Source organism: Lampetra fluviatilis, chromosome 35, assembly GCF_964198595.1.
Source record: "Lampetra fluviatilis chromosome 35, kcLamFluv1.1, whole genome shotgun sequence".
Lineage (NCBI taxonomy): Eukaryota > Metazoa > Chordata > Hyperoartia > Petromyzontiformes > Petromyzontidae > Lampetra > Lampetra fluviatilis.
The window spans coordinates 8,441,795-8,502,742 of record NC_136309.1 but is presented as its reverse complement, the minus strand read 5'-3'; the positions used below and the strand labels follow the sequence as shown (position 1 = coordinate 8,502,742).

The window sequence follows — 60,948 nt, the reverse complement described above, 5'->3', positions numbered from 1 at the left end:
TAGAGGCTAACCAGGATTGGTGGAAACGTACCACGTGACCCAGGTATTAAATAGGGGTGGAGACGAACAACACGTGGTCAGAACCGGAACGGAGGAGGAGGCCACACGAGAGCGGGGCTCCAAGTTGGCACGTGGCTGCGCGTCTCTCTCTCCCTCTCTATCCCTCTCACGCTGCCGGTCAGCAGCGTGAAGGAGAGCTGTAATGAAAAGTGAATAAAAGACCGGATTCCAGAAGTCGCCTCAACGACCTTTATTACATTGGTGTCAGAAGTATCTCTTGAGACCGTTTTGACGATTCTTCTAAAATGTCCAAGCACCTCAAGAAGAGAAACCCACCGGACCCTCCGTCGGAGGAAGAGGTTGAGGCGGAAGAGGACGAACTGCTGGGAGCTGCGGGTCCTCTGCCTCCATCTGCTGCTCTCCCTGACGCCGCTCATCGCTGACAGGCTGGCGAAGCGACGTCTCCGACTGCGGACGAGGGGTGGCGTCGACTGGCGGAGCAGATTGAATCGCTCCGTGCGATTTTGCTAAATCTTGTGACGGCGGTCGCATCTTCAGCGGCCCTCGGTCGGCCGCGTGGAATTCAACCAAGGGCCGATGATCAAGATTTTCAGCGGGAAACGACGTCCGCCATTGCTCCTGCCGCGGAGGTTAGAGGCCTCCATCTTGGGCGGGGCTGCTGCAACAAAGCCGCCGGACGCCATCTTGGGCGGGGCTGCCGCCACATGGCCGCTGGACGCCATCTTGAGCGGGGCTACTGCCACGCGGCAGCCGGATGCCATCTTGGGCGGGGCTGCCGCCACGCGGCCGCCGGACGCCATTTTGACGGAGCCGCGAAATATGCGGGGAGCGGGATTGGAGACGCTCGAGGCTTCGGACATTCACCGCGGACATCGCCTTCCTCAAATCAAGGAGTTTGTCGCCGGGGACGATTGGAGTGCGTTCATGTGGCGGTTCGAGTCAGCCTTTTGGTCGGTGCGATGAACAGAGGCGGAGGCGCTGGAGGCTCTGCCCACGCTGTTGGATGATGTCTCCTTGGCGGTCTTCCGATCCATCCCGGCGAGCAAGAAGAAGACGCTGCATGACGCTTTCATGGAAATGGCGGAATTCTACAAACCGCTGACGGCGGCTACCAGAAAATGTATGCAACGTCGTCGAGGAGCAGAGGAATCGCCCTTGGCTTACCGAGGGGCGCTTGCCATGGCCGCCTACCCCGATTCGTCAGCCGATCTCCTGGATCCTCTCATCCTTTCCAGAATGATTGAGCTGGCCCAGGAACTAAACATCTCGTTGCCGGTGTGCGGCCACGAACCGCTCACGTCTCGATGGGCGGCACGCTGCTTGGACGCCAAGTTCAACCTTAAACGCTGGGATCAGATGGCGGCATGGACGGGGGATCCTGAAATAGACGGTCCACCATTGGGGTGGTCTCCACGTCGGGACGTCCACGGCTCCAATGACTCCAGCGACGACGAGGTGATGGCTGATGTTCCTTGCTGGGTCCCGAAATGCCGGCCGCGTGAGCAGCGTGATGGGGCCGGACGACCACGAGCAGGGACCGGGACGAGCGACCGCCGGGCGACGGCGGCCACGTGTTTTAAGTGTGGCCGACGAGGCCATTTCGCCCGGGATTGCCGCTGCCGACTTCAACCTTCTCAGCTCCCGTCGGGCCGGCTTCCATCTCCTCCACCGGACGTGGATCCACGGCATCCTTGGGCAAGTCGGCACACACATGGTTGCACTCCGGACGGGAATTGTGGTACACCTGTGTCGATGCCACACTCTGCTACACAATGGAACAAATTGGCCCGTAGGGTGGTAGCAGCCGCGTCGGGGTCCTCGACGGTACGGGGTACCATCGATGGGATCGATGTTTGTATTTTGGTGGACACTGGCGCGTCTGCTACCATCATTTCCGATGTTATTTTTCATCTCCTGTCCATTCCTACGTCACGGATCCGACCGGCTAACGACACGTGCGTTGCTGCAAATGGGGATAGCATGGGTATTTTGGGGCGAGTAGATGTGCGCATTGCTATAGGGAATATCACCGCGGAGGGACCAGTTTTGATCTCACGTTCACTGGCCGTCCCATGCCTATTGGGTACCGATTTCCTGCGCCGCATGCCAGATAAAATACTCGTCGACCAAGGTTGCTTGGAAATGCCAGGGGGCCGTAGAATGTCGTTCCTGCCGTCCCTGCTGGGCCATTCACCCCCAGGAAACGCTGTTAACACGATTGTTGCTGCCACGGTAGAAGTACCATCAGGCTCGCAAATGCTTATTCCGCTGCGTTACCGAAAGCGATTGGACGGTGCGACGGGTGTGCTGTTGTCCCCGTCGAATTCTGTGGCAAAATCCTTTTCCCTAGTGGCGGCTCAAACTATCGTTCGGCCTGGTCAGGCCCTGTTTTTTCAGGTGTTAAATGGGGGCCCGGACCGGGTCGTCGTCCCGGCTGGCTCGGTATTGGCTCACGCCACTAACGATTTCACCAGCTTTGAGGGTGAACCACCCACAGAAATGGCCGCTGGCAGGCCACGATCCGATCGTTCAGACGATCGATGGATCGCAGATTTGTGTGGGGAAAATACATCTTTGTTGGCCACGCAGCGGAGCGCCTTGCATTCATTATTATCGGAGTACGCTGACGTTTTCAGTTTAAACAATTTGGATCTGGGCCATACCTCGCTCTTGTCGCACCATATCGACACCGGTGCGGCGGGACCGATTTGTATGCACCCGCATCGCATGAGCCCTGCAGAAAGGGAAGACGTGCGTGGCACGGTGGACGACATGTTGGCGGCCAATATAATTTCGCCGTCCAACAGTCCTTGGGGCGCGCCGGTGGTGCTGGTTAAGAAAATGGATGGTGGGACGAGGTTTTGTGTGGACTTCTGCCGATTGAATAAGTTATCCATGGCGGACGCATACCCCTTGCCACGGATGGACGACTCGTTGGACGCTTTGTCAGGGGCAAATTTTTTCTCCACCCTCGACCTGTCGTCTGGGTTTTGGCAGCTTCCCCTCGATGACGCGTCCAAACCAAAAACGGCGTTCCGCACGCCACAAGGCCTCTTTGAGTTTAACCGCCTACCTATGGGCTTGAATGCGGCACCGGCGACATTCCAACGCCTGATGGAACTGGTGCTAGCGGGGCTGCAGTGGGAAATGTGCCTCATATATTTGGACGATATCATCAGCCGCACGTTCGAAGAACACCTCCAACGACTGGAGACTGTATTTCAGAGGATGCGCTCGGCTGACCTAAAATTTAAACCAAAGAAGTGCCACCTTTTGCAATGGTCCGTCCGCTACTTGAGACACATCGTCAGCTCTGACGGTGTGTCCACAGACCCTCAGAAAATGGCGTGTGTCCGAGAGTGGCCCATGCCCACTTCGGTGGGCGACGTACGGCGGTTTATAGGGTTCGCATTCTACTATCGCTGTTTTGTTAAGAACTTTGCAATGCTGGCTAAGCCGCTGCATGTTCTGACGAGGAAAAATCTGAGATTTAAATGGGGCCCCGGAAGAGGAGCGCTCTTTTCAATCTCTTCGGGATCATTTGGCCACCACGCCAACGCTCGACTACCCAGACTTTTCCCAGCCGTTCATCCTTGACACGGATGCTAGCGATATCGGCAGAGGAGCCGTTTTGTTGCAGCGGAAAGACGGGGTCGAGTGAGTGGTGGCATACGGCAGCAGGGTTCTGTCCCCTGCCGAGACGCGCTATTGCGTGATGCGACGAGAACTGCTAGCTATCGTACATTTTGTTCACCAGTACCGGCCGTACCTGTATGGACGGAAATTCCTCGTGCGCACTGACCACGCTGCCTTGCAATATTCTTTGAAATTGGAACAACCGTCCAGTCAATTGGCTCGGTGGTTGGAATCGTTACAGGAATTTTCCTTCAATATCACGTACCGCAAGGGTACTCGCCATGGCAACGCGGACGCTCTCTCCAGGTTGCCCCCGACTCCTCCCTGCACCTGTCTGACGGGTACGCACCGCTGTGCGGCACTGCCTACCTCGCCCTGTCCGGTTATGGGGGCGATGTCGAACGATGAAGCTCAGGATGTACCTGCTGGCGCCGACGATACGCTGCATTTGCCGCACTCGGTGTGGCTACGTGAGCAGGAGGCTGATGCCTCGCTGGCTCCGCTGCGGGAACTAACCGAGATCTCATTTGGCGGGATGGAAATGGCAGATGTTTCAGGGCCAGGCGGGATTGCTGATGTGTACGGATGGATTGTCTGACCGTTCACGCCTGGTTGTGCCGACATCCCTGCGCCACGATCTAGTCCGCGCTCTGCACGCCGACAAGCTGATGCACCTCAGCGTGCAGAAAACATTGCTCGCGTTGCAACAGGATTTCTTTTGGCTCGGCATGACAGCAGATGTCACAAACTTTATCCGGTCATGCCATGATTGTGCAAAGCGGAAACCGCCTTGTCAAAATTATATCCCGCCACTACGTTCGATCGAGGTGTCCCGTATTAATGAGCTGGTTGCTCTGGACATCCTGGGCCCGTTCCTTCCATTGGCTAGGGGAAATAAATATCTCTTGGTCGGGGTCGAATATTTTTCTTGCTGGCCTATGGCCTGGCCTTTGCCTGACCAAACGGCCTCATCCATCACTGACGCTTTCTTGAATGGATACGTCATGGACAAAGGAGCACCCGAAGGGCTGCTCACGGATCAAGGACGTAACTTCTCCTCCAAATTGCTCAAAGACGTGTGCTCTGCGTTGGGTACAAAGAAAATCCGCACTTCCCCTTACCATCCGAAAACAGATGGCATGGTGGAATGATTTAACCGAACCCTTTCGGCCATGCTTTGTCACACGGTTAGTGAAAAACAAACCGATTGGGACTTGCACATACCGGGCGTCCTGGTGGCATACCGCATGGTTCCGCATGCGTCCACAGGATATTCGCCATTTTTCCTGATGTATGGCCGTGAGAATGTACCCCCAATTGATGTGCAACTGGGTGCAGCGGGGAAACAACCGTCCCCTTCCTTGCCTGATCACGTACGGGACTCGCTTAAACGGGTTACGGAGGCGCGAGAGGCCGCCAGATGTGCGACGGCCTGTACGCAGGCGAGGAACGAGAGGTATGCCCGTCGATCGCGAACTGACATGCCTTGGTCGGTGGGCGATTTGGCATAGCTCCATTGCCCTCAGATGCCAGTGGGTACGTCCCCTAAACTGCACAGGCCTTGGCGGGGGCCTGTGAGGCTGGTGGACATTTGGAATCCCCAGAGTGTCCGCATCCAGTACGGCCAACGTCATTGGTATGTCCATTCGTCGCGGCTTAAGCCCTACGTTGACCCCCGTGCTGGCCCTTCATCTCCACTTGTTGACCTGCCGGGGTCTGGCGTGCCGAATGTGCCACTTGCCTCGCCCGTTGATCCCCAGCGGGGCTGTGTTATACCCCCCGCAGATGAAGGACGACGAGACCCTGGACGTCCCACCTCCAATGGGGCCTGTCCCAGATACAACGGAAATCGAACATTATTCTTCTTCTCCACGGCAACCACCTCCTGCTGAACAGTCGGCGAGGCAACCACGCGCGAAGGAAGGAGAGGGTCCGGCGTCACGCATGCGGTCGAAATCTCTCCCGTTTAGCTAATATAAATTGCCTTGCGGTCTGTCACCCTGTTGTTACTGCGCTACAGGGGCGTACTAATGTATGTCTGTTGTTAAATGTTTTAAATTCCTCGGCGCGTTGACGCCTACTCCCCCCTTACCTTGTTAATGCGTCTTAGACGCCCTAAGATTTATTCTAATGGGATTCGGTCTGACTTTTTACACGGGGGGGGGGGGGGGGGGGGTGATGTAATGTGAGGATATATCCGGCTCACTGACGTATCACAACTCGTCATGATGATTGGCTCTGCCGGTCCTGGTCCATAGCCAATGGGGGGAAGCCTAGGGGCGTGGCCCTGACGTAATGGAAAGGTGACAGCTGTAAGTAGAGGATTGGTTCTGCTGGCTTTGGCCACAGCCAATGGGGAGATGAGTCAGGGGCGTGGTCCCGGGAGCCTACGAGGGAGTCTGGAATATTCCATAGAGGCTAACCAGGATTGGTGGAAACGTACCACGTGACCCAGGTATTAAATAGGGGTGGAGACGAACAACACGTGGTCAGAACTGGAACGAACGGAGGAGGAGGCCACGCGAGAGCGGGGCTCCAAGTTGCCACGTGGCTGTGCATCTCTCTCCCTCTCTATCCCTCTCACACTGCCGGTGAGCAGCGTGAAGGAGAGCTGTAATGAAAAATGAATAAAAGACCGGATTCCAGAAGTCGCCTCAACGACCTTTATTACACATTTATTAAAACGTATATTTAATTAAGTAGAACGTGTTGTCTATATTTATTTAAAGTTGCGCATTTTGATGTAACGTCACATTTATCAAACCCCACCCCCTCGTCACACATCGTCACAAATGTCTGACCCTCCCCCCCTAGGTGCGTGACATCATTTATGGATGGCCCCTTAGGGTATACAGTGAGGGAAAAAAGTATTTGATCCGCTGCTGATTTTGTACGTTTGCCCAATGACAAAGAAATGATCAGTCTATAATTTTAATGGTAGGTTTATTTGAACAGTGAGAGACAGAATAACAACAACAAAATCCAGAAAAACGCATGTCAAAAATGTTATAAATTGTTTTGAATTTTAATGAGGGAAATAAGTATTTGACCCCTCTGCAAAACATGACTTAGTGCTTGGTGGCAAAACCCTTGTTGGCAATCACAAAGGTCAGACGTTTCTTGTAGTTGGCCACCAGTAGTGTGTTACCAACTGTTTTCTTGGTGACTATGGTCCCAGCTGCCTTGAGATCATTGACAAGATCCTCCCGTGTAGTTCTGGGCTGATTTCTCACCGTTCTCATGATCATTGCAACTCCACGAAGTGAGATCTTGCATGGAGCCTCAGGCCGAGGGAGATTGACAATTCTTTTGTGTTTCTTCCATTTGCGAATAATCGCACCAACTGTTGTCACCTTCTCACCAAGCTGCTTGGCGATGGTCTTGTAGCCCATTCCAGCCTTGTGTAGGTCGACAATCTTGTCCCTGACATCCTTGGAGAGCTCTTTGGTCTTGGCCATGGTGGAGAGTTTGGAATCTGATTGATTGATTGCTTCTGTGAACAGGTGTCTTTTATACAGGTAACAAGCTGAGATTGGGAGCACTCCCTTTAAGAGTGTGCTCCTAATCTCAGCTCGTTACCTGTATAAAATACACCTATGAGCCAGAAATCTTTCTGATTGAGAGGGGGTCAAATACTTATTTTCCTCATTAAAATGCAATTCAATTTATAACATTTTTGACATGCGTTTTTCGGGATTTTTTTGTTGTTATTCTGTCTCTCACTGTTCAAATAAACCTACCATTAAAATTATAGACTGATAATTTCTTTGTCAGTGGGCAAACGTACAAAATCAGCACGGGGTCAAATACGTTTTTTCCTTCACTGTAGGGAAGCCCTAATTCCTTCTTGCACATGGCAATTATTTCAGGACCTAAATGCCAATGTCGAGGTCTGCTGGCCATAAGAGGGCTTCAGGAGAGAGTTCGTGTAGTTTTGCTGTTCCTCCTCCATTGAAGGAGCGCAGACTGCAGTCGTTTACTAAGCAGTCAGTCTGTAGTTTTAGCTGCATGGCCACGATCGTACTGCTATGGCTTGTCTTTAAAATTTCCATTCATTAAGGAGATGTGCGCATCAGCCTGTTTATGCTGCGCTGTGGTTGATGGTTACAGCAGTGGCTTCGAGCTTTGTCAAAGCCAGGAGGTGCGATGTCTGGGTCTTCAATGAGATGTTAATTTTGTGCATTCGTTTTTTTTTCCACTCCGCTCGCCGACATATGACAAGCAGATACGTGTAATTTCAAACCCCCATTTTCAGACAAAGATAAATTATATTCTTAGGTTTTTTCGGTAAAGTCACGTAGGTAAAACACGACGTTTCGGAGGCAACACAAGTCTCCGTTTATTTTCATTAATTTTGATGTTTTACCTACGTGACTTTACCGAAAAAACCTAAGAATATGATTCCTTGCAGTCACGAAAGCTTCAAATCTAGAAAGATAAATTACTTATGCAGCCCTCCTAAATTATTCGGACAATGGCTTTGTGCGCGTGCGCTGTATGCCATGCAGTGCACAATGGTGCACGTTTATTACAAATCTCATTGTGAATGTCCATGCTCAACAGCCCTTTATCAATCGACCACTGGATGAGGACCAGTGCAGGTTGAGGGAGGTTCATTTGTCCATACTTTACCACGCTGCTCAGTGATGGGATGGTGGTGGTGAGGGTAGATGCATGCGTACAGAAGTTCAACAAAACAATGGATTTTTCTGCACTGCCCCTCTGCTGCCCACAACGAAGCCCTACAGCCTGTAACACTTGTTATGCATGGTGGTTACACTTGCCACAATATATCAATAATAATAATGCCCTTAATCCAAAGAGTCTCATTGAGTCTCAAGTCTCTTTTTCAGGAGGATCTGTTTTAGATAACTGGCTAATTATTCAGTATATTTTGCTTTGGAGTCGAACTTGAGTACCCAGAGAAACCCCACACACAATATAAAAGTGGATAACACTAAGGAATCAATAAAAGATAGGTCGACAGGAAACATACAGTGACGACACATCGATTTTTCTAATAAATTCCCGACCCGTGCGTTTAATCATGCATATAAGAATTCACTATTTTAGGTATACGACACATTTATATTTAAATATATATGCTGTTACATTTATGCTTAGGGAGCTAAGTAGCAATACAAAGGAGATGGTTAAAACAAGGCCAACGATATTGAGTACACGTATACATATTCTTGAATGGAATTGCCATCGTAAATAATTGTCACTCAGAATCGCCTTTTACGCGTGTAATAATGATTAGGCAGTGTTCTCGGAATATTTCTGCAGAGCGACATTTGAAGGCAGCAGAGGGCAGTGCATAATACATTGTTGCACTGTAATACTCTCCCACATCAATGCTCCCCGCCTTCACCAATGCTCAGTGCCGGATTATCCTAGTAGCAAAAGTAGCAAATGTTGCGGGCCCCGCACTTTCAAGGGCCCCGCACTAAATGCTTTCATGCTATCAATTCCGGGTCAGTGATTCTGCACTTGCTCTATCACTATAGTAGTATACTGCCTTCAACTCTTATTTACAACTGGGTGTTTAAGGTTAGCGATTTGTCCTATTATCTGGCTATATCGCAAATGAAAAAATACAATTACTTTACTATGCAAGTTCAAAGTTTGTATTTTAATGTTTGTGTGTTTTTTTTTTATTTCAGGGCCCTTTATAACATATGCTACAGGCCCCGCACTAGCTTAATCCAGCGCTGCCAATGCTCATTGATCAGCGTGGTGAAGTATCGTCAATTTATCCCCCACAATCTGCATGTCGTGGTGAGGCCCTCATGCCAGCAGTGGATTGACAAAAGGGCTTCACGTGGATATTCTATTTGCACGAATCACACCATACGCATTAAATCATAATGATAATAGTTATGAAGTATGGTATTCTGTCGAGATGTTAACTTCCTCGCCTGCTATGCAGGAGGCCGTAGGTTCGATCCTGACCATGACACCTATATATTTGGAGTTTGTATGTCTCTCTCCTCATGGCCGTGTATATTTTTCTCCAGCTCCTCTGGTTTTCCCCTGTACATTTAGAATAAACATGCGTTTAGAGCAGTGGTTCTTAACCTGGGTTCGATCGAACCCCAGGGGTTCGGTGAGTCAGTCTCAGGGGTTCGGCGAAGGTTAAGACACACCCGACTCATATGATTCGTGATGACACGTCCGGCTTGGCCATCATTGGCTGCAAGTGATCACGCTACATCGCTTGGCCTATCTGTGCTGCAGGGAATTTGGTGCGCTCGGTAGTCGGCTTGTGACTGCCGTGATGGTACGTCGTGTCATTTCTTTCTTTATATTTTAATCCCTTCATACTAACTATGTCGAGCAAAAAAATAAAGTGGTCGGACGAATATGTACAATATGGATTCACATGTATAACGGAACGTGATGGGAGTCAGCGTCCTAACTGCATGATTTGCAATGCCAAGTTGAGCAATTCTAGTCTAGCACCGGCAAAACTAAGGGAACACTTCCTTAAGCTGCATGGAGATGGGGAATACAAGAACACAACGCTCGCTGAATTCAAGGTGAAGAGAGCCAGATTCGATGAAAAGGCTACTCTGCCTGTTCTCGGCTTTGTACCCATCAACACACCGATCCTCACAGCATCGTACGAAGTTGCTTACCTGATCGCAAAGCAGGGCAAACCACACATCATTGGTGAAACACTCATAAAACCAGCTGTGTTAAAGATGGCGAAAATCATGCTGGGAAAAGCGGCTGAAGTTAAGTTATCCCAAATTCCTCTTTCAAATTACACCATCAGCGACAGAATAGAGGACATGAGCAAAGACATCTTGGCTCAAGTAGTTGCAGATCTGATTTCAAGCCCGGCAAAATTCAGCCTGCAACTCGACGAGACCACAGACGTTTCCAATCTAAGCCAACTTGCTGTATTCGTGCGCTATGTGAAAGACGACGTGATAAAGGAATTTTTTTTATTTTGTAAGCCTCTTACAACAACAACTAAGGCAGCTGATGTGAAGAAACTTGTGGATGACTTCTTCAAAGACAACAATCTTTCGTGGGATATGGTTTCTGCAGTTTGTTCGGACGGAGCTCCAGTCATGCTGGGAAGAAAGTCTGGTTTTGGTGCGCTAGCGAAAGCCGATGCACCACACATCATTGTTACGCATTGTATTCTGCACAGGCATGCGTTGGCAACAAAAACCTTGCCTCCAAAACTGACAGAAGTATTAAAAAATGTAGTGGAATGCGTGAACTATGTGCGAAATAGTGCTCTGAGGCACCGCATCTTCAGTGAGCTGTGTAAAGAAATGGGCTCTGAATTCGAGGTACTTCTGTACCATTCTAACGTTCGGTGGTTATCCCGGGGACAGGTGCTGAATCGTGTTTTTGCCATGCGTGTGGAATTAGCCCTGTTTTTGCAAGAGCACCAACATTGTCATGCAGATTGCTTCAAAATTTTTGAGTTCATTCTCATTTTAGCGTACATGGCTGATATCTTCGCAGCTCTCAATCATCTCAATCAGCAGATGCAGGGCGGTGGAGTCAACATCATTGAAGCGGAAGAAAACCTGAAGGCTTTTCAAAAAAAGCTACCGTTATGGAAACGACGAACAGAGAACGATAACTTCGCAAACTTTTCCCTGCTGGACGACTATGTAAGTAAGATCGAAGATGTATCTGGAATCGGAGACATTTCTGTACCCGCGGAACTGAAGCAAGCAATTGCCACGCACTTAGATGAGCTTGCAAAGTCTCTCGACGGATACTTCCCTACAAGAGAGTCATATCCAGCATGGGTGAGACAGCCGTTCACGTTTAGTGTTGAGACAGCAGATGTCAATGATGAATACCTCGACGAAATCATTGAAATTCAGCAGAGCCAGGTTCAACAGCAACTCTTCAGAACAACAACGCTCTCAACGTTTTGGTGTCAAAAAATGGTAACGTACCATGTTATTGCTAAGAAAGCCCTGGAGATTTTCATACCGTTTGTTACAACATATATTTGCGAACAATCCTTTTAGAGGATGCTGGACATAAAAACGAAGAAAAGAAACAGACTTTGTTGCGAAAATGACATGAGAGTGGCACTTGCCAAGGTGAAGCCGCGCATTTCTGAACTGGTCCCTGAAAGGCAACAGCAAAAGTCACACTGATTTGCAGTAAGTATTCATTATTTTGTTTTTGTGTGAAAATCATGTTTTGCTGGTTTTGTTCTTTGAACACAGTGATGTTGATGCACGGTTCATTTCGTGCACCAGTAAAACATATACCTATGTTTTGAATTTGAAAAAATCATATTTTATTTTTCCAATTAAGAAGGGTTCGGTGAATGCGCATATGAAACTGGTGGGGTTCAGTACCTCCAACAAGGTTAAGAACCACTGGTTTAGAGTATTTGGCTGCTATAAATGTCCACACGATAAGCCACTTCGTTGACCTATCATTTGTGGCCAGGTCACTTCTGGAAAAGAGCTATATAGCCCAGTGGGCCTTACCTGGTAAAATAAGAAAAAAGTTTAGTTTAGTTTTAGAAAGTGATGGCAAAATAGGCTCTGGTCTAGGGGTAATGGGACTCCTCGTGTAACAGATAAAGGTGCAGCCCTGCATTTACCTGCTCATGTCACTGTAGGCAGACTTTAAAGATCTCAACCGAACCAGACATCGCTGACGCTGTTCGGAAGAGAGTTCCACAGTCCAGGTGCAACATAAATGGATAACCATAGGCACCCACGGGCCTAGTCTTCCACGCTTATCCCACCAATCAAACTGCTGGGTAGACAGAAGCGTGGGCGGAGGAAGAATGAATAACAGCCACGCTGGGAGATTGAAGCGGAGACATTTTTGGATGTACCTCCAGTGGGTACAGGTTAATTAACGTATTATAGCACGTTAATAACGTGTAGAGTCAAACGGTGATGTACACTCAGAATTATCTCATAACAGTTAAACTCTTTAATTTTGAAAAAGATTGCAACAACTATACAACCACTTTTCAGACACACACACAGGACAAAGATCCCCCGTGTAGCCTTTAACAGACTTTTGGGGCAAGTACTGTTAGCAAACACATATGAATGCCAGAATGGTACACGAGGGGGTTGGTGGCCAGAAATACGCCCGGCCGCCTTTGTCTCCCCAGTGGAGATGTTTCCACATCGCACTAGGTATGGTACTCATTTGAGGCTGAGTCGACTTAGGGGAGGCCTGGGGCCGGTGCAGATTTCAACACTATTATTCGTTGTGAGCGGGAATCGAACTCGAGTCGCCGGGTTTGTAGCGCAGCGCGCTCACTGCTACACTACTGCTCCTCACAATACACATACGCACAGAGACACACAGATATACTACAAGTGTTTAATCATTACCACATGACAACTCTCCTCGTGGAGCACCGAGCAGCCCTTCTATCAAATCACGACCCCGGACTCGTGCCAATGAATATATTCACTGGATAGGTGAATTGGTAAGACAGACGGCCGGGTTGGCTAACTAACCTCACCTCCCAGATTGCGGGTTTTACTTACATACAGGTGTGCACACCTAACGCAAGTTGCCAACGCAGGTTTGGTAAAACGACAAACACAAAGTCAAGGACTTAGGCTGAAAAACAAAGAATCGTGCTTAAGAAAGTAGCCCAATAATGTGTATACCGCATGAACCCAAAACACATCCTCACCACCTTTACTCCATATTCTACATTACGATAGAAACAAAAATAATGTAGTGAATGATAAAGTAATCTTACAAAATGCTGCCGTTGTATGCTGTAAATTGGACTTGTAATTCGTTTCGATCACCTGGTGATGTAGTTGCAACAATATTGTGCGTTTTTCAGCCCCCCCCCTCACCTCTGTCTACTCAGCAGTATGAACTGTTACACCACAGTGAGTCGATCAGTAAGGTCGGTCATGTGTGGTGGGGTAAAGTGTGGGTTACTCCCATTACTCTTCAAAATATCCTCGAGAGAAGCTCCCATATTGTGGTAATCTTGTCGACAATGTTGCTCCAATAATGAGAATGCAGAATTTCAGCCACTGGCTCAGGTCCACCAATAATGATGAATACCAAAGCCTTTATTCAACGCTTTGGCAAGGAATTATTTAAACATGTGAATATATTGCGTGCACTGGGATTTGTGCTACCTCACAGCTGATAATTGGAGTGACTGCATGGAATAACACGGCCAATTTAACACGAACGCTTTTACGATGAATAGATTTTTGCGGTCAGATCGTGTAAATAAAATGTGCTGACATAATTTTTGTGACAACTGCCTGATGTTGCTCGTTGTAACTATCGGTGAAACGTCGTATCCAATTGTTCATTGCTGTGGATTGCTTTCCAACACACCAGTGTGATGAAGCAGTAATGGACTGGTACGTTTGTTCACGTGACAACTTTATTTATTTGGCTGTGTCAGGTGGAGGAGGGTGTTCGACACACATCGTAGTTTTATGATCTGACCCAAAAATTAATCATGAACATGGCCAAGTTTGGGAGGATTAGAGTGCGGTGGGAGAGAATATTTAAATTATTACCAGTTAATGAAATTTCACCCGTAAATTGGTTTAAACTTCCAAGCTTCACGGTAAAATAGATACACAAAATAACAAAAAAATAAATTCTAAATTTCGATTTCAAGCTTTCGTGACTGCAGGGATTCATCTTCTTGGTTCTTTTGGTAAAGTCACGTAGAAGGGAAGTAATAAAAATAATAAAAATAAAACATGATAAAATAATTTTCACGACGTTTCGGCCACAACGCAAGCAGCCGTCCTCAGGTGAAAACCAGGTCTGTCGAGGCGACAGCGTCTGAATGAAACAGCACCATGCTAGGAGCATATATTTAAGCTGGGTTGGAAGGGGGGGGAAGGGCGCCTTGACAAAAGAATTTGCATATCAAGAGGAATTTAGCATATTTATGGGAAATGCAGGTATGTGATTAGTACTACTTATGCCCGTGCATTATGCAGGATTAGCAGCATCAAAGGGAGGGGATATGGGAAATGCAGGTATGTGATTAGTACTACTTATGCCCGTGCATTATGCAGGATTAGCAGCATCAAAGGGAGGGGATATGAGAAATGCAGGTATGTGATTAGTACTACTTATGCCCGTGCATTATGCAGGATTAGCAGCATCAAAGGGAGGGGATATGGGAAATGCAGGTATATGATTAGTACTACTTATGCCCGTGCATTATGCAGGATCAGCAGCATCAAAGGGAGGGGATAGGGGTAGCATTAATAAAGGGAAGGAGTGTTAATAGTATGGAGCTGCAGTAACTAAAACCACCACGTAAACAACTAAAGTATAAACTACATAGTATCATCAGCATACTAAATATACTCTACAATAAGCTGAGTTACTAACAGTAAGTAATACATTACAATTCTACGTCGTAAAAAATATAATATGCTTCCATCTAAACTTTATTCTCTTACATCACACGAGTCTACACCGTACTATATACTGCCATAGACAAACCCAACATTAAATTACATACTGTATTTCTATAAACCACCCTATACCTTATACATTGTCATATTACACTATGTATTATTCTACCCACACTAATGTATATCACACTGCTGTATATTCACGATACAATTACGATACTATATATTACTTTGCACATTGTATTAAGCATATACATTTTATACTATTTGTTATTATACACTGTACCATTGACCGTCGTGTGAAAGATACTAAGAGGAAGCAACGAAATATGTCAATGGGAGAGTAGTGAGGGAAACTTGCAGCGGAGCAAAGAATCCATTCCCTGCGGAGAATACAATGCCAGTGAGTGGCACGCGGTCTGAAAGTCACCGCAAACGTGAACACAATCAGTTAAGATCCGAAATGGTTTATTTCGTCCTTCCAATGATTGCTAAGCCAGAATCCATCTTCTCGGTTGAAATTGTCTCTGTGTTTGTATATGTGGATCGCCTCATGAACGAATCTCTCATGGTAGCCAGATGGCTTGCAGAGAACCTCTGTCTTGGAGAAGTCAATATCATGTGAGCCCACTGAATTGTAACAGTGATCTGCCATGGCTGAGGTGTTTGTCCTACCATGTTTCAAGTCTGCTTTATGTTCACGGATGCGGTCCGAGACATGTCGTTTGGTTTCTCCAATGTAACTGCTACCACAGAGGCAACTTAGTTTGTAGACGCCAGGGTACTGTATGTCTGGAACCACATCTTTTACAGACGGGACCAGATCACGGATTTTATGTACTGTGTTAAATCGGACCTGGATCTTGTGTTTTATCAGGATTTTGGAGATCTTTTTTGTGACCCCAGCAATGTAGGGTAAGGTGATGGTCTTGAAAGGCTCCTCAACAGGATCCTTCTTGATGGTTGGAGTGATGGCTTTGCGGATTGTGTAGTCGGAGTAACAATTAGCCTTAAGAGCTAGCGTACGTGTTTGAGTTCACTGGCAATGTGTTCCTGGTCGGATATGCATTGGGCTCTATGGTATAGAGTCTTTATGAGGGAATTCTTCTGGGATGGATGGTGGTGGGAATCCGGTTTTAGGTAAGCATCCGTATGGGTGGCTTTCCTGTACACAGAGTGGCTCTTTGAACCATCAGGTCTCCTTTTAATTAGGACATCCAAAAAGGGTTCTTGCCATCTTTTTCGACTTCCATGCTGAATCTGATGGCTGGGTGTATGGAATTGATGTGGTCGAGAAATTGGTCTAGAGCAGGCCGGCCATGTGGCCAGATGACAAAAGTGTCATCTACGTACCTCTTCCATAAGGTCGGGCGTAGCGTGGCAGTCTGGATGGCGTCAGTCTCAAATTTCTCCATGAAAACGTTGGCTACAACCGGAGATAGGGAGGAGCCCATTGGGGTGCCCTCAGTTTGCTTGTAGAAAGTTCCATTCCAGGTGAAGTATGTTTTGGTTAAGCAGTGTCTCACCAGGGGGGATACCCCAGTATTCAGTCCATGATGAACCAAGTCTTCAATGATTGCGATGGTGTCAGGTACAGGAACTTTGGTGAATAAGGAAACCACATCAAAACTGACAAGCAGGTCGTCTGGGGACAGGGAAATCCCCTTGATTGTCGATACCAGGTCAGTAGAGTTTAGTACCGCAGAGGTGGTTTTTCCAGTGAAAGGCCATAGGATTTCAGACAAAAAACGAGCCAGTTTGTAGGTGGGGGAGTTGATAGTAGAGACAATGGGACGAAGAGGTGTATCTTCTTTATGTATCTTTGGCAAGCCGTATAATCTTGGTGGCCTGGCTGCAGAAGGTTTCAACAAGAACTGTTTGGTCTGATCAACGACGGTCAATGGTACAGTGTATAATAACAAATAGTATAACATTTATATGCTTAATACAATGTACAAAGTAATATATAGTATCAGAATTGTATTGTGAATATACAGCAGTGTGATATACATTAGGGTGGGTAGAATAATACATAGTGTAATATTACAATGTATTACAATGTAATATTACAATGTATAATGTATATGGTTTATTACAATACAGTATATAATTTAATGTTGGGTTTGTCTATGGCAGTATATAGTACGGTGTAGACTCGTGTGATGTAAAAGAATAAAGTTTAGATGGAAGCATATTATATTTTTTACGACGTAGAATTGTAATGTATTACTTACTGTTAGTACACTGATGATACTATGTAGTTTATACTTTAGTTGTTTACGTGGTGGTTTTAGTTACTGCAGACACATACTTTTAACACTTCTTCCCTTTATTAATGCTACCCCTATCCCCTCCCTTTGATGCTGCTAATCCTGAATAATGCACGGGCATAAGTGGTACTAATCACATACCTGCATTTCCCATATCCCCTCCCTTTGATGCTGCTAATCCTGCATAATGCACGGGCATAAGTAGTACTAATCACATACCTGCATTTCCCATAAATATGCTAAATTCCTCTTGATATGCAAATTCTTTTGTCAAGGCGCCCTTTCCCCCCCTTCCAACCCAGCTTAAATATATGCTCCTAGCATGGTGCTGTTTCATTCAGACGCTGTCGCCTCGACAGACCTGGTTTTCACCTGAGGACGGGTGCTTGCGTTGTGGCCGAAACGTCGTGAGAATTATTTTATTATGTTTTATTTTTATTATTTTTATTACTTCCCTTCTACGTGACTTTACCGAAAGAACCAAGAAAATAAATTCTAAATATTAGTAATGTAGCAAAATAATGGAATGTACACGAGTGGACGTGGACCGTGGAGATGGAGCGATGAAATCAGCTCGCGTGCCGGTGCTCGGTGGATTGTTTCATTGTAGAATCGTGAGAGATAGTGAATGCTTGTATTAATCTGGCAGTTTATTGATCATGGCTGATTACAGTGATAATACTTTTTGTTGTTGTTGCTTCTATAGCATTTTCAATGTTATGAGTTTTTGTCTAATAATTTGTGAATTTAAATGTTCTCCAAAGTCGATGACATTTTGACTGTTTAAAAACAAACAGCAAAAAATGATTTGCATTTCAAAAATGGCATGATGCGCAATAACAAAATTGTCATGTGTTCTGTATATTAGTAAACAGTACGTGACATACCATTTATAAAATCTCCACGTCCTGAAAGGATGGATACTGGTGGGTCCTCAAAGCAGATCAGCACATGATGTGAGCATATTCACTTGGATAAACGAGCTACACAATAACGCCGTTGTTCATGAAGAACCGGGTTCCCTTTGTCCCCATTTTAAGGAAACACATTTAAAAATGTCATTTACACCCAGGGTCGAACCAACATTGAACCACGTTAAACCCAATAGCTCACTAATAAGGGAAATAGCTGCTACGCGTTACATTTGTAGTGCGTTAGCCTGTCAATCCCATGAGTGCAACCTCTGCCAGTGCAATTTATTATCAAAATTTCGTATCGACAATAATATATATTCTAAACGCACAGAGAATGCAAGCTGCTGCCAACTTGGATTGTGACATGAGCTGTGCTGGTGTGGCCCTGCGATCAGTCTTCCTGGAGCCCTGGATGGATGGGTGGATAGGGCACTGAAGTGATAGATGCATTCGGAAACTTGGCCAATTTGCACAGCATACTATCAAAACCCCAAAGGATTCAAATGTATGGCAGCTCCCCCACACTGTTGTCTTATCGGCGAAAGTGGCCCACCTCTAAACATTGCTGAACACTGGATTACTCAAATGTAGCGGCCTCTACTGACTAATGAGGTCGCATGAACCAATTACATCGAGCACGCACGAATCAAGAATAACCTAGACGGAGATCCTTGCGTGCGTAAGTCAATGCATGTATAAGCGGCTTTTGGCTAGCCATCGAACAAAGATGGTTACTGCATTGTGACCTTTCATATGTGCTTCAGTTGTGAGCATGAATCGGACTCGGGTGGACGGATTCATAGCGCAGTACCACTACATTACCATTCTTTCCCGGTTACACACGCACACAAACTGCACGGGTAAAAAATAACAAGTTATTGAAATCCTGTGTAAAGGTAAGTCATTCCGTTATGTAGGGACAGCATAGCTGAGCTGCATTGGCTAATTGCCTGCAGAGTGTGAAAGGTTGTCTTCTGTTGTGTCAACCCCTACGCAATCAGGGGCTGGTTTCGAAAGCCATCTGGGTACCTTTTATATTTGACTAGCGGTAAGTACCCGGCGTTGCCCGGGCGAAAAAGACAAACACACACATCGACTTACACACACTTTCTATGTACATCAGTTTAGTGGAAGAATATTTGATAACATACCGCAATACATCACTGATTTCGTTAAGGAGAATAAACCATTGCGCAAACTCCGGTCATCCTCGCAGCAGCATTTGGCTAACCATCGAACATAGATGATCAATGCATTATGCGCTTTAAGATGCGTTTCTGCGGCCGTCTGGAATGCTCTTCCTTCTGAATTTAGAAAACCACTGGAGCTATGCACTTTTAAATGGAGAATGAAAACTAATTTCTTTAGAACTACTTTTGGTGTTTAGTTTGTTGTCCTTCCCCGCACTTCCAATTAGCACAGTTAGCTATGTACGGTGCAAAAGAAGTTCAACATACACACAAACATGAGCTTAAAACTTGACAGTATGTAATTGATTTGATGCATCGTTCCACCCGTATATACAGCATACGTGTCACTATGTAGTCTCCCAAAATCCCACCAATAAATACAATTATAATTTATATTGTATAATTTTAACACGTAGGCTTTCGCGACTAATATCATCCATAATACAGGTTTTTGGGTTAGATCGTGTAAATATATTAATGTGTCGTTAAAACCCGCCACAACCCGACACAGCCAACTAGTAAGGGTTGTCACGTAAACAGAACATGCCAATTCGTCACTAGTACAGCACACCGGTGTGTTGGAGAGCCAACACAACATTTACAAACTGAATACGACGTTTCGCCAGTAATTACAACTAGCTTCATCAGGCGACAGCCAGAATAGAGGCGTAGATGTGGTGACCACCCTTCTGCGCTCTTGCACAATGTGGGGGGGGGGGATTACTGAGTCAACGCACATTATGCATGTGCATTATGTGAGCCCTTTGAACTTGTCCTTCCTGTCTATTGTGTTTATTAAAATAGCCCTACCAACGGTAATCCCTAATGAAGTACGCTGCCCTTTGTAGGCATGCATTTAAATAATGTATAATTTGATTTTTCGCTTCCACGCAGCACTAAGACGGTAGCGATTGTATCATTATTTGTATTAAAACATATCCTTCGGAAATTCTATGTAAGGTTAGAACTATTCAAGGCTAGCGGCGGTATAAAACATTCAGAGATGGAGGAAGTATTTTGCTACAATCCCACCACCACTGGAACGTGGGCTGAGTGCAGCCCAGGAGCAGCACCACATGAGCTCCATTCACCGTTCCAGGGTCACAACATGAAGCAGTTCTGTCCCCACACTTGTATGAGCCACGAGGCTCCCACTGGCCCAGTCGCTCCCGCTCCACTCCCCCCACCTCCCCACATGTTCCCTCCCTTCCACTATCCTCCACAGCCGGAGGGAAACGATCTAGATAATGCAAAAACTCATTTGAGAAGCATTTAATGAAGGATTCGGTGAGGCTAGCCCGACCGTCTAAAAGAAACAGATGTGGGAGTAACTGCCAATTGACCGTGTTGTACCCATTTAAACCGCTTGGTGGACAGAGGCCAGGGAGGGGGGATTTCTCCAGAACTCTGGCTGTCGCCTAATGAGGCTGGTTGTAATTACCGGCGAAACGTCGTACTCGAATTGTAAATCTTGTGGGTTTACTCTCCAATTAATTGGCATGTTTTGTTCACGGAAACCACGTCACCATTGAGCAAAGTACAACCAATTTGTTGAATAATATTGGCAAGCATGGTGAGACTGGGTAATAACAAATCAGTGTCTAAAACCACGTAAATACAAAATTTGGTCCATCAGCCTATTCCCATTTTTGGGACCATCGTTTTCCAGTAATATTTGTTGACCACCAACCCTTTATTAAAACAGGGTTAATCCCGCTGTGCATGATTCATGCACAGGCACCAACTGCTCACGTAAGTAATACACCCGTAGCCCAAGAATATCCCGCGAGTACTGAAATACATAGGTAGGGCATAACGAACAGAAGGAGGTGTTGTGTCAAAGTCAGAGGCACAATACAGAGCCCTGTGACAGGCTTAAATGACCCTCAACTGACACGTTATTCACCCTCATTAAAGTGTAATGACGATAACGAGACCTCATTTGTTTAATAACACATCGTATCGAACTTTGCCAATTCACTATAGATGAAGGCCTCCACACCCACAGCAATTATGGGGTTCGTTTTGATAGTGCGGGTTGGCGAAGGGGTGGTGGACAAAGACCCGCCTGGCTTTTATACAAAACTATCCTTTTGCCCGTCCAAGGACGGGTGTATTTCAATAAATCTGAAACTTGCAAGCGAAAAGCAGACCGCGACATGATATTCATTGCATGAATTCGTGTGCAATTTGTAAGGCCGTGGTGACAGAGACTTATTTAATTTAAAGGTTATAATCCCTTGTTCACCAAGACATCCTTTTTACTTCGATGTCTCAATAGCGTTACGGAGATCGCGTGACGTGAGGGTTCTGCCTTTGTAGTGAGGGTTGTAAGTTGACGCTGAGGAGGGGGGAGGAGGCGCCTCGCCCCCCATGTGGAGTGACGTCACCCGCTAATTAATATTAATGAATGGGGATGTCCAATTAGAAGATGTAACCTCTTCATGATTATTAATGAGGGGGGTTGTTCGATGTGGAGTGACGTCGCCTGCTCATGATTATTAATGGTGGGGGGGGGGGGGGTGCTACATGTGGAGTGACGTCACCCGCTCGTGATTATTAATGGGGGGGGCTGGCCAACGTGGAGTGACGTCACTCGCGGGACACAGACATTTTTGGCTCATTATAATATAACATCACAGTATTTGGTGCTGCTGCGTTGGCAGTGGTGCGCTAACAACAAACCACCAACAAGAAAAACATCTCAACACCATTCGTCAATAACATCATGGCTGTCAAAAAAAAGGAATAATCGGCAACATTTCGGGTAGAAGCCCTTTCTTTCTTCTTAGCACGTAGAGGGGCCAGAGATACAGTGATTAAGAGTTGAAGACTGCACTTAACACAATGGGGCTTGATGCAATTAAATATGTAAAACATTTCGATTTAAAGATTTCGTGACTGCAGGGATTCATCTTCTTGGTTCTTTTGGTAAAGTCACGTAGAAGGGAAATAATAAAAATAAAACATAATAAAATAATATAATAATATAATAAAATAATATGTAAAACATGTTTTCTGATTACCAGTTTTTTTTAAATATGCATATGGATATGATAATTGTTTATTTTACCATTTTATCTGGCAACAAAACTGACACCTTTTTTTACAAGGAGTCATGTTTGCATTGACCATAATAGCTACGGTCGGAATGCAAACAAAAGAACACAACTCTGATATAATGTATGCACTGTCCTTAAAATTGATTGGTCCACACCCGAGACAGCTTTTCTTAGAGCCTAGTCTCACATGGTGTTGGACCAGATGACGCCAAAAGGCGCACAACTCAAAGACAATGCACTATCAGAGTATTAGAGCTCGGGGTAACCATTTACACCATTGGAACCTCCTTTGCCAGTAGCAAAATTTGATAATAGTTTTTTTACCCTTTTATCTGGCAACAAAACTGACACCTTTTTTGCAAGGAGTCATGTTTGCATTGACCACAATACCACAACATTGTGGTCAATGAAAACATGACCCCTTGTAAAAAAAAGGTGTCAGTTTGTTGCCAGATAAAAGGGTAAAAAAACTATTATCATATTTTGCTACTGGCAAAGAAGATTCCAATGATGCATGTGGATAGTTACCTAAAATTAGCTATTGAATAACAAACCTCTGCTTCTCTTGCCTTCCCTCAGTCTCCAGTCCAGAAATAATTGTCTTTCCTGTGAGTTGTTATCGTGATGTAACCTACCCATATCCACTTTACACCATACGATTCTGACCTCCACTTTCCCGCGAAAGCTGGCAAAGTGCATTGTCCATCGCCATTGTGAGGGGTCCACTGATCTGTGACGGTGGCTAGGAGATGTTAACTACCTCGCCTGGTATGCAGGAGGTCGTGGGTTTTCTCCCGACCCTGACAACTGCTCTATATTTGGAGTTTGGGGTGTCTCTCTCCCTGAGGTCACGTGCATCTTCTCCGGGTCCTCCGGTTTTTCCCTCCACATTTAGAAACATGCATTTAAGAGTGTGTCGCTGCTATAATATTCACGTGATAATAAACTTCGTTGAGCTATCATTTGTGATAGCCAGGTCGCTCCGGAAAAGGAGCTATATAGCTCAGTGGGCCTTACCTGGTAAAATAAAAAAGTATAACGTGATCTCCCCCACCCCCGTCGCCTCTCCCACAGACCACGCTGCAGACCAATACAAGGACTTCGTCATGCCAGTGGTGTTTGCGGTCATTTGCCTGTTCGGCTTGACGGGCAATGGCCTCGTGGTCTTCACGCTGCTGAGGTCACCTCGCCTGGGGCATCGCGGACGGCGGGGGCGCGCCGCTCTTGCGGGCACCGGGGCCGGCGGCACCCTCTGCGGCGGCGGCGGGCGCGCCGCGTCGGGCCCCGGCGCAGGTGGCGGCGGAAGCGCCGTGCCCGACATCTTTATGCTGAACCTGGCGCTCGCCGACCTCCTCTTCCTCCTCTGCATGCCCTTACTGAGCCATCAGCTGCTGGGCCACAGCTCGTGGCGCTTCGGGGCGCAGCTGTGCCGCCTCATCGTGTCGCTCGACGCCGCCACGCAGTTCGGCAGCACGTACCTCCTGACGGCGCTCACGCTCGACCGCTACCTGGCCACGGTGCGGCCGCTCGGGGCCCTGTCGCTGCGCCTGCGACGGCCACGCACCGCAGCCTTTGCCATCGTGGCACTGTGGCTGCTGGCGCTGTTGAGCGCCACGCCGTACTGGCTGTACGTTCGCCTGCTGCCCGAGGACGACGAGGCCTGCAGCATCGTGCTGCCCGACCAGGAACGCGACATTTACTGGTTCACGCTCTACCAGGTGTGCAATTGCAGGGACGTGCGCCTGCTGCTGCTGCTGTGGTGGTGGTGGTGGCAGCGGAGTCGGCCGTAGGGAGCGCGCGGTGGCAAAAGTTGAGCCTTCAGAGAATCGGATCGAGTGCTCTGACACGTGGGGAAACTTGGGTTTTCCCAACACAGTTAAGACAAACTAGGCACATTCAGTTAACGCATGGGCTTTCGCGACCGATCGTATTCACGATAACGTGTTTTTCGGGTTCAATCGCGTAAATAACAGGACCCTGTGGGGTTGGCTGGTAGGACCGAACAATTGAATGGCTATAATAAAATGAAATGGCAAAAAATGGCCGCCAATAAGTGGATGCCCCGTGGCCCCGCCCTCCACCCGCGTAACCCCGCCCCGGCCACCCGTGGCCCCGCCCCATCTCGGTGTCCCCGCCCCCAGCTCGTTGCCCTGCCCCTTACCGCCGTAACCCCGCCCCAACCCCGCGTAGCCCCGCCCTCCACCTCGTGCCCACGCCCCCTGCCGCCATTGCCCCGCCCAGCCCCGCGTAGCCCCGCCCCCTGCCACTGTAGCCCTGCCCAATACACCCCGAGCGGGGGAGAGATTCCCAGACCTGGCTCGGCTGGAGAGCCGCCGACGGGGGGGGGGTAGGGAGTTGTTTTTAATGTAAAAGCTTTAAATTTAAATGTTTCTATTAAAAAACATCAGGGAATGTAACATTGTTAAACATTAACTCCCTTTCACACACACGGGGGAACTATACGAAGGGAGAGCTTGAGGCCTAGGTCTAGGCTTTAGGCCTAGCTGTAGGCCTTAAGCCGCCGTGAGTTAATTGTTAATATAAATGTTTTAATTATTTATGTAAAAGCTTTAAATGTAAATGTTTCTATTTAAAAACATCAGGGAATGTAACATTGTTAAACATTAACTCCCTTTCACACACGCGGTGGTACGATACGAAGGGAGAGTTTCAGGCCTAGGTCTCGGTTTTTGTAGGGTCATGCCAAGTGTTTGCAGTAGGGGGCGATGTTGCTACACGGACGGACGGACGGACGAACAAACGGACAAACGGACGGACGATATAATCTATTGGTGGCTGGTCCACTTCGTTCCTACCAGTATAAATGTGTCGTTAACCCACCACCACCACCAAACACAGACGATTCAAAAGGTTTGTCGCGTAAACAAAACGTGCAACACACCGGTGTATTGGATAGTAAACTCACAACATTTACAATTTGACTAACGACGTTTTGCTGGTGATTACAACCAGCTTCATCAGGCGATTTGCCAGAATTGTGAAGAAGCCTTGCCGTTTCCGGTCGACGCATTTGTCAAGAACATTGCAACCATGAGTCTCCAGTACAGACAATGGTACAGCATTTTAAGCGATGGCTCTTCTTCATAGCTTTCCTAGGACGTCATCTCATTGAAGTAGCTGCAGTCCTGGGAAATCTGTCCGTTTTCCCAGGACGTTACAAGTCCCCGTTTTTTTCTTCCAGTTGCATAATAATACTAATCCACCGCTCAAGCCAACATACATTTTACACGCAGTTCTCCGCACTTCTGGTATTGCGAGATAGTAATTTTGCCACGTTATGTTCCCGGGAACTGAGTACCAAACGGCTTACACACACAATAGGTGTCTCGGTCGTGACCTCAAAAAAGCAGAGTTCGGCTATATTGCAGATGCTTGATATTTTTTATACTTACTACACCGAGGTGTGCACTACTTACTGCGACATATACACATATACACCATACACATACAGACTACACAATATACACATATCGACTATACATAACATACTATACCAGGGGTTGTTAGCATGTGGCTTCGAAGCCGAATGTGGCTCTTTGGTTGACCCCTTTGTCGGCAGCCAGTTAAAGAAAAAAAATCTAAACATAATGATAATTAATTAAATATAGCAGGGAACGGGTCATTGTGGAATATCTTGGTGACGACAACATTTACAAAAGTAAAACTGTATTGTTGAAGAATAACTATGGGAGGGGGGTACACCCCTAAATAGACAAGTTTATTCCATCAGCTATTTTATTCATATTTAAATAAAATTGTGTTCGTCATCTGTTGTATACCTGTGTATGTGTACAAGTAGCTATGCGTGTGATGCGGCTCTCGAACTATTTGGTGAAGCCCTGGGCTTCACCAGTAAGTAGCGTTCTGAGTGTGGGGCAGGTAGGGGGTGTCTTGGCCCCACCGGGTGGCCAAAGCTACGAGTTGGGGGCCCCTTGACAACCAACCATGAGATATGTGTTCAATATGAGTGTAAAAAGAACAAGAGCTTCCGTAACATTGCAATTAGGCAAGAGGAACCGCGATATATAACAATAGCGTAGGTGCGACCGTGCGAGACGAATCAAAGATTGAGGCCCCACCTGACCGATTGCCTCACGCCCTGAGCTGACATTTTCAGTACTACGCCGCTGACAGCAGTGCTTCTCAAACGTTTTCATTCCACGATACACACACACACGATGAAGCTTACTCGATCTTCGCAGGACACGCAGACCGAAAACTCGCTGTTGGCCCGGGTGAGTGGGTGGGTGGTGGGGGGTAATGCGTTGCAGCTTGGAGAAAATTCCCAATACCTGGTTCATACTGATCTTATACAGAACAATGGATTCATGTGGCGCTGTCAAAATCCGTGACGAGAAGTTGCTCAACTGTGCGAGTGTCTGCGTGTATGTATGAGTGTCGACGTATCTACACGTGTATCCGTGTCTCTGGGTTTCTGCGTGTCTCCATGTGTGGTAGTGTCAATGGCGGAGCCAGGATTTTCAGGTAGGGGGGGCAACCCCTCCAGCAATGAAAAATGACAGAGGAGTTGTTAGTAAGTAAGGATTTGTCCCTTGCTTTTTATTCGACGCGTGTGCGGCGATGGCACAGCCATCGATCGAGGGTCGAATTCGAACCGCGTTGTGTGATCGGCATCGCGCTCGCTGAAGGTGAATGCCTTCAGGGAAGTCGTCTACTGTATACGCAACTGCGCACAATTCTGTGAGTCACTTATAACTGCTTTGCCTTTACTTATTGCCAATTATGGACTCAGACTATTGTCCTATCATCTCATAGAGTCCCTGGCACATAATATGCTACACAGTGGCAGTGGGGGGTCGCAAAATGCCGATTTATTACGAATAAACCCCAATGATCCAAACGAAATTAGGGATTTCGATCGGATCATTGGGGAGGCACGTGCCACCCCCCCCCACTGGCTCTGCCAGTGTGTAGTGTAGCAGTTAGCGCGCTGCGCTACGAACCCGGCGACCCGAGTTTGATTTTCGCTCACGGCCAACACCGATGACGATTATCAGAACTGGTACTGGGCCTCCTCGAGGTTGACTCAGCCTCAAATGAGCACCTATCGCCACTAGGGAGACAAAGGCGGCCGGGCGTGTTGCTGGCCACCCACCCTCTCGTGTACCGTGCCGGCCTTTATAGGTGCTCGCTAACAGCACTTGCTCCTCGAGTCTGTTAAGGTTATACGGGGATTTTTGTCTTCGTATTTGTCTTTTTGTGTGTTTGTGTCTCCATGTCTATTTGCCCAACTGCTCACGCACGACCGAGGGAGTTGAGAGGGCCGGTGGTGAGGGCTGACGGCTGTTGGCCGTGCTGCGCTGCAAGCAATGGACAGGGGAAGGGCGGGAGGTGCGGGTAGAGGGGCTGGATCGGCCACCGAACGGCACGGAGGGTTAAGTCTCTCCGTGCCGAGCAGTGAATTCGAAATACCGCGTCACACCTGACCACGCCTGGCCGCCTTTGACTCCCCGGGTGGCGATGTTTACACACTGCACCAGGCGCTCATTCGAGGCTGAGTCGACCTAGGGGAGGCCCAGGACCGGTTCAGATAATCGTCACTGGTGTTGGCCGTGAGCGGGAATCGAACTCGGGTGGACAGGTTCGCAGCTATACTTAGCTAATTCATTCCATTGTCAAAATCCATGAAACCTCAGGCGTCCATATAATTGCCTTTTTACTATCCCAAGAACAAGAATTGGAATAGGTGACAAAGCCTTTGCCGTTGCAGCATCAACGCTTTGGAGCAACTTTGTTTCCTCACTTAACATCATAAACCCTCCAAAACATATTGTGACTCAGAATGCTGGATACAGCCACATTTTCAAATGTGATTTGTAAATGTAATAATTAACAATTAATTGAGTTACATTTGAATGTAAAACATTTCTGGAGGGGCTGTGTGTTGTTTTGGTGTGGTCTGGGACTGTTTTTGCTGTTGTTTTACTGCCTTTCCAAAGATTGGGAATGTATGATGCAATTTGAACGTGTACATGTCGTGTATTTATTTATAAGGGGCACCACGGTGGTTGGATGTTATATTCCTCGCCTGGTATGCGGGAGGTCGGGGGTTCGATCCCGACCTTGACGTCTGCATATTTGGAGTTTGCGTGTTCTCCCCGTGGTCACGTGGAATTTTTCTCCGGGTTTTTCGGTTTTTCCCGCCACATTTAGAAACATCACGCGTTTATACTATTTAGATTATTTTGCTGCTATAAATGTGTAAATGATAAACCACTTTGTTGAGCTATCATTTGTGGCCAGGTCGCTTTTGATAAATAAGTTAATACCTCAGTGGGCTTTGCCTGGTAGGAGAAGATGGTTTAGTTTTATTTGGATGTGTTGTTACCTGCCCCTTCTGGACATCTGTGAAAAAGAGCTTTATAGCTCATCGGATTCCTCCAAGATAAATATTCTAATTGTGCTACACAACCGCTTCCTAGAGACACACACACTCACAAATACATACAGATGTAGTGGTGATACGCGCTGGGTGTATATGTCGTGTGCCAGCGCGTATGTACGGGTGTGTGTGTGGTGACGCGCGCTGACGGGGAGGAGCAGGCGTCAGTGCGCGGGTGGGGGTAGTGCTGCTGATTGGCTGTGTGCCGGTGACGCGCCCAGAGGGAGTGATCGGGTAGCAGCGCGGTGTGATTGGTCGAGAAGTGGAAACACGCGCTGAGCGGAACCGGATCGTAGGGATAGCGCGTGTGGATTGGGTAACTGAGGAGCGGTGCCGACGTTGAGGTCCGCATCCGCTCCGTCTCCCGGGAAGAAGGGGTATATAAGGTGATGCACAGAGGAGCAGGGGGCAGAAGTGGAACCATCTAAGAATGAAGACGAAGGTGCAGAGATAGAGCCCGGAGAGGAGAGTAATGGAGAGTAGAAGAGAGTAAGGTATAGTGTGTAGCTAGCGAGAGAGAAAGGTCTACACGAGCTGAGTGATGTATAGTGTGTAGCCAGCGAGAGAGAAAGGTCTACACGAGCTGAGTGATGTATAGTGTGTAGCCAGCGAGAGAGAAAGGTCTACACGAGCTGAGTAATGTATAGTGTGTAGCCAGCGAGATAGAACGGTCTACACGAGCTGAGTAATGTGTAGTGTGTAGCCAGCGAGAGAGAACGGTCTGCACGAGCCGAGTATGCATACGGTGTAGCCAGCGAGAGAGAAAGGTCTGCACGAGCCGAGTATGCATACGGTGTAGCCAGCGAGAGAGGTGCAAAGTCTACACGAGGCGAGTGGAGAGTGTAGCAGAGGCGCAGAGTCTACACGAGGCGAGAGAGGAGTGTAGCCGAGGCGCGGAGTCTACACGAGGCACAGAGAGCCGGCAGCACAGAATCCAGAGTCAAGAGAAGTGCATTGTGAAGAAGAGAGGCCACGCGTTGTATTGTTACAAGTCAAGATTTAATAAAAGAAGTGTGTTCCCGTCAAGGAGTTTCCTGCCGTCATTTTCCAATACTTCATCTGGCGTCAGAAGTGAAACGGGCTTCCAAGCATGGAGACAAGGAAGACCCGTAGGACCCACGGGATTGACCGCGAGGAAAACCTGGACGACTCGGGGCCGCTGGTGGCGGGGGGCGAGGAGGAAGACTTGCCCACGCTACAGGATCCGTCGACGGCGCCGGCCGAGCGACCGGGGACCGAGGCCGTGCTTCGTGAGGCGCACTCCCGACTGGCGGAGCTGCTGCTCGCCGCCGCGTCCATCTTGGCGGAGATCAGCTCGTCGGGAGGAGCGGGGACGGTGGGGGACATTTTACAAGGTCGCCCCGCAGATTCTCGCCAAAACGAATGGGGGATTCCCGCCATTGCGCCTGGGCCTACTTTTGGCGGGAACGGCGAGCGCCACGTGGTGGTGGGTTCCCAAGCGCGCGCATCGACGTCATCAGCGCGCGAGGGGGTCCGCCATTTTACGTCTGCCGCTGGAGCCGCCATCTTACACACCGACAGAGAGGCGGAGAGGAACCACGAGGCGGATGACTTCATTTTTCAGCAGCGTCTGCCCACGTTGTCAGCCTTCAAGGCGGAAGGCGGAGACTGGGGCAAATTTCAGCGAAGGTTTTTGGCGCATCAAGAGATGTCAGCGTGGTCCGATGCTACGGCGCTGCGGGCGTTGCCTGCCCTGCTGGACGACGACGCGCTCGCGGCCTTCAGGTCTGCACGGAAGTCGGACCGCTCCACGCTGAAGGATGCGCTGGGTTTGTTGGCCAGGGTCTACGGACCTCCCTCGGCGTGCCGCCATCATTTCTACGCAAGACGGAAAGCGGCCACGGAGACCGCGCTGGCCTATCGCACGGCGTTGCTGGCTCTTGCTGATGCTGCGTTCCCTCGGATGGACGAGGAGGGCCAAGACGCGATGGTTTTGGAGCAGCTGCTTAAGTTGGCGCAGGACCTGGGGGTCCCTATCAACACAGCTGACGAGATTGATATTTCTTCTTTGAGAGTCGCCACGAGTATTCAAGCGCACGAGGCCCTACAACGGAAACAAGGAGTTGGTTGCAACGCTGCTGTCGTCGCAGCTCCGGGTTCGGTGGTCACCGAACCCCAAGTCGTCAGCCCACGAGAGGAGGCGTTCGCCACGGGACGACCAGGGGACTGGAGGCCGGGGGCTCGGTCGCCTCTGCGATCGGGCCGAAAGTCGGAGCATCCAAGATCTACTCCGACCCTCGTCACGTGCTATAACTGCGGCCTCCGGGGCCACGTGGCGTCCGGGTGCCGCGCTCCGCGTCAGCGCGCCATGGGTGCTCGGCTGGACGACGACCGAGATCCCAAGTCATCTCTACAATCCCCGGCAAGTCGCGGCACCTCACACGCTCGGCCTGTTTATTCGGCACACATGGGACGCCGCGTTGCGGCGGAGGAGGGCCGGTTAAGGTTCGGGGATTCGGTTCGGCGAGGGGGGTTCGGCCGGGACCAGGGAGACATCGAATGGGCGGAATTGGGGCATAGAATTGTGGCTGCTTCGGCGGGTTCGTCCGTTGTTACGGGATCTATTGATGGGGTCGAGATTAGGGTGTTAGTGGACACGGGGGCATCGGCAACTATTATATCGGACCTCATTTATGATATTCTCCCAGTCCAATGTCGTCCGCTGCTTCCAGTGGATGTGCCATTTTACGCCGCTAATGGGGGATCGTTGGGCATTATCGGTCAGATTAGGGCGTCCATTTGCATTGGAAATATCAAATTGTCGGGACCCGTTTTCGTTTCGTCTTCTTTGGCGGTTCCGTGTCTTTTGGGCACTGATTTTTTGGCTAAAATGCCCATTAAAATTCTTATCGATCAACGATGCATTGAACTGCCATCGGGTCGCCGGATTGCATTTTTGACGAGCCCTACTGACATTCGGACGGCGTGCGCTACGATACAAGCGGTGGCGACACAGACCGTGCATGTGCCCCCGGGTTCACAGATGTTGATTCCCCTCCGGTTGCGGAAACCATGGGTGAGGGAGGCTTCGGAACAAAGTATGCTTTTGGGTCCTTCTAACAAGGCTGTCGGGGGTCTTGATTTATCGGTGGCTCACACTTTGGTGCGGGCTGACAGGGATCCGTTTGTGATGGTTTTGAACGCGGGGTCGCGGCCAGCTGTCATTCCACAGGGCACCGTGCTGGCTCACGTGGCGCGGGTCCCTGTGGATGATGGGTTGGTTGCGCAGGTGGGCTCGAGCCCCGCGCGGAACGTTGAGCCAGGGGAAGACCTTGAGTGGGTCCATTCGCTATGCGCCGCCTCGGACGATTTGTCGGCGGCGCAGTTGGGTGCGCTGCGCGAGTTGCTCATAGAATTCTCTGATGTGTTCAGTAAACATGAGTATGACATTGGGTGCACAGATTTGTTGCACCACCACATTGAAACGGGCGATGCGGCGCCGGTCAAGCTAAATCCCTTCCAACTGAGTCCCGTGGAGAAGGAACATGTTCAGTCGGCTGTTAACGAAATGCTAGAAGCCGATATTATTTCGCCCTCCTCTAGCCCGTGGGGAGCGCCTATTGTGCTGGTTAAGAAGCAGGACGGGTCCCTGCGATTCTGCGTTGATTTCCGTCGCCTGAATAAGATCTCTGTGGCTGACGCGTATCCGCTCCCCAGGATGGATGAGTCCCTCGATGCATTGTCTGGTGCGCGATATTTTTCGACTCTTGATTTGTTATCGGGGTTTTGGCAGTTGCCGCTCGACGAAGAGTCGAAACCTAAGACAGCATTTCGGACTCCAGGGGGGCTGTTCCAGTTTAACCGGTTACCCAGGGGACTTCACTCCTCTCCAGCGACGTTTCAGCGACTTATGGAGTTGGTTTTGTCGGGCTTGCAGTGGGATACATGCTTGATTTATATGGACGATGTCATTGTTTTCAGTAAAACGTTTGAAGAACACCTCCAGCGATTGAGAGGGGTGTTCTTGCGAATGCGATCGGCTAAGCTGAAATTTAAACCGGCCAAATGTCACCTCCTTCGGAAGTCGGTTAGATACTTGGGTCACATTGTCGATTCTTCGGGGATCTCCACCGATCCCGCGAAGACGGATTGTGTCGGTTCGTGGCCGACACCTACGTCCGTTTCCGACGTGCGTAGTTTCATCGGGTTTGCTTCTTATTATCGGCGGTTCGTTGAGCACTTCGCCACTATTGCAAAACCCTTGCACGCTCTAACGGCGAAGGGAGTGAAGTTCAAATGGGGACCGGAGGAGGAGGCCGCGTTTCGCTCCCTCCGGGACGCCTTGGTGGGTGCCCCACCCTTGTGTTATCCCGATTTTGCCAGTCCCTTTTTGCTGGACACGGATGCTAGCAACACGGGCATTGGGGGGGTGCTATCCCAAGTCGTTGGGGGTGTCGAAAGAGTTGTCGCCTACGGTAGTAGGGTGTTGTCTCCGGCGGAGCAGCGCTACTGTGTCACCCGTCGCGAGCTGCTTGCCATTGTTTTTTTTGTGCAGCAGTTTAGGCCATATCTTTATGGTCGTCACTTTACAGTCCGAACGGACCACGCGGCGCTACAGTATTCATTGAGGGTCGCCCAGCCCTCGGGCCAGTTGTCGCGTTGGTTGGAAGTCCTCCAGGACTATCAGTTTACGACTACGTACCGTAAGGGGTTGCGACACACGAATGCCGATTGCTTGTCGCGGTTGTTGCCTTGTGATGAATGCGCGTGTTTGTCGGGATCGGCGCGCTGTAAACCGACGCTTGCGGGGGAGATGGGGGCACTGGCTGCGACAGCGGGCGCACCGATCAGGGATGATTCCACTGCCTCTCAGGGTCGGGACTCGCTGCTCTCGCTGTCGCTCAGCGAATGGGGCCGCCTCCAGATGGCGGACAGCTCGCTGCTAGCATTGCGCCGCAAGGTTGGGGGTCCCGAGGGGGACCAGGAGCGTACCGGCTCCTATGTACTTGAGCAGGGAGTGTTATTGAAATGGGACAGTTTGTCCCGGCGGAACGCACTCGTGGTGCCTTCCGCTGTGAGGGGGAGGGTTGTCTTGGCGGCACACGAACGCCTCTTGCACTTGGGAGTTAACAAGACGCTTGCCCTGCTTCAGCGTGACTATTACTGGCCGGGAATGGGAAGTGATGTGGTGCATATTCTGAAGGGGTGCGTTGAGTGCGCCAGGCGTAAACCACCGGCCGTGGCAGCTAATCCACCGCTGCAATCTATTCAGGTCTCGCGTACCAACGAGCTCGTTGCACTCGATATTTTGGGGCCCTTCCCAGTCACGCCGAGAGGGAATAAATATTTGTTAGTGGGGGTCGAATACTTTACCCGATGGCCTATGGCGTGGCCTCTCGCTAACCAGTCGGCAGCGGCTGTGACGGATGCCTTCGTCCAGGGCTATGTCCTGGACAAGGGGGCTCCCGAACACCTGCTGACCGACCAAGGTAAAAATTTTTCGAGTAAATTGTTGCAAGAGGTGTGCGATCTGTTGGGTACCAAGAAGGTGCGTACCTCCCCGTACCACCCGCAGACTGACGGGATGGTGGAGAGACTCCACAAAACCTTGACTTCCATGCTGTGCCAGCAGGTGTGCGAGGCACATGTAGATTGGGACCTGCAGGTCCCGGGAGTCCTTGCCGCGTATAGAATGGCCCCCCATGCAGCTACGGGGTTTTCCCCATTCTATTTGATGTACGGTCGGGAAGCTGACCCGCCAATAGAAACGCAACTTGGCCTGTCCGCTCCACGAACTAATTCTAATTTGGCAGAACATATTAAGTTTAATATTCATAAGCTGACAGAGGCGAGGGAGGCCGCACGGCTTAATTCGCGGGCTCGCCAAATTGCTAATGAACGGTTGCGGGCACGGAAGGTGTCCATGCACGAATGGAAACCAGGTGACAGGGCCTGGCTGCATTGCCCTCAGGCACCCTTGGCTACGTCGCCTAAATTGTTGAGACCGTGGAGGGGACCCGTGGAGGTCGTGCGCGTTGCACGGCCCCAGTGCGTTCAGATAAAGTGGGGAAAGCGCCGTTGGTACGTTCACCCCTCCCGACTGAAACCGTTCTCGCCTCCATATGGCCTCCCCGTGTGTCGTGATGGCCGGGCGTGTGACGTGACCGGCGACCCAGAGGGGGAAATGTCTCTGCCTGATCCACACGTATTTTCGCCTGATCTGCTCCCAGGTGTCTCGGAACTGACAGCTGCCGATCACCGGCGGCCGGATCTCCGCGGCGGGGCCGGCCCCTTCAGGCCCGTTCCGCGCCGTCTGGAGCAACCGGAACCGCCGGACGGTCGTCAGTGTCCCGCCCCATATGATGGACCAGCCAGACGGACTCGCGCCAGGTCGTGCTACTTTGCATGACCTGCCTCGTGAGGAGTCGGGGCAGTTGGAGCGCCTCGTCACTGCGTGTAGTCGCAGGGACGTGGGGCGCGTTCGTTTCGAATTTGCTCGTATCGTGTTATTGTTGACTTTTCGTGTTCATTGTCAATCTGTACATAGTTATTCTTGTCGTTGTTGTTGTTGTGTTATGTTACGGGGCACACTCGGGGGGTTACGGGGTTTTTTTTGTTGGTTGTCGTTTTATCATCGCGGTTGGTTGTTGTTAGCAGCCGGGCCGGCTGCGAGCTATGTGGGAGGGGGTGATGTAGTGGTGATACGCGCTGGGTGTATATGTCGTGTGCCAGCGCGTATGTACGGGTGTGTGTGTGGTGACGCGCGCTGACGGGGAGGAGCAGGCGTCAGTGCGCGGGTGGGGGTAGTGCTGCTGATTGGCTGTGTGCCGGTGACGCGCCCAGAGGGAGTGATCGGGTAGCAGCGCGGTGTGATTGGTCGAGAAGTGGAAACACGCGCTGAGCGGAACCGGATCGTAGGGATAGCGCGTGTGGATTGGGTAACTGAGGAGCGGTGCCGACGTTGAGGTCCGCATCCGCTCCGTCTCCCGGGAAGAAGGGGTATATAAGGTGATGCACAGAGGAGCAGGGGGCAGAAGTGGAACCATCTAAGAATGAAGACGAAGGTGCAGAGATAGAGCCCGGAGAGGAGAGTAATGGAGAGTAGAAGAGAGTAAGGTATAGTGTGTAGCCAGCGAGAGAGAAAGGTCTACACGAGCTGAGTGATGTATAGTGTGTAGCCAGCGAGAGAGAAAGGTCTACACGAGCTGAGTGATGTATAGTGTGTAGCCAGCGAGAGAGAAAGGTCTACACGAGCTGAGTAATGTATAGTGTATAGCCAGCGAGATAGAACGGTCTACACGAGCTGAGTAATGTGTAGTGTGTAGCCAGCGAGAGAGAACGGTCTGCACGAGCCGAGTATGCATACGGTGTAGCCAGCGAGAGAGAAAGGTCTGCACGAGCCGAGTATGCATACGGTGTAGCCAGCGAGAGAGGTGCAAAGTCTACACGAGGCGAGTGGAGAGTGTAGCAGAGGCGCAGAGTCTACACGAGGCGAGAGAGGAGTGTAGCCGAGGCGCGGAGTCTACACGAGGCACAGAGAGCCGGCAGCACAGAATCCAGAGTCAAGAGAAGTGCATTGTGAAGAAGAGAGGCCACGCGTTGTATTGTTACAAGTCAAGATTTAATAAAAGAAGTGTGTTCCCGTCAAGGAGTTTCCTGCCGTCATTTTCCAATACTTCACAGAGACAAACTCACTCCCATCCACACGCACTCATCAACACACAACCACATACACTCACCCCACACAGACACACACTGACGCAAAAGACACAATGAAAAATATCCCTCGTATAGACGTTTAACAGACTGTTAGCGAGCACCGTTTAAGGCCAGCACGACACACAAAAGATACGTGAGAAGAAAAAAAAAGCACAAAATATAATGTTTTATTTTATAAAGCGCCTTTTATATAAAAATATATCGGTGCTCTAAAAATGCCATAAAATGTCTACTCACATATGGGTAAAATCCAATACAAAAGCAGTAAATACCAATGTTACGTAATGACTCGACTCGCAATAGAGACAGAATGCGGACAATCTACGCAAGAAAAACAATAATTACACTTTGTGTGTAATTATATCAAGTACTTTCCCCTGTTATTTAGTATTATTCTTTCTCATTAAAGTGTGTACTTTGTGATGTGCTCAGAATTTACATGTTGAGTATTGGGAGTGCTGGGAACACATCTTCCTGTATTTGAGTTAATTCTCATGGGAAATAGCTGATCAGTTCACGTCGTATCAGTTGACATCATGTTTTCCAGGAACGTCACCCTGACTTAAATTGATCATTCTCACGACAGCATATACTTATTATACATGCACATACAATTATAAATAAGCCTGATTTTACGCAATGTTAATTTCCGCCAGTCATGCTTTGTCTGCACAGTAGGTTTCGTCTAAATTGCCTACTCATTCAATTCACGATTGAGAGCCGTACATTTTCTGGACAATCAAATCGATTGTTTAACCTTCAGAATAAATTGGCTAGAAATTTAAATGTGATTTTTGTACAGGTATTCAAGTGGGGGGTGGAGGTGTTGAGCTGGTTAATTTGAATCTTGATTTGAAGCTTTCGTGATTGCAGGAATCCATATTCTTTGGGTCTTTCGGTAAAGTCAAGTAGATAGGTTACAAATTATGGCCACATTCCACCTTCAAAAACTTTCTAATTACGATAGGAAGCACAGTCATTATATACTCTAGCCGTGAAGCTTCAAATCATCTTGGGCTTGTAATTAAGATATTTGTACTTTGTTGGAGCCGAAACGTCGTAAGAATGCTATTTTATCATGTTTTATTTTTATTATTTCCCTTCTACGTGACTTTACCGACAGAACCAAGAAGAATAGTTGTACTATCAAGCGATCATCTTTGGCAAAAACGTGTGGACTTTGAGATGATGAGCTGGTGCATTTTATCCATATGTAATAATCCTTCAGGAGACGGCTTCGGAATCGGTCCTTTTATTTTCACTTCACGATACACCTTGCTCACTCACTCTCCGTTGCTGGCAGACAACGGAGAGAGGACAGACCACCCACTAAGTCCCCGCCGCGCACGTGGCAACCCCCGGCCCCGTCCGCGCGTGACCCTGCTCTCCTCCTGCTCCAGTCTGCTCACGATCGTTCTCCTCCCCTCGCTCTTAACACCTTCGTCACGTGGTTCCCCCAGCCAATCATCCATGGACAGCTCCGACCATTCTCGATGGTTCCCTGTCAATCCCGGGACCACGCCCCTCATCCGGCTCCCCATTAGCTGGGGCCCCGAATGGCTAAGCCCATCTCCCTGATGGCCTGTCATGATGACGCATGGGCCATGGTCCCTATCTCAACCCTTATTGGCTACAAGCAGGACCGGCAAGCCAATCCCCACGTGAACCCTCTGTGGCTGTTATTACACATATTTAGGTTAGCACGCCAGCATGCTTTGTAAGCCTACAAATTTATTTTTTGAGGACAAATGTAAATACGGGTTACCTTTAACAGACAAAGATCCCCCGTATAGCCGTTTCAACACCTCCAATTAGCAAAGTTGACTACCTACGGTGCTGAAGAAGTTCTGTCAGTGAGCACCTATTAAGGTGGGTATGGCACACAAGGGCAGTGGGCGGCCAACATCACTCCTCAGTGGTGATATTTACACACTCCACCAAGTACTCATTTATGGCTGAGTCAACCGAGGGGAGGCCTAGGATCAGTTCAGACATGTTGGCCATAAGCAGAACCGAAATCCAACCGAAGGAGTTCTCACAAGGACAACGATCTCCGTGTAGCCTTAACAGACTGTTGGAGAATGTGCTGTTGGTGAGCACCTATGAGGGCTGGCAGAGCACACGAGGGGGTTGGTGGCCAGCACCATGCCTGGCCGCCTTTGTTTCCTGAGTGGCCATGTTTACACAACGCACCAGGAACTAATTTGAGGCTAAGTCGACCTAGGGGAGGTCCAGCACCAGTTTAGATAATTGTCACCGGTGCTGGCCGTGAGCAGGAATCGCACCCGGTCAGCTGGGTTCATAGTGCAGCGCGCTAACCGCTACACTACCGCTCTCCCACAATACATGCACAAACACACGTACATTAGCAACACTAACACTTGCATGCACATGTGAGGTAAGTGCAACTACTAAACACTTGTCATAGCTGTGCTGACAACAAAGTAGCCAGGACCCGATCTTGCGGCCTAAGCAGGTTTGACCCTGCATAGTGCTTGGATGGGTGACCAGCATGCGTGACAGGTGGTATAGGCTGTGCACTGTATGGTGGGCAGCAGACATGTTAACTACCTCGCCTGGTGTACAGGAGGGTAGAGGCCGATCGGTTTCGGTTTCGGCGCCGAAAGTTGGCAATCTGGCCTCTTTCGGCATACTTTCGGTTTCGGCCGAAAGTCAATTTTTAACTTTCGGTTTACTTTAGGTTTCGGCCGAAACCAGAAATTCAGTTTCGGTCGGCCTCTACAGGAGGATGTGGGTTGGATCCTGACCCTCACGCCTGTATATTTGGAGTTTGCATGTCTCTCTCCCCGTGGTTGTGTGGATTTTTCACTGGGTCCTCTGGGTTTTCCTTCCACATTTATGTTGAACATGCATTTAGAGTATTTGGCTGCTATACATTTCGTTGACCTATCATTTGTGGCCAGGTCTCTTCTGATAAAGTAAAGCTATATAACTCAGTAGGCCTTAGCTGATAAAGTTAAACATTTTTTTACACGTTTTATTGTCATTAAAGAAACCAGAATACAGCTTTCTAAAGGAGGGGGAAACAACAGATAACGTGTAACAAGCTCGACATAAAAAAGCATTGTTTCTGGTAAATAGTTTGTTCATTAATTTGCTCCTATACTGACAAACCAGCATGGTCCATTGTGGTCCAACCCCAATAGCCTCCCATGGCCCCATAGGGTATGGGAAAGCCTTCATTCATCTGTGGACTTTTCTTTCATGCGCATGGCATATGTTCGCAAGCTAAATGCTAATGTCGAGGTCTACTAGCCACGCGAGGCCTTCAGGAGAGAGTTCGTGCAGTTGTGCTGTTCCTCCTCCATTGCAGGAGCGCGAGACTACAGTGGTTTACTACACAGTCTATGGTTTTGTCTGAATGGCCACAATGGCGTTTCTTTATTTTTTCCACACTTATGCGAGATTCTAGGATGGTGAAAGCACGATCCCAGAAGGGCCGGGGGGGGGGGGGATTGGAACTTGAGTCGATTGACGTGTACATCACCACCAGTGGCAAGGCGGCGGCAGATGTGTTGTGCCGGCTACGTGCACCAAAGCCTGCAATCGTTTTCTCCCGAGAACCGATGTACACACATCCCACCACCAGATGTGGATTTGCACCCAAGTTGACCTTGCCGGGTATAAATATAGGCGCAAATATATCCTTTGCCACCAATGCGCATTATTAGTATTACCATCAGGCACAGGCAAAGACAGCGACCCCACCCCCCGTATACCTACATAGACTGTTGACACAAGTGTTGTTAGCGAGCACCTATTATGGCTTGTGGAAAGGGAGTTGTGCGGTCGGTACCTCACCTGGCCACTTTTGTCTCTCCATTGCTGAGACAAACAGCCCCGGTTCGCTCATTTACACCACACCAACACTGACCAGCGTGGTGAAGTATGGTCAATTAACCGACTCATTGAACAGGTGCATTGACAGAAATGGCTGTATCCCGACCCTGTACTCGTTTAAGGCTGAATGAACCTAGGGGAGGTCTAGGACCAGTTCTTCTACCACTCGCCCGACAGGTGTTAGCTGTGGTTGATAATAGAACTATAGTGATCGGTTTCATAATGCAGTGCGAAAACAAACAATTACCACCTCTGCTTATGCATCCACAGGACTTTAACTGATTTTTGGGGCAAGTGCTGTTAGTGAGCACCTTTGACAGATGGCACGACAAACGAGGGTAGTGGGTGGCCAGCACCACGCCCGGCTGCCCTTGCCTCCAAAGTGGTGATGTTTACACACCGCAGCAGGTATTCATTTAAGGCTGAGTCGAAATAATTCGCCACTGTTATTGGCCGTGAGTGGCAATCGAAATCTGGCCGCCGGTTTTCGTGGTACAGGACACCAAGCACTATGCTACAGCTCCCTCGCATATGCACAAACACAATTGGCTCATGTCGAGAAAAAAAAACCCGAGCGTTTTTGGGACACGTCCACTGTGCACAGGTGGTGCCTGTAGGGCCCAAACTATACGACGTTAACTCGTGGACACCGAGCGCCAAAGGGGAGCTTGGCGCAGGCACTGGCATCATCATTGGTCATCAGTCATGGCATGATTGAGTAATGAGAAGCGAATGTAAATTCCAGCCGAGCTCTAAATACCTCACCATTTTTTTTTAATACAATCACAGCAGCGTGCTGTTATTGCTTAAGTAGTTGTGTTTTTTTTACGTAGGAAATTATGCAGATGAAAAAACCGTGGTTATGATAATGTATTTCTGTTAAATTTGGCACATTCATAGACACGTGGCATAACGTTAAGTGCCCTTGTGTTATGAACTCGGTGACTTGGGTTAGATCGCTGGCTTCAGCTAACTAACATCGGTGTTATGTGGGTATATCCCAACTAGTCGTGTATCTCACAATAACTTGTTAATCTGGCAGCGACTAAAAAAAAACACACGCTTGCAATAATACAAATCTTAACAGCTATAGTCAACTTCTTGGTTCTTTCGGTAAAGTCACGTAGAAGGGAAGTAATAAAATAATAAAAATAAAACACAATAAAATAATATATATGCTCCAAGCACGTGTGCTGTTTCATTCAGACGCTGTCGCCTCGACAGACCTGGTTTCACCTGAGGACGGCTGCTTGCGTTGTGGCCGAAACGTCATGAGAATTATTTTATTATGTTTTATTTTTTATTATTTTATTACTTCCCTTCTACGTGACTTTACCGAAAGAACCAAGAAGATGAATCCCTGCACTCACGAAAGCTTTAAATCGAAAGGTATAGTCAAGTAAGCCAAATGACGGTGTGGTTAGCGCATTGCACTGTGGGTAGGATATGATGGATTTGAATCCCGCCTGTGACGAGCGATATCTGGAGAAGTTATGTGCTGCCTTTAGCTTCACCAACTCGTGCTCACCACGTGTGTGGGTAAAGGTATAAGAATAGGGGTTTTACCCTTTCTGGCAATAAAACAGTTGTGTTAAGACGTTCAAACGCCAAAAAGAAACCTTTTGCAAGGAATCATGTCTGCATTAACCACACGTACTTGTGGTGAACATGCAAACAAAAACATGCTCTGGTAATATATGGTGCATTGTCTTTGAAACTGATTGGTCTACACCATCAGTTTGATTGGTCTACACCTGTTTTATTGCCAGAAAGGGTAAAACGTATTGTTATCCATTGATACTGGCAAGAAAGGTCCCATGTTGTGTTGGTGAAGTCTGCCCAAACAACTCTGGTGCACACAGATACAACTTTAATTGAAAAAAATACATTCTCCAGCTTATAAGATGTGCCCCCCCCCTCTGTATTTTAGAACAAAAGTTAAAGGTGCCTATCATAATCTGGTAGGTGTGTGTAACTATTTTTTATTTTAACCGCATTGCACTGGGCGCAAGTTTGGGGTGTGTCTTATTTTCTGGGGTATCTTGAAATCTGGAGAATGTTGCATTAGTAATTCATGAACGCGTCTGTTCACGTGACAACTTTATTTATTTGGCCGTGTCGGGTGGAGGAGAGTGTACGACACTCTTTTTAATCACACGATCCGCACCAAAAAAAAAAATCGCGAATCATAACATCGGTCGCGAAAGCCTGCGGCGTGTTAAATGCTGCTGGATTTGCCAGACGTTACTAACGAGAGAAATCCATTGACATTATGTGGTTTTATTTCATGTGCATGATATACAATGGCAATTTGAAATCTTAATATATCTTCTGGGCATTGGAGGGGGTGAAAAAAACTCGTGTTTTGGCTCCCCATTGCCGTGCCTCTGATGTGGACCGTGATACCCATGCGGTCACCTACTGTGTTGTAAACTGCCTCTCTCTTCACGGCACGTGCTGCACGGATGGTGATTCCCTGCTGAAATTACAGGCTTGGCTGCCGGAAAGCAGCTCTTGTTTGCATGCGGACTGCTCCCAGCTGTGAGCACACCGATTGATGAACAACCCAGCTGGTTATTTAGTTTAGACGAGTGCATTCAGAGACAATAATCCGACTCAGCGGCACCCTGGTGCAATGGAGCAAATGATGTGACATTTAAGCGCATCCTCTCATGTCCTGGACCGTACAGAATACGGATATGAAATGTGGTGTTTATATATTTTAAACAATAATGGTCATTCATAATTTATACAATTAACAATTATCGTGGGAAAACATTTTTAGCAATTAAAAAATCCATTGGTTGATGAAGGCCTGCCCATGCTTTTTGGTCATGGGGGTTGTTTGACTGTGCTTCACCACAATGATCAGTGAGAGCTTGTGAAGGGAGGAAGGCCCAGCACTTGTTCAGATATCATTCACTAGTAATGTTAGTCATGTCTGAAATTCGAACTCAGGTCGCTGGGTTCATTGTGCGGTGCACGAACCACGACACTCCATGGCGCCACTTTGTACAACTGTCGGCCAATAATTCTTCTGTGGTCAATAAATTATCACTGCTCTGTGGGTTGTCAACGATGGTTACCTGAGAGATGGAGCGTAGTCCTCAGCCTAAGAATTCGGGATTTACACCACTGGCTTGGCCCACTTCGAGAAATGAACGCAACCCTATCTATGCTCATTTTGAACAATAAGATACTCGACTTAAATATATATGTTACGATAATTAAACAAAAATTACTTAATTCAGCGTTTTATTAAATTGTCAGGACATTGTTCGCCGTTCACATTGATGTTTTGTTCATTCATATTGCTCGACTCGTTTTTTCCCATCTACTATATATGCGTGCATATTTCCATATACATATGAAACTATACTGTTTGGTTTTTTCGGTAAAGTCACGTAGGTAAAAAATATAAAATAAATTAAAATGAAAACAAATAAATTAAATCACGACGTTTCGGAAGCAACACAAGCAACCTTCATCAGGTGTAGACTGCTCCAGCAAAATTACTGAGGCGTATGAAGAGAGTTATTAAGAGACAACGTGTTTATATAGGGTGTTGGGGGGGGAATCAAGGGGTCGTGGGGGGAGGTATGTGGCAGGCCGTGTGAACGGTCGGGCACGGGATTAGCATGAGTTAAGCCGATAGACAACCATCTGTATTCTTTCGTGATGTCAGGGGAGGGGAGTGTGTGCATGAGTGCAGTGCCTGCAACGACGAGTGATGGTAGTGTATCAAGCTGGGAGTAAAAAAACTGAAAGAAATGGATATGGCTGTAAAATTATAAGGCAGCTAAAGTTAGACTTGGTTGATGACATCTTTCATATGAAACTGCTCATGACGTGCAAGACAGGAGGATTGCAGCCATCTCGTAACATTATCGAAAATCATCGAAGAAACACGAACTTAATAATGCAATGAGGAACGTTGTTTTCCCCCAACATATCCACACTGACACGCACTGCCTAATTAATTGGCTGCTGTTTTAAACCCCTCTTGGTAATTGGTGACAAACAGAAAAATTTCAATCTTTTATCCAAATTGACATTCTCAGAATTTTCCCTGAGCAAATCCAATTTTCCCAACACGCAGTTTTCATTTGCCAATTAGCGGTGCTTTAAATATTTATTTTTTATATTCACGAAGGTCCTTTAAAAACGATTTCATTAAATAAGTAAATAAATAGCTGACAAACATCCCCCTTAAAGGCTGTTCGGGCAAGTGATGTTGTCTTGTGCAGTGTTTATGAAGGCTGGAACAGCGCATGGGGAATGGGTGGTTTGTCCAATACCACTCCCGACCACCTTTATTTCACTAAGTGACGGTTACACACCACTCCAGTATCTAGGGGAGGCTCAGGACCGGCTGGTGGGGATATAACTCGCCAATGATGTATTAGCCATGGCTGGCAATCAAACTCAGGCTCGCCATGTACACAACGCGAGCGCGCTAACCACGGCAACCCACTTCCCTCTACACACGCACACACTCCATACATATGTACTGCGGAAATATAATTGCACACCACACATGACACATATGCGATTTATTCAACGCTTGTTAACAAAAATAAAATATGTGCTATAAATGTGTAATACCTAGAATGTATTATTAACGAGGCATTCCCGCTGCCTGACAGTACACGTTACTGTTGTGTGTCGGCATTATGCTCAATTGAGCCACTTGTTATGCACAGAGTTTCCCAGCGCTCGAGCAAGACAGCAGGATCTCATCCTTACAGGGTTTTAAAATAGCAGTCGTCCACCCGATAAAAAAATAAAAATTGCAAGCCGTGTATAGACGTTTTTATCGATCCACTGCTGGATGAGGGCCTCAACGTTCCACGCTGTGGTGGGTTGTTTGGCCACACTTAAACACAATTATTTGGTGATGCTGCTGCGTTTGCAGTGGCGCACGAGCACAATTAACAAAAACTTCAAACACAATCGTAAACAACACCTTACAAGACAATATATAATCGGCAACGTTTTGGCCAATGGTGCCTTCTTCACAGCACATGAAGGCTGAGAGCACAGATGTTGGGGCATAGTACAGTAAAAATACTTTTTGGTGGTACAATATTACTTTTAACTATGTAAGACTGTATATATATAAACAATGTGAGAAACTATTTTTAATACATTTGGAAAGAGAGCGACCAGAGTAACAGTGTGCGCACCTGAAAAAATGACTATAATTCGCACACATACGGTAGGGAAGAAAATTAAACACATGCGTAAACGTGCTTATCTATTCCGCACAATGACCTTCACATTGGTAATTATTTGAGCATTCTCTGATTCTCTTGGGGAATCAGTGAGCACCGACCGGAGCACAGACCTTAAACTTATAATCGGGGTCAATGTTAGCATTAAACATGCATTTTCTATACATCACCGTCAGCTGCCCTCCGTGACCTGGTCTAAATGGGATTCATCCAACATTACCTGGCCACATGTATCATTGCGAAGAAAGCAGCCGGAGCGTCTGAGAACGGAGAGACTCGTGTGGCATGAGGGACATGGCCGAATATGGTCGTGTTGCAAGTGTAATGTTAGGGAACTTTGTCAACGAGAGTGTAGACATAAATGGGGTCACTATGGCGGTTAGCGCAAGCTACCATCACAAGAGTGGAACTGTGGGTCTTGGGCCTCTCTCGGGCACCAGAGTGGGTATGCCATGGAAGCAGGCCCTAGGGGGCATGGTTCTGGTGACAGTGAGAGAGAGGTCGAGTGAGGACATGACAGTTTGGGTTAGAGGCCAACCGCAACTGAATTTCTGGTTTCAGCCGAAACCGATAGTAAAAAAATTATTTCGGCCAAAACCGAAAGTAAACTGAAAGTAAAAAATTGACTATCGTCCGAAACCGAAAGTAAACTGAAAATTAACTTTTTGGCTTCGGCCGAAACAGGAACCATGCCGAAAGAGGCCATTTGCCAACTTCCGGCGCCGAAACCGAAACCGAATTTTGGTCGGCCTCTAATTGTCAGACTTCGAATCTCGGTATCAACACGCGTGTAGACTGAAGCGAACGCAACACATAAGCCAAGGCGGGCAGGCGGCTGGGAACAGACAACAGAGGCACTTTGTTGTCGTCCCGCCAAAGAGACTCCACCCACGGATGGAGATGCAGGCTGCCGTCTGTTGCTCGGTCGTATATACATTAGCAGACCATGATTGCGACTGTAACCTCGCTCCCAAGCTGCTGCTGCTGACGTGTGTGTGTGTTTGCAGCCTATCGCATAGGATTGCCTAGCGCCGACTGGCCAGTCGATAGGCAGAGTGATAGACGTAGCACTAGCGTTATATTCTAAACATAGATCTTCGGTTGACGAATGACGACCGAAAGTCAATATCAGTTTCGGCCGAAACCGAAACCAGACCGAAAGTTAAAAATGGAATTTCGGCCGAAACCGAAAGTATGCCGAAAGAGGCCATTTTTCAACTTTCGGCGCCAAAACCGAATTTCGGTCGGCCTCTAGTCTGGGTGACCCCAAGAGGGCACGTGACCGGACGAGGTGGCAAGGGGGGCCCAATAGGGGGAGAGAAGGACTCGTGATGTAGGGCCCAGAGTCTTCGGGAAGGATCTGGAAGGAGGCGTGGCCAAGGGCAGAGCCGGGCCACACCACGGCCGATAAAGGCCGAGTCCCGAGCCCCAATCGCCGCTGTTCTCCGGAATCAACCCTCGGTGCTACGTCTCTCTGATCTTTGGTCTTCGTTCGGCATCGTGGGTCAGTCAGAATGTTACTGACTGACCCAGTTATGTAGTTGCCCCGTTGTGGCTTAGTTAATACTCAAAGTTGATATCACCTATGTTGTTATTCAACACGTTTATGTATTTACCCGGTTGGGGTGTTGGAATAAACGTGTTGCCTCCAAGTCAAGTGTGTGCCTCCGAGAAGAACACTACAAGAATACTACCATGGTCGAATGGGCAGAACATTTGCAATCCAGTGGTCGTCCATTCGATTCCCCTCTTCACCAGCACTCCCCACTCCCCCCCTCCCATCAACCCCCCCCCCCACCTCTCTCTGTCAGTGTGGGAACCACAGTCCATTGGCAGGTCACATGTGGGTACCCTAAAGCTCCGATTGGCACGGTTGGTTACGTACGGTGCCAAAGATGTTCAACATACGCACGTCTTCGGTACGTAAACTGGTTGATACTCCCACCTCTTCTAAGACATTCGGCCAGTGTGGAAGAGGAGGCAGAGCTACCTCGGAGTGGAGGCCTTTCTATCAGCAGTAGTGTGAGCATGTGACTACAGTGCTGCACCTTTACCTTGAAACGTATGAGCATGGTTCGGTTTGAGACCTCGTCACCAGTGTTATTGAGTTTTATGACTAAGAATTTTACTAAAAACTGTTTTTTGTACTATTTTTAAATTTTCCCAGGTAAGGCTCACTGAAGCTATGTGGCTCTATTTTGCAGCCAAATACTCTAAACGCAAGTTAGTTATAATTCTAAGATGCGACCACGGGGAGAACACGGAAACTCCAAATGTACAGGCGTCAGGGTCGGGATCGAACTCACAACCTCCTGTATACTAGGCGAGGCATTTAACATCTTGCCACCATGGCGCCACTCGTATTATAATTAATGTATTTATGTTGAACTTTCACACCATAAAACATAATAAAATGAAATAATTCTCACGACGTTTCGGCTACAACGCAAGCAGCCGTCTTCTTCACCTGAAGACGGCTGCTTGCGTTGTAGCCGAAACGTCGTGAGAATTATTTCATTTTATTATGTTTTATTTTTATTATTTTATTACTTCCCTTCTACGTGACTTTACCGAAAGAACCAAGAAGATGAATCCCTGCAGTCACGAAAGCTTTAAATCGAAATTTCACACCATACGTACACCAACCGTGCTGATTGGAGGTGCGGGACGTGATTATTATTATTACCTGAGAATAAACGAAATTGTAATGAGTTAATCGGCTAAACATGCAAATCACATCCAAGGATTTCCGTGCTGTCAGCTCAGTGCTCTAACATGGGAATTATCCCTCGGAGATAACGAGCCACCTCCAAATTCTTTGTTATTTATGTGACTTTCACACTTTTCTGGACGACCGTGGAATTAATCAGTGTGCCCAGATGTTCCATTCAACACACATGGTTATAAAATATGGTTATACAATTAATTGATATAGATTTCACATCAACAAATTAGCACCACGCTTTTACATAGCCAAAACGGCCTGAACATAAATATTATTTCGACATGTGTAGTGCAGCACAAGTTGGAGAAGAGCTAGTTGCAGGAGGCACCTTCTTTATTGACACTCTTAGGTTCACATGTTCCTTCCGATGTCGTATACCCTCGCCTAGACGCAACCCTGACCGTGTTACACTGACGGCGTCGACTGAGACAGCCAACAATTATCCGGCCGTGAAGACGGCGAAGACGACAGCGACGACGAGACGAGTCCACTCCCAGAACCGGCAGCCCGGAGCTCTTGCTCTCCGCTGCTTTAATTCTACTCGGCGCGGCCTGGCTCCGCCCTGGCTCCGCCCTGACCACGCCTCCCTTCTCGAACCCACTAGCGGGTTCCAGGGACTTCCCGACGAGGTCTTCCGTGACCCCTGCCCCAAAAAAAACCACATTTAGCCAACATAGACCACAAATACCAGCTATTAAAGCTAATCCTGGAAGGAAAAATCGAAGGGAAAAAACGACCAGGACGGCCAAAAACGACATGGCTCAGTAACATCAAAACATGGCTACAATTAACAACAGCACAAACTCTACACGCCGTGCTAGACCGGGACCAATATCATCGTGAAGTCGCACACGCCGTTAGGCAGCACTAAAGAAGAAGAAGTCTGTCAGGGCAAGTGCCATTAGCACCTATAGAGGCCGGCATAGCTGACAAGGGCGTAGTATGGCCAACACCACATCCGGCCGCCTTTGTCCCCCCAGTGGCAATGTTTACACATCGCACCAGGTACTCATTTGAGGCTGAGTCGATCTAGGGGAGGCCCAGGACTGGTTCAGATAATCCCTAACACTGGTGTTGGCCATGAGCGGGAATCGAACTCGGACCGCCGGGGTCGTAGCGCAGCTCGCTTACCGCTCTATCACCGCTCCCACACATACGCACACATGCGCTGGCGGTGTTGGGTTTTCACTATGGCAACAGCCACGTGGCCTTTGTGATTGATGCGCATCGGAGGCCGGCCGCATTGTGCGGCGTTCTTTGAAAATGTTAATTACACGACTATTTACAGGATCTTTACCGTCAAAAGTTTTGTAAGTAAATGGATTAACATTTTTCTTTAAGACTGCTACTGCTGATAAAGAGAATGTTACCATTCTATTCATGGCACCTTCTTTTTTCTTTCATGAAAGCCCCATTGGAAGTGTTTCTTTGCAATGGAGTTTCGGTCCTGAATATGACTTTCTATCTTTGACTTTACGCAAAACTCCACAACAGGACAATGCATCTCATATAACAGAAGTGCATCATTCCTATAAAAAAAAATGTTTTACTTTGTTTGGTGAAAAGTCTAATGACTTTGCTGCTCCACGTTTCTGGAGCACCCTTATCTACAGCTTTGTTCTCTCCCTTCACTCCCCCACTCTATGTCCCTATTAGACTCCATCATAGGGCTTGCTTGCACCTGCACCTAACTTTTTCCCGTCACCTCTTGCTCTCACATTAATTTAGCGCATTCTTTTTCGATTTTGCGTGCGTTTCCTTTTACGACCGTTAAATACCTCGTTTTTTCGCTGTGGAAATATTCCTTAAGGACCCTGTACTCATTCTCTGCAGTATTGCTATTTTAGTTTATTGATGCTGCTGCTGCTCCACACACCACAGATCTCATTTTGTAAAAATCCGGGAAACTGGCTAAACGGGACTGCCCGTGAACTCAAATATACCAAACCAGGAACGTTGCTTTCACTTGGTACCGTTATGCAGCCATAATTTAAGGCCACTCGACAGCACTTCCACCGAGATCTTCAGATGAGCGATTTTTTGAGTGCCTCTCTATCGAGGATGAGTCTTCGCACTCGGAGCTCGTCAGTTTAAGTGTAAAACCCACATGTTCTGTAAATTGCTTCGCTTGTGCAAACACATTAGCACGTCAATTCGTAGGAGTCTCACGTGACAGCCCAGAATTCTAACCAAACAGCTCAGCGACAATGACCCACAACTGTTACGACAGAATTAGATCCATCCGTGTGCCACTCAGCCACCTTTCACATTTCACTTTCTCGGCTTTGCAACTGTGTAGCCTACAACTGTTTATCCTGCGATCATTTATCCCTTGTTCCCGTCGCTCCCTCATACAATGCCGCACAAACTCATCTGCACTGTCCCACCCCACACTTTCCCCCCACCTTCCCCGCAGTTCGTGCTGGGCTTCGCGCTGCCGCTCCTCATCATCTCGGCCGCCTACTGGCGAATCCTGCAGCGCCTGCACTCGGCCATCGTCCCCGCCGGCCACAACCGCGGCGTGCACGCCCGCACGCGCAAGGTCACCTGCTTCGCCATCGCCATTTGCATTGTCTTTTTTGTGTGCTGGGCGCCCTTCTACGCCCTGCAGCTGCTGCAGCTGCAGAGTTCCTTGGCACCGAGCGGCTCGGACGCGTTCCTGCGTGCCTACAACGTGGCCATCAGCCTGTGCTATGCCAACAGCTGCCTCAACCCCTTCGTCTACATGGCCATGTGCGCCGCCTTCCGCCGCCGTGTCGCCGCCGCCGCGTGCTCGTGCCACCGCAGGGCCCACGGCGGCGCCGACGGTGTCGGAGCCACCGCCGCTGGGCGGGGCGCGAGGGTTGAGCGCCGGCAGGGGGGCGGCGAGGCGGAGCGCGAGCCTGACAGGGAGATGGAGAGCCTGCCCAAGGCGGCGGGCGAGCGGCCGCTGGGGTCTGAGCGCACCGAGGGCCGGCGCAGCTCCTCGTGCGCGGGGGTTGGCGGAGGAGGGGGACGCTGCGCGCACGGCGGCGGGGAGGGTGAGGAGGAGGGGGGAGAGTCGACGCTGCGGCTGGAGAGCGTGACGGACGAGGCGCGCTGGGCGGGCGCGCGCGAGCAGAGCTCCGGCCCCTGCTGCCACTGCCCCCTGTCCTTGGAGGTGCGGGCGAGCACCGGCGCTCGGGGTGGCGCGTTGTGAGTGGCGCCGCCGCCGCCGCGAGGATTGACGCGCTTGCGGGTGAGCCAGCGGAGCGGCGTGACAATAGGGACTTGAGGATGCGCGGTCGCCAAGGCCACGCCGGCTTGTGCAGGTGTTGATGTTACGGGGCCTTCAGGAAGCGACGCTCTAGCCTCCCTATATTCTGCCTAGAATAATGCATGCACAACTTCAATGTAGAGCTTACAAACCACAAGAAGAAAGTTTGGTGGGCTTTAATTACATGAGAATCATTTTCATTCTTAGCGAGAATAAAAACGTGACGATCGTTTGAGAACCCCCATATTGAAAACGCGTTCGAGTAATCAAAATGTTCACAAATGTCCTGTTGTCTTTTGCGAGCAATAATTTCGACGTAAATATTATTTTTGGGAATGCGTCTCGTGAAGACACACACCCCCAACTGGTCCACCATGACGGAGCGTTCTCTCGTGCTACCGGACACCACAGCAAAGCAATTTATTTTGATATGTCAGAAATTGTAACACTGAGTTGGGCAGTAGTGCACAAGCGATTTTAATAAAACAAAAAAATGTAAGACCTTCATAAGTTTGGTGAAGTGAGGACCAGGACCTCTCCTGATATCACTTGCCACCAATGTCAGCCGTGGCCAAGAATCAAACTTGGGTTGCAGTGAGTTCATGGTGGGTTCATAGCACAGCACAGCACACTAATCACCCCACTACTACCACTTCCACCCAGCTGAATAGGAAGGCTCAGTATATAACCTATAAAATAATGTTTTTGTCTGTCTATCTGTCCGTCCGTCTGTCTGTCTGCGCACATGCGGTTGCGAGGGATTTGGCTCTCAAATGGTGGGGTTTATGTTAAAATTGTTTTGCCAGCTACCACGCCGTAAGCCCCGTGGTGGACAAGCGCTATTCCGTTTTCCCATCCGTTACCTTTACATTAGTTAAAATAGCGTTTTTTGCGATTGATCTTTATTTAAACATTTAGTTTTGGAATAATTTATTTATTTCCCTTCACCGCTTGAGGAGTGCCAACGCAGCAGGCTGCACTTGCGCACAACGCCCACTCGGTTAGCCCCTAGCAATCCACACGCACCATCACCGCAGGTAGCAACGCACACACGACCGGCACAAATTTTCATTCACATCACACATGCAGCAAAAGCACACAAAACACTTTCGTTATTTCTTCACAGTGTGATTTCCTCTTCTCCCCACCCCACCCACAATGCATCCTCCAACTACCATAGAGCCCCTAGATATTCTTATTATAGCGCTTAAATTGTATTATTGTAGCGTGGACGGGGGGAGCGGCCCAGCCCCCAACCTGCCAAGGTCACACCTCGTCCGGCTGGGAAATCTATGTGCGGCCAAGGGCTCTGCACGGGACTAGGCCTCACCATGCCAATGTTAGGCACAATATCCTTTTCTTCTTTCCCTAACCTCGCCTTGATAGCAACCCCGTTATTTTTCGAATAACCTTCCTAATATTACATTACCTACATTTGTGTTCAGACAACTTTTTTGTTTGACTGCTCACAACTCATTTTTAGAAACTCACTTCGTCGTTTATTTTTTATTTGTCAACTCGCCTTCATGGAAACATACGCTTTCCATCACTACCTTGCAAATATTACATGAATACTGTTTGTGTGCAGACAACTGACATTTCTATTCCTTGCTTCTTTCACTAAACTCACGTACATTGCAACCTATGATTACAATTATCACCTTCCAAACATTACATTACGAAAGGTTGTGTGCAGAAAACTATTTCTCCTCCTTGCTTCTTTCGCTAAACTCACGTACATAGAAACCTGCTAATTTCATATTCACCTTGATTCCAAGAACACAGGATGAGATGTTACTATCCTTTGTGCAAGCACTTCCAAGAGTTCATGAACAGTGAGCCTGGTGAAATTTGGGGAGCGCATCGTCAGTAGTGTACCTTTGGTTCCTAGGGTGTTTCGGCCTTTCACACTATACAACCTCCCCAAAGGCGGCCAGCGACAGGGTGATCAATCCTATGCTTGTGTCCCATTCCCAATTAGTCATAGGAGTTGCCTTGTTGTTGATAGCCAACATCCCATGGGACTATGCATGGCAGGGGCGTCCTCCTCCCCGAGTCAAGCATTGTTGACCGCATACCTCCTGGCCCTCTCACTTCGGGGCCCAGCTGGGGTCTTTCCTCTTCATCCAGAGCCACTGACTGCTGCCTTCTGCCGCCTCCGATACAGCTCTGATTGCCGAACGCTGCCTCAGGCCCTTAATTCCCAGGTCTCTAAGCAGTCTGGTTGTAGATGTTGCCACAAAACCTCTGCAGCCCACCTCCACTGGTCGGACTTCTGTGTTCCAGCCATGATGCCGTGCTTCGGCAGCTAGATCGGCATAGCGCAGATGTTTTCGCTCATAAGTTTGGGCGCATATAATATTGCTTACTTACCTTGCCCATTATTAAGATATATATTTCAGTGCAAAACCACGTGCACAGAAACCTCTTCTTTACATACTCACCTTCCTTTTATTACATTGATAATGTTACTGTGCAGAACACTATTCTTTCCATTCATTGCTTATTTTGCTAAACTCACGTAAATAGAAACCTGACATTTACAAAAGCACCTTGGAAATATTCAAACTTATTTTTGTGTACTTACACCTAATATTTTACATTGCCCTTGGACATTATTACTATTTGTTTGTGTCAGCTAACGTTGCTAGAACCATTCATTTTAACGATTCACCTCGCAAATATTACATTCATAATGTTTGTGTGCTGACTACTACCATTTACCTTTATCTATATTTATATATTATAAATTACCTCTAGGTCCTTGCCTGCGTGTGAGTCCCTGTCCGTGTCTGCCACCATGTGTGTCGGTCTACGTCCGTGTGCGTGCGTGTATAAGTCTATGTGTGTGTGCATGACTTGATCTATCTGTGTGTTAGTCGATGTGTGTGTGCGGCTCCATTTTACTGTGTAAGTCCATCACTTTGTATGCGTGCATGTGAGTCGATGTGTGTGTGAGTCAATGTGTGCGTGTGCCTCCATGTGAGTATGTAAGTTCATGTCTTTGAGTATGTGTAGATGCATGTGTGTGTGTGCATCGATGTGTCTCTGCATGTGTGCGTATCTAAAGTCGATGTCTGTGTGTGCGAGTCCGTATGTTTGTGTGTGCTTTAGTCAATGTGTGTCTCAGGGTCCATGTGTGTGTGTGGGAGAGTCGATGTGTGCGTGTGTCGGTCGATGTGTGTGCATGGCTCCATGTGAGTGTAAGTCCTTTTCTTTGTGTGTGTGTACGTGCATGTGTGTGTGTGAGAGTACATGTGTGTGTTACTCCATGTGTGTGTATCTGAATTCGATGTGTGTGTTTGTCAGTACATATGTGTGTGTGTATACATCGATGTCTTCGTGTGTGTGGGTCAATGTCTGCAAGTGTGTGCAGGTCGATGTGTGGGTCTGCCTTTTTTCGCCCGGGCAACGCCGGGCACTTCCCGCTAGTAGCATATATACTGCGTTATTTATTTGAAATGCAATAGGCCACCAAAAACCAAACGCTAAAACAATTTTCATCGAATATCAATTCATCATTTAATTAACACAAACTGTTTATTGGCAGATTCATTAAATAGATGCTTTATGTTCAAATGCACTAATTTAACCCTTAAATCCATTGTCAATATCGTGACTTAATAGTTTGCATCATTATTATTATGATTACGTCAGAGAATTCACAAGTAAATAAAATTATTTGCAGGTTTTAATTTGCCATACACTCATCGAAGCATGACGTAAACATCTTACATTGCTGCAAGGCTCGCGCTATTCCCAATATTTGGTGGCTCAAGGTTGGCTCAAAGGTGGTGGTTCTGTGATAACAAATATATGTAATTTAAACAGCGGTGGCTGCCCAGAAAAATTACTCAACTCCTCCTCGGGTTTTTTTTCTTTAATTCTTTTGTTCATTTATATTTGCTCTCTGCCTGCGGTGGAGTTTCCCCTGGACGAGAACGTGGCCAGCCAAACTCCTTATACCAACACCGCTTGTTGAAAAAAGTTAACGCCTACGTTGCCTTTGGAGTTGCGAGCAGGTTACGGGCTGAGCTGCAGGTCATTAGTCGGATGGGTCTGCTTCTCCAGTGAATAGCACCCCAGGCCTTTTAATAAATGTGGTTGGTCAAAGGACGTCGTTCAATTACTTTGCGCAATAAAAACCCTGACCTTGCGTTGTTATTGATGGGCTTATTTATACCCTGAGGTTAATGTTAAACATTGTTTGATATTGGTAAAGTCGCCGCCCTGGAATAACTTGCTCATGCTACTGCATGAGACAGCTAGCTACACTCGTGAGGGTACTGTGGCCTCCGATCATCATCCTTAATTTGATATGCAGTGTTCTAATATGTTATTGGCTGACTCGTTGGATTTCGACAGAATCGGCGCCCGTGTTAATGTTCGGGCCGAGGCACTTGGTGCTGCGGATGTCTTTCGGACCGACACCAAGTCTGATGACGTACGTGCAATAAGAGTTTCCTTCTGTTGTCTCAATGGTGAAGGACCCATGAAAGATTGTTCACGCGTGATGTTAGACTTGGAAGTGGCAATTGAAGCCAGCCGTTAGCGATCCCATTACTGTCCATGGATTTTGTATGGGGTAAAGTATATGACCGCATGAGACGGCTTCAAATTGAATGTATATCAATAGACAATGCACCGTTGTTATTGTGGTGGGGGGACCCTGCAAAGAAATTTGAGTGTCCATCGTGTATCCTTGATTCCAACTGGTGATATTTGAATGCAGCATGTAGGTACACGTTGGACAAGGATGAAGGCAGAGCCTGGCACGCACGCAACGGAGGCTGAGGATGCGAGTCAAACGAAAGGAGCTCCATGGCCTGGTGTTATTGGAGGACTTTGAAGGTCAAAGTCTGTTTGTCTCGTCAGCTGCTCCGCCGGGCCTTCATGGGCGCGGCAAGTGAGACACGGTGGCATCAGAGGAAGCATTGGTGGAGTGCATTCGTAGGCTCCAGCCTGACCCGTGGCCTCGGAATCTCGAGGTTGGGTACAGAGAAGTCGACGGCTGGTGCAAAGGTTTAGTTTCGGACTCGGAAGTATGTATGTTAAACTTATTTCGTACCGTACATAACCAACCATACTAATCAGAGGTGTGGCAAAGTTGCGAGGAGCAACTTTGATGAATTTGTATTGTCCAGAGGTCGCGAGAAGGGACAGTCCCTATGCAAGTTGTCGTCAGTGATTGCCAACAATCGCTGTGCGAGTGAGGTTTTGCTACGATGAGCATTATTGCCAGCCCGATCTGTAACAACGTCGCGAGGTGTCATTCGTCTTAATTTGATAATGAAATTAACGCTGTGAGCTCAACATAAGCGGTCGATCTGCTGCCATCCACTAGAGCAAGAGGGATAGAGCCTCCGATGATATGCATGTCTGTTGAAATATGTGCAATGATTTTTATAGCTTTTCTTTTATGAGTGGACATACCCTTGTCATTATAGCGGGTTGCTTTTGCTTGACATGTCATTCTACTGCTGCGTTGGTGTTTGCAGTTGTGCTTCTCTGCTGTGTGGTTCGCCTCTGCAATTTCAAGTTGTTGTCGTTGTTCGGCATGAAAGTTCTGATGTTTTGCTCCTCCACATGCAGGCAGCTATTTCAGGACCCGCACTCCAATTGCTGGGAGGGAAAAGGTGTGGGGGTACCCAAACACCTCTTTCAAGATGTCCCGGCTGCATGGAAGAGTAAATCAAAAGAGGCTCTAGAGAGGCCGTCTAGAGCCCCCTCGAGTGGAGGCCCCCTTTGCCAACAGTGGTGTGAGCAAGACGTTGCAGGGCTGCACCTTTAACTTTTTTACAGTGTTATTTGTCATAACATTTTATCATATGTGAATATATATATGTACTGTATATGTGCATATAACTGGTCGTGAAAGAATGAGTGAGCGATTTTTAAGTCTCATGATGTTCCAGGAGGGCTGAATAAGTGTCGAGTCGATGCTTGTAAAATGTACACATGAAGAAGAGAAAAAAAACACCGTAACTTTTTAAACATAGGCCTAATGAAAAGTTTGTATCTGGAAGTTTTGAAGTGTGCTGAATCTAAATGTGTAATTTTTATCCGATTGCAGTTGTCCCAAGTTGGGTCGCGTACTAAACATATATTTTCTCAAATCTTTCACCACGCTCTATTGCGTGTTAAAATGACTATTTTATGGAAGAGTGCTGCTAAAGTCAATGGAGCGCGGTCATGTTACCATTTACTGGTACATTGTATCACCATTGAAGTGCGATATTTGGCGAACACAATCAGTAGTTTTAGATTTTTCCCCGCATGTAAATATTTTTTCTGGAATAATTATAATTCTGTTGCTGTGCTTAAATTAAAATGTCAATGAGTTCAGCATCTCAGTTGTGTGTGTGAGGGGGGGGTCAAATTAACCTAACATCCCTCTTGGATTGTTAAAGTGAGTAGAATGTTGTGGTTGTTCTACATAGATACATATATACACGAATGTGGCATTTCCACTCCTGCTGCAGGGTATAAAAAATTAATGAGCACCGCACAAAGCTCATTTAACTGTCGAGGTTTCCCTCGTTTCATGCGGCGGGTTCGGTTTGTGCGATTTCGCATACGTGGGACGAACCTATTTCTGCCGGAAATTCGCTCTGTGTGATTTGGATTTGCTCATATGCGGCGACTATGCGGTCAGATGCGGAACAACATTCCGTGTATACCATTGTTCGTGTACCGTGTGTATGTACTGTGTGTGCTGCATGCGCTACTCGGCAGGCCAGCTGTCACGTGCGGTTTTTCTTCGTGCGCCCGTTATTTGTTGGAATGTAGCTACTACGTACGAGATAAACCTGTGCAGATGTTAAATTGCCTGGCTATGTTGGCACAGTCATTTTATTTTTGTGAATTGTGTCGTGATACGTTTCAGCTTAATGTCATATTCAGCTTCCGGGTATTCATTTACTTATTTTAGATGTTCTGGCTTCAGCGGCAAGCAAATGGTACAGGTAAAAACAAAGCACGCACAGAGCAACACGAAGCAACTAAACAAATATACACAAAAAAAATCACAAATGGGTCTTAAACCAGATTAAGCAGACATCCTAAACCTAGACAACAATATTCAACAGAGTGTCTTGTTCATTATCTAATAAGTAACCGCCTCTACGGGGAGGGTTTCCACATAACTTTGAGATCCTTCAACAAGCTCCGTGATAAGAAGGCTCAGCTAATCGAGTCTCTCACCTTTCTGAAGAGATGCCGCGACTCTAAGGTAATACCAAACGCATTTACACTAACATCTGCTGCTGTAACTTCTTCTAATGCGAAACGAATTCTGTCTAGAACTAGCTTAGCTCTTATCTCAGAGAGAATCAGACTTACGCGCACCAAACTAGATCAGTTAGACAAGACACTCTACAAATCACACTTATCTTTGAGTGCAACAATGTCCACATCGGATTGGGAACATGTAGAAAAAATGACTGCCTCTTCAGCTGCCGCTATGTCGACTAAATGTAAGGACAACATGATTTCCAAATTCAACCGCCTCTCAAACAAGAAACCGGACCCACACATTGAAAAGCTAGATGTTAACAAAGTCGTAATTAATCGCAGTAACAAGCCTATTTCTGAAGGTTTGAAATCCGTTTTAGCTAAAGGACTAAACTTTGCAGTCACACCTAGACACATACCAGTTAATGATATAATTGCTCGAGTAGATGTTGCTCTCAAGGGCTTGAGTCACATCGCTGCAGACGTAGCTAGATCCGAAATCTCTGCAACCCTCAAAAACGCCAAGATGCCAGCTAGCAACATCAGCAAAGATGAGCGTTTTGAATTAACTCAATTAAAAAAGACGGATGACATTGTCATCCTCTCAGCCGACAAAGGCAATGCCACTGTCATCATGGACAAAATAGAATACAACAACAAAATTCAAGAACTACTCAACGATGGTAGCTATACAAAAATAAAAAGAGACCCCACCAACAGCCTTGTCACTAAAACCAACAATATCATTTCTGATTCAACCGCTTTATTTGATCAGACCAAACAGTTCTCGTTGAAACCTTCTGCAGCCAGGCCACCAAGATTATACGGCTTACCAAAGATACATAAAGAAGATACACCTCTTCGTCCCATTGTCTCTACTATCAACTCCCCCACCTATAAATTGGCTCGTTTTTTGTCTGAAATCCTACGGCCTTTCACTGGAAAAACCACCTCTGCGGTACTAAACTCTACTGACCTGGTATCGACAATCAAGGGGATTGCCCTGTCCCCAGACGACCTGCTTGTCAGTTTTGATGTGGTTTCCTTATTCACCAAGGTTCCTGTACCTGACACCATCGCAATCATTGAAGACTTGGTTCATCAGGGACTGAATGCTGGGGTACCCCCCCTGGTGAGACACTGCTTAACCAATACATACTTCACCTGGAATAAAACTTTCTACAAGCAAATTGAAGGCACCCCAATGGGCTCCCCCCTATCTCCGGTTGTAGCTAACATCTTCATGGAGAAATTTGAGACGGACGCCATCCAGACTGCCACTCTACGCCCGACCTTATGGAAGAGGTACGTAGACGACACTTTTGTCATCTGGCCACATGGCCGGCCTGCTCTAGACCAATTTCTTGACCACATCAATTCCATACACCCAGCCATCAGATTCACCATGGAAGTCGAAAAAGATGGCAAGCTACCCTTTTTGGATGTCCTAATCAAAAGGAGACCTGATGGTTCAATGAGCCACTCTGTCTACAGGAAATCCACCCATACGGACGCTTATCTAAAACCGGATTCCCACCACCATCCATCCCAGAAGAATTCCCTCATCAAGACTCTATATCATAGAGCCCAATGCATATCCGACCATGAACACATTTCCAGTGAACTCAAACACATACGCCAAGCTCTTAAGGCTAATGGTTACTCCGACTACACAATCCGCAAAGCCATCTCTCCAACCATCAAGAAGGATCCTGTTGAGGAGCCTTTCAAGACCATCACCTTACCTTACATTGCTGGGGTCACAAAAAAGATCTCCAAAATCCTGATTAAACACAAGATCCAGGTCCGATTCAACACAGTACATAAAATCCGTGATCTGGTACCGTCTGTAAAAGATGTGGTTCCAGACATACAGCACCCTGGTGTCTACAAACTAAGTTGCCTCTGTGGTAGCAGTTACATTGGACAAACCAAACGACATGTCTCGGACCGCATCCGTGAACATAAAGCTGACCTGAAACACGGTAGGACAAACACCTCAGCCGTGGCAGATCACTGTTATAACTCAGTGGGCTCACATGACATTGACTTCTCCAAGACAGAGGTTCTCTGCAA

The 60,948-nt window shown here is 47.8% G+C and overlaps 1 protein-coding gene across 1 annotated transcript; it reads left to right on the top strand.

The window, feature by feature from the left end:
- Window positions 1-305: 305 nt before the first annotated feature.
- Window positions 306-51,469, top strand: LOC144944706 (uncharacterized). Its single transcript, XM_078873064.1, has 5 exons — window positions 306-396; window positions 989-1,519; window positions 23,555-24,198; window positions 50,821-51,424; window positions 51,465-51,469. Exons 1-5 carry the CDS (start codon window positions 306-308, stop codon window positions 51,467-51,469), a joined length of 1,875 nt encoding a protein of 624 aa, XP_078729190.1.
- The last annotated feature ends 9,479 nt before the right edge of the window (window positions 51,470-60,948 follow it).

What these genes read in the sequence shown, in the direction of transcription:
- LOC144944706 (XM_078873064.1), top strand. Translation starts at nt 306, where the DNA reads ATGTCCAAGCACCTCAAGAAGAGAAACCCACCGGACCCTCCGTCGGAG. An exon ending in GGTCCCGAAATGCCGGCCGC is followed by an intron (nt 1,520 to 23,554) that starts GTGAGCAGCGTG and finishes CCTCTCCCACAG; the next exon opens with ACCACGCTGCAGACCAATAC. An exon ending in ACTGGTTCACGCTCTACCAG is followed by an intron (nt 24,199 to 50,820) that starts GTGTGCAATTGC and finishes CCTTCCCCGCAG; the next exon opens with TTCGTGCTGGGCTTCGCGCT.